This window comes from Lactuca serriola, chromosome 3 (genome assembly GCF_051521515.1).
Source record: "Lactuca serriola cultivar US96UC23 chromosome 3, Lser_US96UC23_V15, whole genome shotgun sequence".
NCBI classification, from domain to species: domain Eukaryota; kingdom Viridiplantae; phylum Streptophyta; class Magnoliopsida; order Asterales; family Asteraceae; genus Lactuca; species Lactuca serriola.
The window spans coordinates 5,578,100-5,650,188 of NC_136410.1; the positions used below are offsets into that span (position 1 = coordinate 5,578,100).

General features: G+C 32.6%; 3 protein-coding genes and 1 long non-coding RNA gene across 4 annotated transcripts; all 4 read right to left on the reverse strand.

Annotated features, from left to right (window-relative positions):
• Positions 1 to 24,247: 24,247 nt before the first annotated feature.
• On the reverse strand, positions 24,248 to 25,908 carry LOC145094242 (uncharacterized). Its single transcript, XR_013703237.1, has 3 exons — positions 25,880 to 25,908; positions 25,599 to 25,767; positions 24,248 to 25,509 (listed from the first exon to the last, which is right to left on the reverse strand). It is a non-coding gene; the product is annotated as an uncharacterized LOC145094242 (long non-coding RNA).
• Positions 25,909 to 28,579: 2,671 nt separating this feature from the next.
• Positions 28,580 to 30,675, reverse strand: LOC145094243 (uncharacterized). The gene is made up of 5 exons (XM_079032533.1): positions 30,482 to 30,675; positions 29,193 to 29,711; positions 29,041 to 29,121; positions 28,827 to 28,902; positions 28,580 to 28,749 (listed from the first exon to the last, which is right to left on the reverse strand). The coding sequence occupies exons 2-5, from the start codon at positions 29,691 to 29,693 to the stop codon at positions 28,622 to 28,624; spliced, it is 786 nt and encodes a 261-aa protein (XP_078888659.1). The 5' UTR covers positions 29,694 to 29,711; positions 30,482 to 30,675; the 3' UTR covers positions 28,580 to 28,621.
• A 13,403-nt stretch (positions 30,676 to 44,078) lies between these two features.
• Positions 44,079 to 44,540, reverse strand: LOC145094982 (uncharacterized). Its single transcript, XM_079032932.1, has one exon. It carries the CDS (start codon positions 44,538 to 44,540, stop codon positions 44,079 to 44,081), a length of 462 nt encoding a protein of 153 aa, XP_078889058.1.
• Positions 44,541 to 57,270: 12,730 nt separating this feature from the next.
• LOC145094983 (putative mitochondrial protein AtMg00820) lies at positions 57,271 to 58,355 on the reverse strand. The gene is made up of 5 exons (XM_079032933.1): positions 58,339 to 58,355; positions 58,050 to 58,291; positions 57,673 to 57,729; positions 57,388 to 57,573; positions 57,271 to 57,278 (listed from the first exon to the last, which is right to left on the reverse strand). Exons 1-5 carry the CDS (start codon positions 58,353 to 58,355, stop codon positions 57,271 to 57,273), a joined length of 510 nt encoding a protein of 169 aa, XP_078889059.1.
• Positions 58,356 to 72,089: the final 13,734 nt, after the last annotated feature.

The window sequence follows — 72,089 nt, forward strand, 5'->3', positions numbered from 1 at the left end:
AGTTCAAATATTTGGAATCAGCAATTTCATCAGTTCACTCCATTGACTCTCCTGCCACTCTTCAAAGGAAATAAGACTGGAGAGCTGCGAAGTTTGCTGAACAGATCTGGAGAGATTACGACTTTGACACGACCATGGATGAAACCCTCATTAACTCCAGGGTTAATCCTATAAGAAGATTGCTTGATGAAGACTATAGGCCAGTTTTAACATATGCAGAACCACCTTTGGATAGATATTAGGATATTATGATCAATCCCAATGCCAAATTCTTCACTGTCTTTGAATCCTTCGACCACAGTCTTCCTGATGACCAAAGGCTGCCTCTTGAGTTTGAACGATTAAACATATTCCAAGCCAAGCATGGATCTGCTTTTGAGAGCATATGGTCTAACGATAGACCCTACGCAGTCAAGAGTTACAAGATAAGGAAATTTATGAAGACATAATTCATCCAGTATACAGTGACAAGAAGAGGCAATGATTACATCAAGACACAAGCATATTTTCCCTCCATGAACCCTGAGGAAGTCTTTCTGATCGCTAGGGTGTTTCAAATCAAGTCGGAGAAACATCTAAAGATGAAAATTGCATATGAAAATGCTTGTGAATACCTTAAGTCCACAGTGTCTGACTTCACCAAGATTGATGCGGACATTCATCCGGTTCTTGCTCAAAAATTCAATCTCCCAACACTTGAGCTAGCACATGTCTTCACTGAAGGATATCAAGGTCGATCCTTAGGAGCAACCAACTTCCTCGAACTAGGAATTGTGTACAAGAGAGCCAACAAAGATGTCAAATACTTTATCCCCATCACTGCTATTCACCGCCTAACCTGCAGACAACTTGAAGTCATCTTGACTTCGGTTTAGAGAACAAAGCATACAACAGATGAAGTGAAATTTGAGATTACAAGGAGGATCACATGGTTAGGTGAATTAAGAAAGTTTTAGTGGTTGTTGATCAAGTTTCTGAAGCTCAACACTTAATGAAGGTGAAGTTGAGGAGGTCACTTAGGGGGAAAATGTTGAATCAATAAAGTGACACTCTTAAACTTATCAATCTGAAATCAACTCCTCTACCACAACGTATCTTCTCCTTGGAATCACCTTTAGTCTACAACATCTTTTGCTACCGCAACCTCTTTTGAATATGTCATCCGCAACCTTCTTATCCGCAATGAAGACTTAGTTACATTATCTGACTTGTTACTTTACAATGTATTATCCAATGAACTTTTCATAGTCACTATAAGTCAGAAGTTTATTAGTTGTTTATTCATAATGTAACCTTTTGAGACTCTATAAATAGAGTCCTCACCTTCATGAATCAAACACCTCCACATCTGAATTTCTCTATCTCTGAATTCTTATCTATTACTATATAAGATCTTTCTAAACTTTCACCCAAATATTAAGATCAAATCTCATATCTCCTTCGAAGCAAGTCTTTGAGAGTTCTTTCACTTTAAGCTGATCACATGAACTAACTCGGTTTGAATGCAAACCTTGTTAATAATCAGCTTAGTGTTTACTTGATATATAACTTTTTGTCATTTACATTTCCTTCACTTTTCTACACTTACACTAAACCACGTTGTGGTCACTGTTCCCCAAACATCTTAATGGGATAAGTCGATTTCTTCGAGCTCAGGGGCTCTAAAGCCCAAATCTGGTCTATTCTGGGGTCTAAATGGATAAAGTTCCAACGTTATCCCTTAATTCCCTCTAATGAGTAAGGATTTCAAATTCTAAGTTCAAAAAGAGCAAAAGCTCAACATGGCTAAAACATTAAGCTCCTAATCCCTAAAGTCCTTTCGTCTAAAACTCCCAAATAAGATTTTAAGTCATAAGGTTTCCAACTTTATGACTTTGCATAGCTATAAGGTGTCCAAACCATAAACCCAAACATTTCACAATGCTATTGTGACAATAGTCAAATTCGGGTCAAGTCTAAGTCGGACAAGGTCAACGAGTCAAACCGGTCAACTCAATTAAACCTTGTATAATAGGGTTTGTATTATGTAATTTCTGCATAACTTACTATCTTAATGAGAAAACATCACTTGGAAAGTTCGTGCGTTTAAATTTCTTTAACCTTAGTGCTAAACAATGAACAAGAACAATAAAACAATGTTGCATACTCATAGGGAGTGTGTAAGATCCTAAAACATGGCATAACGGGGTCTAAGGACCTTGCATTGCGAAGGCGGACACTCACATTCATCACACACGAAAACGCTCTCAATCGTTTTCACTCTATCTCTTCTTATCAAAAATCTCTCCCAAATCTCTCTAAGTATGTGAAATCTCTCCCATATATCTCCTTGTATGAGAAATCTCTCCAAGTATGTCAAATTTCTCCCAAATCTCTCTAAGTATGTGAAATCTCTTCCAAATATCTCTCTGTATGTGAAATCTCTCCAAGAATGTCAAATCTCTCCCAAATCTCTCTAAGTATGTCAAATCTCTCCCAAATATCTCTTTGTATGCCAAATCTCTCCAAGTATGTCAAATCTCTCTAAGTATGTGAAATCTCTCCCAAATATCTCTCTATATGTGAAATCTCTCCAAGAATGTCAAATCTCTCCCAAATCTCTCTAAGTATGTCAAATCTCTCCCAAATATCTCTTTGTATGTGAAATCTCTCCAAGTATGTCAAATCTCTCCCAAATCTCTCTAAGTATGTCAAATCTCTCCCAAATATCTCTTTGTATGCCAAATCTCTCCAAGTATGTCAAATCTCTCCCAAATCTCTCTAAGTATGTGAAATCTCTCCCAAATATCTCTCTGTATGTGAAATCACTCCAAGAATGTCAAATCTCTCCCAAATCTCTCTAAGTATGTCAAATCTCTCCCAAATATCTCTTTGTATGTGAAATCTCTCCAAGTATGTCAAATCTCTCCCAAATCTCTCTAAGTATGTGAAATCTCTCCCAAATATCTCTCTGTATGTGAAATCTCTCCAAAAATGTCAAATCTCTCCCAAATCTCTCTAAGTATGTGAAATCTCTCCCAAATATCCCTTTGTATGTGAAATCTCTCCAAGCATGTCAAATCTCTCCCAAATCTCTCTAAGTATGTGAAATCTCTCTCAAATCTCTCTCGAAATCTCTCCCAACTTTCTATAATCACTCGGGGCATCCTGACCCTCGAATTTGGCGAAAACAGCCCAAAAACGGAAGTCTACGCGAAAAACGGACCTAAGGAACCGAAACCCCTCTTAGGAACCGAAACCCCTCTTAGGACCCGAAAGTCCTCTTAGGAACCGAAAGTCCCCTTAGGAACCGAACCCTCCTGATGAAGAAGGCTGCTGAACCGAATCCGAAGGTACTGTTCACTACTGTTCACTACAGTTCGTTCGGTTCTGACTTCTTGCCTCTTATCACCGAGGACCGAACCCTCGCTTCTGAAAGTCCCCTTAGGAACCGAACCCTCCTGATGAAGAAGGCTGCTGAACCGAACCCGAAGGTACTGTTCACTACAGTTCGTTCGGTTCTGACTTCTTGCCTCTTATCACCGAGGACCGAACCCTCGCTTCTGACCTTCGGACCGAGCCCATCGCCCTTCGCTTCTCGCTTCTGGCTCGCGTCTCTCGCTTCCGACTCAGCACCAGCAAGGACCGAACCTCGGCCTAGGACCGAGAGGTCTCGCTGGGAAGCCCTTTTTCTCCCGGTTTTCGATTAAATTCGCGTTTTTAAGCCGTTTTTAATTGTTTTAACATGAGATTTTCACCCAAAACTTTATTTTAAAATATAAGACCCCTAAATTAATGATTTAATCATATTTTAAGGATAAAACCTTATCCAAAAGAGAGTAGGTAAAGTATAAAGGTAGAGTGTTGACTTTACCTTATTTTATGACACAAGCAACCCCATACCCACTCCATGATTAACCCACACTCCTCCCCACCATACCTTGTCACTTCCTTGTACTTTTTACCCCTCTCACAAGCCATCCCCACGTTCTAGGGCTGGTCATTCAACCTCTCTCCTCATTTTCTTTCAATCTCTCTCATTCCACCAAAGATCCAACTCCAATTTTTCTCTCCAACTTTTCTCTCTAATTGAAGATCCCAAGGCTGATCATCAAGTGTTCTTCCACTCTTGGTAAGTGTAATTCATCCTCCTTGTGATTTTTACACTTCATTCTACTCAAATCATTGATAGCTTATACAAACTCCATAACTATGATGCTAGATTCTCAAAAATCTTCAAGGTATCTCCAAGTGTTCTTGAGTTAAACACCTCCATTCTTCAACAATCATCTACTGAAAACACTTAAGGTGAGTTCATACCCCTACATTTTTATGTTTTCTCGAGTTTTTAGGGGGGGAATACAAGTAAAACAACAAGAACAAAACTAAACTTTTCTAACAGCCTACATCAGAAAAGTTGGACCCCATTCACGGACTGTTTTGGACAACTTAAACATTTTAGTTTTCAAAACTGTTTTAGGTGCAAGTAGTTCCACTTCTTAGCTTTAAAATGACTACTTGTACATCTCCATACGATTTTTCTACAATTTATGGTGATTTTTACAAAACTGCCTATCATCTCAAACATCAATCCGGACCAGTCTGTGATTATGGACTTGGTTACACAAGTTAGAGGTCCCTAAAAATTATGGGAAATTTTATGAACCAACTAGGCTCATTTTCCAAACTCCCAGAAGTTACAGAACTTGATTTGGTCATTTTATTATTTTTCTACAAATTTTCTAATAACAGTTACAGAAAATGTTATAATCAGAAAAGCACTAGCAATTTCATTTCACCTTGTAACATGTTGAGCAAGGTGTATATCATTATGTGTTTATGTGTTATTGCAATATATGACATTCTTGTGTTAGTATCTAGACATAAACCAGTTAACAAATGGATTTTTACTAGATAAAGCATAGATTAAACAAAGCGTTGTTATTGAAGTATACCCATTACACACAAACATTTTATTAAACTATGTTAAGAATAATTTACGTACTTTGCTGTTACTACCCTTGTTTTGACAAACTATAATAGGTATAGGTTACGATAGATTTCAAAATGCATACATTTCAGAAGGGTACATTTATACAAAAGGGAAACTTTCATTATGTTAAGTGTAAATTCGTTAATAACTTTGTGAGACATTCACTTCGCATAAACCATAAGTCCTGTATTGTAACCAGAGTCTCCTGGAGGGAGAGCGTGATAGTTGTATATAGATCTATATTGGGCTTGACAAACCCACACCAGAGCTGCTTGCAACAGCTAGACCGGCAGGTCTGTGGTGACAAGTGTCATTTCAGTTCAACGACGCCCGAAGAACGTCGTTTTCAGGCCACCTAGGTCATAGTATGGTTATAATAGCTCACGGAAAGTATTAACAAACTTAAGAATTTACGAGGATTTCACTAATATCATACGCGTTTGTATTGAAATAAACTCACGTTAGTTTCTGTAAATAAGGAAGATTACTCATACGTTTAAGTTTTTGGATACAAGACTACAGTATTCATTTTAAGGAAAATATCGGATTTTTCTGGAACAACTATACAATTACATGACAAGCTTTTTCATAATTATATACAAACAACTTATGAACCCACCAACCATTGTGTTGACACTTTTTCAAACTACTTGTATTCTCAGGAAATCGCTAAACAGGTAACAAAGTACTTTTGAGGATGGGACGTTGAGGCGTCAAACTTATCATATTTTGTCAACATATTGTAATTGATTTTGAAACATGTAATTCATACAATGATGTAACTCTTTCAATTATATATATGTTGGTTGTGTTTACTTTCATCACTATTGCCATTGTTGTTATGATACTACACATGAAGTCCTCCACCCCCGGACGTTTCCGCCATCCTTGGTTTGGGGGTGTGACAGCTACAAGTCACCAAATGCATGCACGGAGGAAAGGAAAGGGTCAAGATTCTATTTTTATAACTCTAAACACACGAAAACGTCCAAAAAGGCAACTCATTTGGTCTTACGTAGTCCATACTCGTATATACCAAAAACATGGGACTAAAAGCACATAAATTCTAACATTAGCAAGATCTAGAAACATAATCATCAAGTTTAGAACTTTATACCTCCTAGGAGTTGCTCAAGAAGTGCACAGCTCAGATCTACAAAGCTTGGAGCTCTCTTCTTGCTTTCCAATGGCTTCCTTCCCTCTACAATGGACACCAATCACCAAAATGAGCGCAAAACACCACCAATGGAGATTAGGGGTTGAAAGAAGCGAAGTGGGTAATGAAGGTTGATGATGGTAAAAGGTCTTGGGGTTAATGGTGCTTAAATAGGTTGCAAACCCTAAAAATTAGGGTTTTTTCTCCAACAATGACTACCAAGCCGTGGCACTTATTGTCATGTCATGGTGGTCCATCAAAAACCCGCGACCCAAAAAGAATTGCGACGCCGTAGTGGAACTCCACCACGCTGTGACCACCTAGAAAGAATTAAACATTTGCAATTTAGATTCATACTTGGAACGGGATGTTACATCAGGGGCATTGTAAATTGAATTGGTACATGTGGATAAGGGGTGGTTATGAGCAAGAAAAACTTAATGATTTCGACTTTTTATTTCAAAATGTGGTGGTCTACAATAATCATGATCGATTTTGGTAGTCTTTAGATCCGGTGGGGGAATTCTTTGTTCATGTCACTAGAAAACATATCGAAAATGTTTCAGTGGTGGATTGTAATATCATTACTAGATGATGTAAGGCGGTTCCAAGGCGAGGTTTTGGAGAATTTATTTGGATAGAATCCCAACAAGACTCAATCTATCAAAGAAAGGGATATAAATCCCATCTCTAAGTTGCCCGGTTTGTAAACCTGGGGTAGAATCTATGCATCATGTGTTTTTCCTCTGTTAGGTGGCGATAGATGTCTGGAGGTTTGTGGCTATGTGGTGTGGGTTGACATGTCCTACGTTCTCATCTATAAATGAGTGGTTATCTTGGATTGATGGTTGTAATCTTGCTAAGACTTAGAAACGAAGCTTAGAAGTAATTGTCTTATCTACGTTTTGGTTTCTGTGGCAGCTCTAAAATTCTTATATATTTGAAGATAGTCGGATCAACCAATTTTTATATCATGTGGAGAGATCATCAATTTTAATCTAAATACATTAAGTGTATGTGAAGGGATTTCTGTTAAAAACGTCTCTTTATGGGACTTGAATACCTAAAATCATTTTTTCTGTTTATCTGCATGATTGGGAAAAGTAGATCAAGGATGTAAAAGAAAGCTAGATCAAGGATGTAAAAGAAAGCTTAAGTGTTGTTTGGTTAACAAAATGTTTATGAAAGAATTGTAATTTGAACTGAAAAATGAATCTCTCAATAATTTGAATCCAATTCCATATCTTATTTGGATGACAAGCATGAAATCAGAATTAATTCCAGAGTATGTTTGGTTCGCAAAAAATGGAATTGAAATCTATGTAAAATGGTAAAATTATCTTTTTTGTCTGTTTTGCTTAATTTTACTCTATTTTCTAACTTATATGTAAAAACATATTATATAAACTATAAAATAGTAAAATCTCGGTCGTGGCGGCGGTAGTGTCGGTGGTGGTGGCGATGGTGGTAGTTGTGTTGGGTGATGGTAGTGGTGGCGGCGACGGTAGAGCTAGTGTTGGTGGCGGCGGTGGGTGATGGTAACAGTGGCGGTGACGGCGGTAGTGGTGGTTGGTGATGGTAATGGTGGTGGCGACGACGATAGCGATGGTGGTAGTGGTGGTGGCGACGACGGTAGTTGTTGCGGTAGTGGTGGTGGCATCGATGGTTGTGATGGTAGTGGTGGCGACAACGATGGTAGTGGTGGTGACAACGATGGTGGTGGTGGTGGTGATGGCGGTGGTTGTTGGTGGCTAGTAGTGGTAGTGACAATGGCGATTGGTTGTCGGTAGCAGTAATGGTGGGTGTTGGTTTTCTGATAAGCAAGAATGTATTTTGTAATTTGACACTTTTTTTTTTTGATGAGAATGAATGTTTTTCATCCAACTTTTAAATGAATCTATTTTTCTCCATATGGTGAAAATTTTATTTAATTTAGGAATCCCTTTATCCCTTTAAATCCAACCAAATCAATGAATTCGAGAGAATTAGAATCATTTCCCTTCAAATTTCATTCTTTTCCTGTCAACCAAATACGGCCTTAGTGATATATTTTTATACAACACAACTGCCTAAAGTAAACTGATAAATTGATAATCATCATGATATTTCAATTTTATGGTTTCATTTATGTTTATGCTATCAATTTCATCATTCATGTAGGGTTCAAATAAAGAACAACAAAATTATAAACAAACATCAATGCGCACTTATCACTCGATTAATGATGGTATTTGAAAATGATCGGTATATTAAAATACAATTTAAATTAACAAATGTTATCATAGGATAAGTACAACCGAACATTGACCAAAATTTTCATTAATATATAAATAATTAGTTAATTGAAATGGCAACTTGAGTCACTATATTGTAGTTATCAAAGTAATGTCAACGTATCACTCTTTTTAAAAATGATTTTATTAAGATAAGTTGAATATATGGTTATTGAATTTTTAAAAACTCTTTATGTTCGAGAAATTAAAATAATTATACCTATATTTTATTAAACATATCAAACGATTATTAATTAGTTAGGCTATAGAGAATCGTGTCATAAAAGTTGCACTTCCTTCACTACTACGTAGGTGATACGTTAACAATTACCATAAAAATGTGGTTTCATGTCAATACCCAATGAGTAATGCCACACTCAATTTAAAATGTTTAAAAATAAAAATAAAACATATTTTTAATAAGATCTAACTAATCAACGAGCAGTTGGAATGATAATAGGAAGAAAGGAGAGCTCCTTGGAGTGCCACCGTGCGGTCTCTACTGCACCAAAACCGCAGGGAAGGGGCGGTATTCCAAGCTGATGTGGCAAGGGAGTACACCCTCTACCGCATCCACTCCTTTAAGCCTTATATTAAATGGATTAATAAAATAAGTAAATTAGAGACAAAATGATGAATAAAAAAATGTAAACAATTATTGAAGATGAGTCTAAGTTTTACTATTAGGTTTTCAAGAGTCTCGAAGTTTATTTAACATTTCATATATTAGGGCTAAAACTATAAAATTTGGTTTGAACCAACCGGTCGAATCGGTTGGACCGGGAACCGGAGAAGAAAGCGGTTCAACTATCACCGGTTTTACGTCGATTTCTGAACCGGATTGAACCGGCCGGTTTTAGAAAACCCCGGTTGAACCGGTAAAAATATACCGGTTGAACCGGTTATACCAAATAAAAATACATAGAAAAGAACCATTTGCATAATAAACTTTGGTGAATTTTTTCAAATCTATATAGTTTTCTCTAAAAAAGATATATGATAAATGTTATAAAGTTTGTAATGTAATTGGAGTAATCTACAACTTATATCTATATATGGGAATAATGCACAAAAACATGCAATCGTACATGGAACAAAATATATATATATATATATATATATATATATATATATATATATATATATATATATATTTTGTTCCATGTACGATTGCATGTTTTTGTGCATTATTCCCATATACATTTAACACTTCTAAAACTCCATGCATATGTCTCAATAGTATGACACAACCATGTCTACTGACATCATCAATAAGCGTAATTAAAATTTTGTACCCATTTATTGTTGGGGCGGTGAGTCGATATGCATGTATAATATCAAATAAGTTGCCAACTCTTTTTCTTTCCTAAAAAAAATTAAGTCATCAAACATATAGATTATCTAAACCATAAGGACCATTCGTGTAATTTACTCTTCGGTTTATTATTTATTTTACTTTGTTAATTAAACGAATTGAAATTTAATCTAAAAGTATGATGATAGATAAATAAGAAGATATGTATTTATGTTAAGTGTATATTGAAATTGCTCAAGATCCCATCATAGGTATCTATTATAATAAATGAAGGTTTTTTTGCAATGTGTCATCTTCTCATTCATTTGGACACATGACATTTTCTAGAATTTTTAAATTTTTTATTTTCCACTTGTTATTTTATTGTATTTTTTATTTTATTAAATTAAAATTTCACATTTAATGTGTAAGGTAATATATATGTAAAGTATTTATTAGAAAAAATTTATATATGTAATGTATTCAATACATTAAAGTGTCATTAATTTTAATAATTCAAATTTTTGTCATTTTTCTTATAAATTCAAACTTTTCAAATTGTTAAAATTTTATATTTATTTTTTTAATTAAACACATGTAATACATGGGTTTCACACCTAGTGTATAAGATATATGATCTTTTTTTGTCTCGAATGTAAAGATTATAACAACGAAAAACTTGCAAACCGATTTGAATATACAACGAGATCTCTCTAGTCTTAGTTTTAAAATATTGAATAATCAACAAGAAAACTAACATGCATGATTGCATGCATCAAACAATGCGAGAACACGCATCTAAATGGTGCTTCAAATGATGATATTGTGCGTATAAGTATATAACATTTTATTATTTATCATGATTTGAATAATTGATTAATTGTTTATGGGGGTCTCACAGTTTGATAAAGGCAAACAAATGTTGGCAGAAGATATGAAGTTTAAAAAAAAGTTGGAAATTCGAACGTGTTTGTAGTATTATTAAATATTTTGAAAAATTTACTGTTAGTAACACTCGTACACATGAAAAACCAAGAAATCCACCAGGGTCACAAAACCCCGTGCTCCTAAATAATCACAAACACCCCCTAAGTTGTCTTCTTTTTTAGTTTAGATGGAAGTGACAAAAATAACTTATGCTTCTTCGTTTGAACAAGCTTTGGGGATAAAAAAAAAATCCAAACCGAAAGGAAAATGAATGAGAAAATGTCAGAAGTTGTCACTAGTCTTAAGGAATGAAATAAACAACTTTTAGAGCATTTAAAATGACAACTGCACAAAGGAAACAGCATTTAGATATCCAGTTAAAGCCCGAAATATGTCTTGAAACAACTTAAAAAGGGAAATTTAATATGGTTATAAGATGTGAACTCAATATCATAATATATATGGGCATATATTCAGGCTGAACAAACATGGATATTAGTAGAGAGGACTAGACAAGAATATCAACAACCTCATCCTACATCAACATCGTTTGGACAACATTTCAATGATCTTGAAGGATTTGGATTTGGTACCGGGCTATTAGATTATTAATAATGTAATATTATGATAGTAGTATTCTAATTGTGTATGCTAATTTGAACTTTTTTAAAATATGTGTGTATGTCAATTTGAATTTTTGTAAATATGAGTGTATTTCAATTTGATGTTTTATTATATGTGTTATCGAATTATAAATTATTAAAATGTATTATTTGAAAATTTTATCACATTTAACATATAACAATGTAATTAAATATTTTTTAAATTATATAAAAACAAAATTTAAAACAAATTAAATACACTTGATATACAAAACCAAACTATATATATATATATATATATATATATATATATATATATATATATATATATATATATATATATATATATATCATTATCATTATCATTTCATTATCATACATACTTATAAAGCTAACATTTTTTTTTAAATCTAATGCATTTGAAACCCCTATTTTTTTTTCCTTTCACCACATTCATTTGAAACTCTTATGACTTTTCAATTTCTTTATAATAATTTTTATAATTTGGTAATTAGGTTAAATAAATATCAAATCTAAAGTGTATTCATATATAAACTAAATTTCAATATTAAAATAATATTTTTAATTCTACTTATAAAATTATGTTTTTTAACTTTTAACATATTATACTTTTTTTGTTAGTTTTAATATATTGTTGGATGTAAACCATTATCATTTTAAAGGTATAACTTTTGAATAATTTGTATAAAATACTTACATTATTAATTAAAATATAACATTATAGGCTCAACTTAAATATAAATTTTATTTAACTTAAACAACCCAAAGATTATTTTATAAATAGTTAAAAGTGATAAATTGTAGTGTTTTTCTAATAATGATTGTAAGTTGGTTAATAAGGTTAAATAAATATCAAACCTAAAGTGTAATCATAAATAGACTAAATTTCAATTTTAAAATAATATATTTACTTCTATTTATAAAGTTATTTCTTTAAATTTTAACATATTATATTTAATTTATTAGATTTAAAATGTTGTTGCATGTAAACCATTATCAGTTTAAAACTACAATTTTTGAACAGTTTGGACAAAATACTTAAATTTTTAATTTAAATATAACATTATAGTGTCAACTTAAATATAAATTTCAATTCGACAAAAAAAACCAAATAATATTTTGTAAATAGTTAAAAGTGATAAATTATAGTGATAAATACAAAAAAACTAAATTGTAATATCAGTTTAACTAAAATATTTCTTAAGTATATTTTTATAATCATTAAAAGTTTCCAAATAAGTAGCTTAAAATAACTTACAATAACAATAGTTAAAAACAATTCTATATAAATGATTATATTGTTAGCTTTAAAATAAAAAACAATGTTTGATGTTTTAAATAATGATAATGATAGAAATTAAAACATTAAACAGATAAATTTTAAAAAATTAATTAACAGTAAAAACAACTATAAATAATATCAAATCATATATTATATTTAATTTTATTTATGTGTAACTCGCAGGTAGAAGTCATTCAAACCATTAAGATTATGAAGTTATAATAAATGTATATATTATCATATAATTCAAAATAATCAATATATTATATCAATGTAGTATATAGAAATTATTATATCAAATTTAACAATAATGTTATTGTTATATTCAAAAAATCATATATTTGTAAAGACTTCAACTATATAAGTGTTTCTGCGCAACGCGCGGGCATTCGCCTAGTATACTTATAAAGGAAGCATTTTTTTCTTTCACCACATTAATTTGAAACTCCCATGTATTTTTCCTTTCACCACATTCATTTGAAACTCCCATGACTTTTCAATTTCTTTCTAATAATAATTATAATTTGGTTAATTAGGTTAAATAAATATTAAACCTAATATATAAACTAAATTTCAATATTAAAATAATATATTTACTACTACTTATTAAATTATGTTTTTTAGCTTTTAAAATACTATATATTATTTATTAGTTTTAATATATTGTTAGATGTAAACCATTATCATTTTAAAGATACAATTTTGGAACAATTTGTATACAATACTTAAATTATTAATTTAAATATAATATTACAGGGTCAACAAAAATATAAATTTTAGTTTAACTTAAACAACCCAAAAAATATTATGTAAATAGTTAAAAGTGATAAATTGTAGTGTTTTTCTAATAATGATTATAAGTTGGTTAATAAGGTCAAATAAATTTAAAATCTATAAGTGTAATCATAAATAAACTAAATTTCAATTTTGAAATAATATAATATACTTCTACTTATATAGTTATGTCTTTAACTTTTAACATATTATACTTAATTTCTTAGATTTAATATGTTGTTATATATAAATTATTATCAGTTTAAAGCTATAACTTTTGAACAGTTTGGACAAAATACTTAAATTGTTAACTTAAATATAACATTACAATGTCAACTTAAATACAAGTTTTAGTTCCACTTAAAAAACTGAAGAATATTTTATAAATAGTTAAAAGTGATAAATTGTAGTGATAAATGCAAAAACTAATTTGTAATATCAATTAAACTAAAATATTTCTTAAAGATATTTTTATAATCGTTAAAAGTTTCCAAATCAGTACCTTAAAATAACTTACAATAACAATAGTTAAAAATAACTCTATATAAATGATTATACTGTTACCAATAAAATCAAAAAATAATGTTTGGTGTTTTAAATAATTATAATGATAGAAATTAAAATATTAAACAAATAAATTTTAAAAAGTTAAATAACAATAGCCATAAATCTAAATAACATTAAAACATATATTATATTTAATTTTATTTATGTGTAACTCGCGGGTAGAAGTCATTCAAAAGATTGAGATTGTGAAGTTATAACAGATGTATATATTATCATATAATTCCAAATAATAAATATATAATATCAATTTAGTATACAAATTTAACAATGTTATTGTTATATTAAAAAAATATATATTTGTAAAGATTTCAACTATATGGGTATTTCTGCGCAACACGCGGGCATTCGCCTAGTATACTTACAAAGGAAACATTTTTCATTTCACCACATTCATTTGAAACTCCCATGCATTTTTCCTTTCACCACATTAATTTAAAACTCCCATAACTTTTCAATTTCTTTCTAATAATAATTATAATTTGGTTAATTTAGTTAAATAAATATCAAACCTAAAAGTGTAATCATATATAAACTAAAATTCATAATTAAAATAATATCTTTATTTCTACTTATAAAGTTATGTTTTTTAACTTTTAACATATAATACTTAATTTATTAGTTTTAATATATTATTAGATGTAAACCATTATCATTTTAAAGATACAATTTTGGAACAATTTGGATAAAATACTTAAATTATTAATTTCAAAATAACATTACATGGTCAACTTAAATATAAATTTTAGTTTAACTTAAACAGCCCAAAAAATATTTTGTATATAGTTAAAAGTAATAAATTGTAGTGTCTTTCTAATAATGATAATAAGTAGGTTAATAAGGCTAACTAAATCTCAAACCTAAAGTGTAATCATAATAAACTAAATTTCAATTCTAAAATAATATCTTTACTTCTACTTATAATGTTATGTCTTGAACTTTTAATATATTATATTTACTTTATTATATTTACTTTATTGTTATATGTAAACCATTATCAGTTTAAAGCTATAACTTTTAAACAGTTTGAACAAAATACTTAAATTGTTAACTTAAATATAACATTAAAATGTCAACTTAAATATAAATCTCACTTCCCCCTAAACAACCAAAGAATATTTTGTAAATACTTAAAATTGATAAATTGTAGTGATAAATGCAAAAACTAAATTGTAATCTCAATTTAAATAAAATATTTTCTACATATATTTTTATAATTGTTAAAAGTTTTCAAATAAGTAGCTTAAAATATCTTACAATAACAATAGTTAAAAATAAATCTATATAAATGATTATGGTGTTACCTCTAAAATCAAAAAATAATGTTTGATGTTTTAAATAATTTTAATGATAGAAATTAGAATATTAAGCATATAAATTTAAAAAAAAAAAATAATTAACAGTAACAACAACTATAAATAACATTAAACCATATATTATATTTAATTTTATTCATGTGTAACTCGCGGGTAGAATTCATTCAAACGATTAAGATTATGAAGTTATAATATATATATATATATATATATATATATATATATATATATATATATAATTCAAATAATCAATATATTATATCAATTTAGTATACGAATTATTATAACAAATTTAACAACGTTATTGTTATATTTAAAAAGAACATATATTTATAAAGACTTTAACTATATAGATATTTCTGCACATTACAATGTCAACTTAAATATAAATTTCAGTTAAACTTAAAAACTAAAGAATATTTTATAAATAGTTAAAAGTGATAAATGCAAAAACTAAATTGTAATCTCAATTTAACTAAAATATCTCATAAATATATTTTTATAGTCGTTAAAAGTTTCCGAATAATTAGCTTAAAACAACTTACAATAAGAATAGTAAAAGATAACTCTGTATAAATGATCATATTGTTACCTTTAAAATAAAAAAAATAATATTTGATGTTTTAAATAATTATAATGATAGAAATTAAAACGTTAAACAAATAATTTTAAAAATAATTAATTAACAATAACAATAACTATAAATAACATTAAACCACATATTATATTTAATTTCCTTCATGAGTAACTCGTAGGTAGAAATCATTCATACGATTGAGATTATGCAGTTATAATAGATATATATATATATATTATCATATAATTCAAAATAATCAATATATTATATCAATTTAGTATACAAATTATTATATCAAATTTAACAACAACATTATTGTTATATTTAAAAAACATATATTTATAAAGACTTCAACTATATAGGTATTTCTGCGCAACGCGCGGGCATTCGCCTAGTATATATATATATATATATATATATATATATATATATATATATATATATATATATATATATATAACCAAGACAAAACTGTAAAAAATGGTCCATATGATTTGCATTTTTGCGGGTTTTGGTCCAAACCTTGACAATTTTGGACAAATGGTCATTTTGAACATCTTTCGTTGTGGATTTGGTCCATTTCGACATTGAAATGACTAACTTTCCATGCTGATATGTTTTTTTCTATTTAATTAAATTTTATTAAATATAAATATGAGGCCCATACCTAACCTATCTATCTCACCTATCTCTCAAAAAATCAACCCGCCGTCGTCAAACCACATCATCGATTTTGTAAAGGGTTCAGAGCGACGACGGTTCTCTCTATTTTTTCTTTTATATACTTTGTCTTCCTTCCCTCTTGGGAAAATCGACTTGTTGATGGCAATGGTGGTTGAAATTGAAGGCGAAATGTGGCTCTAGTGGAGGCCAACGCACCCTCTCTTAGTGGTTTTTTCTAATTTTTTTGGACTTCAAGAGAGGAGGAATGATCGCGCTGGCAATAAAAATGACCAATGGGAAGTCGTAGATTAGAGCTTTTTCCGATGAACTTGTTCTTGAGAGGTAGGTTAGGGAAGATGAGAAAGAGAAGGTGAATGAAAGGAGGGTTGGTGACGGTTGCTAGATAAGATCAGGGTTTTATATAGTTAAAATGCATGGTCAATTAAGGTCAACATGAAATCGACCGCCACCGAGTCATCTCTGGCTATAGTCACCGTTGCTGCTACCAAATTAGAACTAGCAGCATCGTTGCTTCATCTATCTCCCTTCATCGATCTTTTGTTGCTCTTTGTTTCCTTCTTCCTTGAGCTCCATCTCCTTTCTCAATGCTCAATTTTAATATCATGAGCACACACATAGTGGCGAACGCATGATAGAATCTCATGAGTTACACACACGATTTTAGGGGTTTCATGCCAGAGAATTTACATTACGCCGGAAAATTCCCCCAAAAAATTACACTATGCCACAAACTTTGAGGGATTGCACTGGAAACCCGCTAAATCTGCCCCTCCACACACATGATCGATTATTTGTATTTCTTGTTTTGTTTTTCTGACGACGTTGTGTAGGTGGCAACCAGTGGTGGTCGACGTACTGCCAAGGGAGTAATTCGAGTAAAAATGAGGTTATGACTCTTATATATATATATATATATATATATATATATATATATATATATATATATATATATTGATTGATTGAGAGAGAGAGACATTTTGTTTTTAGTCATTAGGAAAGAACATCATAAAGAAATTAAATAAAGAAAATTTAGTCATTTCAGTTTTAAGATTGATCAAATTCATAACAAAAGATGCTCAAAAGGACAATTTATCCAAATTTGTCAAAATTTGGATTAAAACCATAAAAAAAATACAAACCACATAGATAATTTTTACAGCTTTGTCTAAAACCAAACTAAAGGGATTAAATATGACAATACAAACTTATCATCTATAAATAGAGAAAATGATTAGTAAAATTCAAAGTCAAAGATTAACCTTGCAACCAACAAAAGGATAAGGTAAACATAAGAGTCCTACTATCTACACACCGTCTCCCATCTAGATTCTACTAATCCCCATTTTAGGTCTATTTTTTTTTATCTCTTTTACCGATAATGATTAAAAAACACTTTTTAATTAAATGTCATTATTACAAGAGTAATTAAGTAATGATTATTACTTTACTTTTAAATATTAATTATAATATAAATAAATAATTATTTTTTCTGGTAAATAACCATCATATTAAAACATATGGTGTATTTCAATATCATTTATTTGTTTTGGATTAGTTTTATACTAAAAAAAAATATCATACATGGAGTGTTTTCGGATTCAAATTTAGATAATATATCGTCGAAAACAAACTATACAACTCACATTTTTTTTTACTCACACTTCTTTTTTTTTACTTATTTTTTATGTTCATTTTATATCTAAAAGTAGTATATATATATATATATATATATATATATATATATATATATATATATATATATATATATATATATATAGCATCGTTCAACAATAAAAAATGATTTCTTTCTATTTCTTTTGCATGATTCTTAACGACACATTTCTTTTTTGGCTTACATTTTATTTTCATTTAATATTTAAAAAAGGACAATCCAAAAAATACAAATCAAATATATTTTTTAGTTTGCAAAATAAAAAACAACACAAGAAAAAACTAATAAAGGATATGGCATGCATTGGTATTTCTTATAAATTATAAAAAAAGCAAAAAAAATGAAAGATAAAAATTACGTAGTGCACGTGTTGTCACATTTACATCGATAATATATCGCAGGTATTAAAGTTGTAAAAATAAGAAAAAGAAAAACGAGATTAAAACAGCAGAACAAAGGTAGCTCCAATTTCTAAACCATAAATTAAAAAGCAATGAGAAAATTGATGCACTTAATTGTAATTGAAAAATAAAAAAAAATATAAGAAAAATAACCAATTAATATTCACGGCTTGTAAGTCTCAATACAACCATAAATACCTAATCATGAAAACTAGACTAATGTGCAATAGGTGTTTAATAGGGTAGTGTGTAAAAATAAATAGCCAAAACATAATTACAAGAGGATTACGGAGTTCCTAAGGGTGTATTTGATTGTGGAAATCTGTTTTTATTTTCTATGAAAATGTTTTCAGAAAATAGGGTGAGTTTTCATTTTCAATTTTCAATGAAAACGCGTTTGGTTGGAACCAGTGGGGTTTTCATTTTCCATCTTAGAAATTTGGAAAACTTTGAAAAATTGTAAAAATCACTTTTATAATTTACATATAATTTGGTTGGAACCAGTGGAGTTTTCTTTGAAATTTTTTCTAGAAAACTTGAAAATTTTCCCCAACCAAACGCCCCGTAAGTTTCGCCAAACTAGAAAGATGAAATCTATAATTTAAGCAGTTATTGTTTTAAATATATTTTTACAATAAAATAATAATAATAATAATAATAATAATAATAATAATAATAAAATAAAAATTATTATTATTATTATTATTATTATCTTATAAATAATACTTTTATGAACTTTCAACCTATTTGATCCCTACCGTTTTTATTGGATCCTTTTGTAGGCCTGACAATGGAGTGAGTTTTGACCATGATCCGATCCAAACCCTTAACAATTATATGAGTTTGGAACATAGTTTTTGATTCGTTTACCCGTTAACGACCCGTACCCGCTAACCCTTTTATTTAAACCTTCTTTCTTAACAAACAATCTACTGCCAAATGATTAGCACCATTGCAATAGTGGCAATTAATTCCAGTGTCACCCTTTAACTTCTTTTCCATTTTCTCCTCTTCGCTCTTCGAAATCTTCTTTTCTTCCTTCACCTTTTCATCCATTCTACTTTTGTTCTCATAATTTCTCTTCGAATCTTATGACTTGTTCTTTGTATTAAACGGGTTCTTAAAAAATTCCGTTACTCGATTGTTTTAGTAAAATGCAACAGCCTCATCATCAGAATTCATCAGAAAACCTTCTTCTTCATCAGACTTCGATTTTTCACTTTCTTTTTCTGAAACCTTCGAAATTAGTGCCAATGGACCACCAATACTTGCCATAGCTTCCTCAGCTATTTCATTAACCTCATTTTCATGAGATTTCAATTGACTGTATAAGTCATTTAAAGTCGAAGTGTCAAAACTCTGCTGGTTTTTCACCATCATACTTACACTTCTCCATTCCTTTCGAAGTCCCATTACAAATATCAAGTTGAACTCCATTGATGACCTTGTGATACCATAACGATTACAACGGTAGATTAACTCGTTGAACCGATCATAGTAAACTTCAATGGATTCAGACTCCTTCTGTTTGAAATCTTTGAGTTCCACTAAACATTGTTTCACAAAACTGATCTTCGTCTTTTCACTGCCTTGAAATTTGTCTTTGAGATTGTTCCAGATTTCTTTAGCTGTTGTGCAAGTCCTGACATAATTGTACACAACAGGAGGCAAAGCACCTCTTAATTCCCTCATGCACCTCTTCTCCAGCTGTTTCAAACGATTAGATTGATTATCAACCTCCGAACTGCTTGAAGAAAGACCGATTGGCTGAACTGTTGCAGGTGGATTGATTTCTCCTGAAATGCAATTCCATAGTTCTTCATCCAATCCGTTCAAGTAGTCTTGCATACGATCTGCCCACTGATCGTAATATTCTGGAATTAGCATCGGAATCTTTATGGATGATCCAAGCAAATGAGAAAATGATGTCATGGAGTTAAGATTGAATGACGCCATTGTTGTACGGAACAAAAACTCAAGAGTATTATGAAAACTTGGAGAATTTGAAATCAAATTGTATATTTCAGATTCGAATCACACTACAAACAAACTATTCACTAAATTTTCCGCAGAATCAAATCCTAGACCTAGATCAAGAAGTATTTTCCACACACAAAAAGAACGGAAACTTTTTGAATCAAACAATAGATTCAAAAACCTTTTTGAACGTATGAAAAACAGATCAAAGAAAGGATTCCTGCTCTGATACCAATTGTAGCGGTGTTGATTTTGATGGCATGTGCGGAATATGAAAGATCTAGTGAAGAACACAAGGAGTAAATAAATCTATGTAAGCTCATATTAGATCTAGAAAGAATATACAAATGGGTTTGTATACAATTTCTCTCTCTAGTCTAACACTCCAAATGGTTCACTTACATAATGAGAGTCACTCACTTCCTATTTATAGGAAAGACTCAACCCATTTACACATACAAAGAGGAAAGCCTAAAACACTACATCCAAGCATGACTTTGTACCCTAACAAAGGGTAGGGTATGGATCATCACCCATCCGCTCCGTTTGTAACCCGCCCCATATAAATTTTAGAAATATAAATTTATATTTTATATTACCTAAAGTTTACATTAAATTCCAATCAGAAGTCCAAAGAGAAAAGGCCAAAGACTAAATTGTTTTTACATAGAACTCGAGGACTCAACTTCTAGACTTCCAGTCTTCTCCCAAGAGTCATGATTTCAATTCATTTATATTTGATCATCTAATCACCAATTTCATTTATAAATCAATAAGGTCATTTATCAACAGAAAGAAAGTTTGTAATTGCTATTCTCTATCAATGCAATCGACGATCAAAAACCAATTGGAAGTAACTAAAATAATGATTTTAATTCCAATAGAAAGTCCTCGAGTACATAATGTGTTTTCTAAATCAAAACTTAGTTTTATTTAATGAATGTGATTTTATGATTTAAGTAAAATGTGTTTGATTATTCAAAAAACCTACGGGTTACGAGCCGGGTTTGGATATCTGCTGATTCGGTGGATAAGGGTATGAGTTTGATTATTCAAAGCCTTGCGGGTTACGGAGCGGGTTTGGAACGGATTTTGAAATTTGTTAAAAGGGTTTGGATCAAGGTTGATTTGCTTCAAATCCGCCCCATTGTCAGGTCTATCCTTTTGATTCTATCATTTAACTAAAAAATAACTTAAATCCACTTATTGGTAAGTAAACGAAACGAAACTGACACGCTCACTTTTATTTGTCATTGGCATAAAACATTTTAAATACCTAACAAACAATAAAATAACTCTATTAAATTAAACGTTACTATTTTTTTTTCAAATGAAATGGTGTCTAGTCAGGCCCGACCCTGAGATATTGGAGGCCCTGTACAAGAATTAAATAAGGCCCCATATCTTTTTTGTAAAATATTATTAAGGAACTTTTTTACCGTTAAAGACAAAAAGAATCCACTATTTTATCAAACAAAATTTTTATTGTTTATAATATAAATGAGATTAGTAACATGCAATTCCATTTTAATTAACTTATTATTATTATTTTCTTCTAACTTTTTTTAGTAATATAATATTAACGAAAATTCTCAATCGGAGGCCCCTTACGATTGGAGGCCTGGTGCGATTGCACACTCGCACCACCCTAGGGCCGCCGCTGTGTCTAGTCTACATTTTGCATAATCAATTTATGATGATGAAAGCAAAAGAGGGAAACATGAATGGGTTGGCAGTAAGTGGACGAGGTCAAACGTCAAAGCATTATAGAAAGAAAATGTCAACATGTTTGGGTTGGGCACTAACCAAATATGTCGTACTACATACGTACGTATCAGGTATCCATGTATCAGGTATCAACTATGAACTTAATTTCAAACATAGGAAACTTACATTTCAAACAGTAATTGGAAAAAAAAATTCACTTTTATTAATATTAATGCACGCGCATCATCTATGAACTTAATTTCAAAATCATTTCATTTCATTATTATTTTGACTTAGAAAATTAGACTTTTTGTATTGGATATGAAATGGTCTACCAAGTAATAGTTAGTATTGCATAAGATACATATCATATGCTAGGTTTGAATCTGATTACATTCGTTAGCAAATAATTTACATCTTGAATCGAACATCTCTGGTAGATTCTCACAATACCATATGAAAAATAAATCTATCTTTTTTAATGTTTTTAGTAGTATGTTTGATTTTGACCAACTAAGTTTATTAGATTTGCCTAAACTCTTACATATATTTGAACTGGATTCTAATAAAAATAGTATTATTATAAGTCCAAACATATATGAAGTAAGTTGTCTCATGGAGGTTGGTTGAAACATAGATAGCAAGGAAATGAGTTTGTATATGAAATGTTTGGATGGCTATGTTGAAGGAAATAGTTGTTTATTAATTAAAACAATTATACAGTTTTTATAATCATGGATATTTTGGGGGAGACTTACAGTTTTATATATGTACTATGTAGTACAATTTTGAGTTGAAGGCACCTATCATGATGAATTGTTATAATGCATGCCTTTTTTTATATATATAGTTGAGCCGTCTATTTGAAACTTTTAAATAATCCACAAAACTTAGATTGCGGAACTACGAATTAGATCAAATCAAAACCAACAAAATTATTTAAAAAAAAAAGAAAAAGAAAAAGAAAAAGTAAACATGTTTAGGCTTTGACCAACCAATGTAATTAACAAAGCTTAATCTATAAAAAGTCAACAAGCATATGCTCTTACCGTAGTACTACATGCGCGTACTTACATAAATATCACATTTATAATACTAATCCAGTTGCAAAAAACGTATGAAAGTTAGCACATTAAATAAATAAATAAATAATAACAACCAACTATTAGTTTTATTTCAATTCCACAATGATAAAAGAATATATATATATATATATATATATATATATATATATATATATATATATATATATATATATATAAGAAGAATGAAGACAATAAAGTAAACCTATTGTTGTTATTGGATATTGTATTGTGAAATGACGTTCTTACCCTGCAGCCTCTTCTGCTCTGCTACAGCCGCACTGCATAACTTTAATTTAACAAAACTTCAAAAATGGTCCCTGTGGTTTCCGAAAATATCAAGTTTAGTCCCTAAGTTCAAAAAACCTCACAGATGGTCCATGTGGTTTCAAAACTTTTAACAAATGCTCCTTCCGCCTAACTCCGTCAGTTTTCTACCGTTAAGTGAGGGGCATTTTCGTCATTTCAATACACAGGGACCATTTATGAGGTTTTCTCTATTTAAAAAAAAAGAAAAAAAAATTATTATTTAAGTAAAGGGCCCCACCCTCTCTCTCTCTCTCATAACTTCCCGTGGAACCGATGTACAGAAAACTCTTCGCCAACCAAACACCATTTCACACTCTACACGGTTCATTTTTCCGAAAATTGATTGAATCTAATGAATAATACCAAGTGTAAACAGGATTCGATTGAAAGAAGATGAAAAGCAAACAAATTACAGATTATAGAAAGGATAATTGATGAAATGTGTATGCGTGTGTGTGTTGAATTTAGATTTTGAGTGGTGAGTGGAAGATGGAAATGGAAGCCAGAATATTGAAAAGAATGATGAGTAATAAATAGGAAAGGGAGAGTCTCTGCATCTTAAGTTTCTTGGGCAGAGTTTCTATTACGAGGTCAATGTATATATTTATTTATAGCAAAAATCGGTTGACAGTAATAGAAAATACTTAGTAACCCAGCAACATTCATGTATAGAAGATAAGATAATAAACACCAAACATATGAAACACAAAAAACAAGGTAAAATCTTATAATCAGCCAAACACCATATCAAAAGAACACTAACAGAGCTATCTATTTCAACTTACGGAGATCACCACCACGAAGACGAATAACAAGGTTCAAATTGGATTCCTTCTGGATCTTATAATCAGCCAAAGTTCACCCATCTTCCAATTGCTTCCCTACAAAGATCAACCTGTATTTGATCAGGTGGAATCCCGTCCTTATCTTGAATTTTGGTTTTAACGTTATCAATGGTGTCGGAGCTCTCAACCTCCAAGGTGATTGTCTTCCCTGTAAAGGTCTTAACGAAGATCTGCATACCCCCATGAAGACGGAGAACGAGATGAAGCATGGATCCCTTCTGAAGGAGACGAGATCGGGTGGGGAACTCACTGAATCTGCAATACGAACGACAGCGGCAGGTGGAGCTATCGTATGCCGTGTTTGGGGATTTCGAAAGATCTAGATGTTTGGAGACTAGAATTGCAGATTCGGGAGAAATCCCACATGAACTGATGAGGTAAATGATTGTAAATGTATGTTGATTTAAGGAACCTGATGTTTTTGTTGTAAATGGGGACGACTTGGACGAGGAAGAGGATAAGAAGCCATAGCAGCGCAGTTCGTGGTTGATATGAGGCCTGGCATGGACTAAAAATTTTCTACGTACGAAATTAAACACCATTGCAACTCAGGATTAAGAATTTCAAAATAGCACCTTATATGATTGATCATTGGTGTACCAGGATGCGATGATATACGAACCTTGAGCACTAAACCCTATTTTTTCTTCTAGAGAGAGCTCCTGAGGCTATGCTGAGAGAGAGAGAGAGGGTGGGGCCCTTTAATTAAATAATATTTTTTTTCTTTTTTTTTTAAATAGAGAAAACCTCATAAATGGTCCCTGTGTATTGAAATGACGAAAATGCCCCTCACTTAACGGTAGAAAGCTGACGGAGTTAGGCGGAAGGACCATTTGTTAAAAGTTTTGAAACCACAGGGACCATCTATGAGGTTTTTTGAACTTAGGGACTAAACTTGATATTTTCGAAAACCATAGTGACCATTTTTGAAGTTTTGTCTTTTAATTTTTAATACCCCAAAACAAAACAAATATTCAATTTTTCATCAGTAGATGATATTTACATTTTGGTAATTTTGTTTACTTGTTCTTCTGATGGAGGTGGCGAGACGTATGAAGCAGCATCAATGATCACCTTCATATACCATTATATTCATTTCAATAAAATCATAATTTCTGTATTTTGTACAGAAAAACTAAATAAAAGATTGTTGTTTTTGGTACCTGTAGTTTCTCCAAGGCATCCTCGATGTTACCCCTGAAGAGAAAAAAAAAGTTTAGGAATGAAAACTTGTTGTGAAAAAATACCATCGGATAGAATTTAGCTTTTTGGTGTTCTGGTCTTTGTGGAGGAAATCACAAGCTCCCCATCTTTGTTGATTCGATTCTTTTCCTGATCAAACAACATAAAAGGAATTTTTTTTAATAAATATTTTAGCTAGGCATGCCATGATTATAGATAGTATGAGAAAGAATAATAATGGAGTAGTAGTTCTAACACTAACCATTTGTAGAATTTTTTTTCTCTGACCATGATTATAGATAGTATGTGTGTGTGTTGTGTACTGCTCTTGCTTAAATAAAAAGTAAAAGCCATGGTTATTAGAGCATAAGGCGCCAACAAATAAGCACAAAATGATCCCCTTTTAATAGCATCATATTCATATGATTTAGAATTAGATGCTCTCATGGACTTCCATTAAGAAGGCAAAAAGAAGTTAATCAAGGTGTCAAAATGATTAACCCATTTGAATACCTAATATTTAAAATACACAAATTTATACATGCATCAAGTAAATAAAACTCGACATAATTAATGTATATTTGTGTGTCCGTATCCATTCATGACTACATTACATAAAGCCCAAGTCCAAATGTTTTGAAGTAGAACTACACTTCATGATGACATAGGTAATCATCCCTTCCCTTTACATCATGTGTGTAATTGTAATACATTTTATGAATTGCATTATTAAGAAAATTTCTTCATCCTTACCCACTACAAGTCCGAACACATACCTAGGATGTTTATAAATGTGTTACAATCTTTAAGAATAAGTTATCCTCATTGAATTCAACTTGTATTGCCATATTAAAAAGAAAGCCATCAAAAACAATCTTTAATTCCCTAAATCACATGTCCACACTTGACATTGAAAACTTGGTTATAGGCCTTAACCAATGTGGTAGTAGTATCACAATGAATATATAGAGTTAGGTGCAATCGGTTTTGGCTAAAATGGTCTAAAAAGTATGCATGTTGGGATAGGGATGACTGAGATAGAGATGGGGGTTAAAGTCCTTGGTAAAGCTCGAAGATGAATTTCAAACAAAGGCAAGGCTGATTAAATTAATAGGTCATAATATATTTTTAATGATTAGAGCATTACCTAGAGAATTTCAAACAAATACGTGCTCCATGCGTTCATATAACATAAAGACAGAGCGCTAACATATAAAAGGAGAATACCAACATCATCCATGTAGTTGCATCCCTTGTAGCGGTTGCCTCACATTGACCCAATCACACGTTGTATTTGTATGTGCACTTTATGTAATCAGCTCCCGGATATCTCATCACAAGAACATAAGATTTATGTTTATGGATCAATCTTTCAGCATATTGCATCCTAGATGTAATTACTAACGAACAAAATACGCCTAAAATAGTTGGACAACTCAAACTAGTTGCTACTACCTCACTAATTACATCTTTGTAATCAACCTTTTCCAGTCATTCCATTTCATGAACCCTTAAAACGTTCCGTTTTACATCAGCTGGTGAGGAGATATTTTTACAGAAATTAAGCTCATAACATAAACAGCAAAAATAATTTATCCGATTAGGAAATATAATTTAATTATTAGAGCATTACTTAGAGTAATCTTAGGGATAGGTTCATCGCCTCCAACAGCCCTCTCAATGGCTTCTTGCAATCGCTGCTGAACCTGAGACATTCGTGCGGACGGACGCCTTCTTATTATCATTGCCATCGGAATCCGAAGCCGCGGCACACCGGATCCAAGAGTAACTGATTGGACGGGAAATGAACCGAAGCGGAGTGGGAACGATGCAAACGAGTGTGTATCAGGTGCGGATAAAAGATTGTAACTGTGATGGCCGGAGAATCTCCCCGACAAGAACTGTGGCGGTGATTCTAATTGCCGCCATCCAGACAAACATAATTTCAAATTGAACGTCAACATTTTTTCATAGACAGACGATAGTAGACAGAGATTATCGGGGAACCTTACAAGCCACTAACCAGGTTTAAAAGATAGGGGTTTTTTGTGGACCGGTTTTACAAAACTACTTTAATTAGCAAACTTATTTGTTCTCACAAATGGTGATCATGAATTGTCCGTGAAGTTATTTAATTTTGCAAATTTTTTCGTTTTGAAAATATTGTCGCAAATTCTTTCAACTTGTTCTATGTTGTTCTTTCAATCGAGTTTAGAATAGTATATAGTCATGGAGGGGTATGGAAGAAAGTTAAGGATGTTATGTTAGAATCTATAAGGCCTTTCTTGAACCTGTCATTAGATAGGGCGTTCATCAGTTCACATTCAATGCTTTTTATACAACCAATCCAATCCAATCCAATCCAACTGTCCATTGGATGTTTTGTAAACAAATCCAATCCAATTTTGCATAGTCAAATGAACCACTTCAATTGGATATTGAATTAGATCGGTTTTATTTGTTGGACATTTCTACACACCCATCCGTATAACCCTTTCTAGGTTGCTTAATTTGGTTGTGTGAAAATTCCCTATAGGAGATCATTATTAGATCATGATATCTTGATTATGTAAAAAACTGTCTAGATATTGTTCATTACATGTATGATGTAACAACAAATGGTCATCCAATATCACACAAAATAGAGCTTTCCATGTCAGATATACAATCATGTTTTAACTTGTTGCCAATTTATGCATACACAAAATGGTAATTTTGTAACAAATTGAAACATGTGTATAAACAAGTAAGAAATCCACCCCTTGCAAGAAACAAACAACATTGACTATGCCAGAATCACAAACATACTCAGATACAAGTTTCAACATATATATATATATATATATATATATATATATATATATATATATATATATATATATAACACTTGTAAAATGAAATCCCACAAGGTCTAAGGTTGTAAATGCTTTACCACTTTACATCTTTGATCCTACACTACATATATCTAACATATAACACTTTATACCCAAAAACAACAACCTACTCAACGTCTCCTAGGCTTTGATGACTGTGCATGCTCACCTGCACCCAATCGTCTTCTCCCACTTGAACTTGAAGCCAATGCCCAACCACCCCTTCCTTTCCAAGCCTCTTCAAACCCATTAACTTCATCTGCCAACCATATTTAATTATTTACATTTGGTTATCAATCATATTACTATAAAAAAAATGAATTACAAGAGATATACCTTCGTTGATGTTATGCAATGTTTGCATTGTATCCACTTGTCCATCTGATTTTAGATGCCTTGAAACAGTGTGACCCTAACATCACAAACACCTTATTATTACCTTCCCATGCATAATAATATACATATATATATATATATATATATATATATATATATATATATATATATATATATATAAAAGACAATCACAATTGCAACAAATTAATAATACCTTATCATGGATTCCTCTTGAAATTCTATGAGCTGCCTCACCACTCACTGAGTCAGCTTCTTTATATTCTTCAAATCTCACCTGAACTCCCATATTAAGTATATACCAACACCATTAAAATATTAGAAAAGGGTTATTTATAGTTTACTTACACCATCACTTCCATCCCTTCTAATGGTAGATGAAGTATAATATGCTCCATTAGAACCTCCATATGTAACACTGGAGCTTTGAAAGGAAAAGCTATGAGCTTGTGGACGTGAGTGTGTATCACGCATCACACTCAACTGATTTCCATGCTGAGATTCTGGTTGTTCTTCTTCTTCATCAGAGTTGAGTTCTTCAATGATTGGGCCCCTGGAAGTGTTTGGCATGTGGTCATAAAGTGTAGGAGTGTGTGCATGTGCATCCATGAAAGGACTTGTTCCATTCGGAGGGAATAAGCTTGACCCAAATGGAGGTACATCCATGAATGGACTTGGCTGAAACATTCCATTTCCACCAAATGGTTGTGTGAAGAAAGGGTCATCAAATGGGTCTCTTCCCCCAGACCCAAATAGGCTAGGAAATGGCATACCCCCAAAACCAGAGAAAGAGAAAGGATCACCTCTTCCTCTTCCTCTTCCTCTCCCTCTCCCTCTCCCACCTTGCATCTTCTTTAAACTGTCTACCTGAAAAAGATTGAGGTTGAACAACTTTCTTCAAATCTCTCCATCAAATAATACAATCACCTATGATGAAAGTGATGTGCTAAGACAAAACTGTTCATCTTCAACCTATTTTCGAATGTTTTTTGTTATCGATCAGGCACAAGCATTAAACAATCTAAGAACCCAAAGCGGAATTGTTAATTTTGACTGATAACAGGTGTTTGCAGACGAAAACTGTTGATTGTTAATTTGTTTTTTTATTATCAATTTAGCATGACTCATGAGAACCAAGTTTTTTAGTTTAATGAAGCAAAATTGATTGTGCAAAGGACAACTAACGATTTCTAATCTATAAATTTGATCATCGTGAAAGGTTTAACGCAAAGTCGAATTACGTAAAATCATGCATGCAAAGAATTAGAAAAGAAGCCATAGAACTATAGTAATCAAAACCCTAGAAAGATGATGATAACAAAAAAAGCATGCAATTAGTGGTTAGTACGAACGAAGGAGAAAGTTTGTGGTAGTAATCGGCTATGAAAATTAATAACTAACAGTTCTCTTCTGTGAATTTGAAAGAACAGCCTTTCTCTCCAACAATTGATCATCATAAAGCCATTACGTAAATAGGAAAAATCACATAAAGAACACATAATATTATCAATTAGCATACGGTTGATCTAAATCGCTTATTATCATTAAAAATACAAGTGACTGATGATAAAACCTATACCAAAAATGCAGATTGAAAGAGGCAATATATAAATGGAATCAAAACCATGGATAGATACCTGCGGAATGAATTGAACACCAAAATTCAGTGATTATTAGGAAAGAAATTGGGAGTTAGCGATACATGAAGGCAATGCGTTTTGGGGTTTCTGCGAATCGAGCAAAACGGAGGTCAGGAATCGATGCAAAAGAAAAAGATGGAGAGCAGCCAACCCAGGTTAACGTGACGCTAAGGTGTTTTCTGGATTTCTGGTAGTTCATAAATTTTTTTAATTTACTTAATTGTGAGCATATATATTGTTATATAAAATTATTATGTATACAAAAATCTTATAATTTGTTGTCAATAATGTGATTATAAAATGGGCAAATTTGAAATGACGAAACGAACACCTTAACGATATAAAAATTTTAATTAGGTCAAATTTTGAACATCATAGACTCTATATACAAAATTTTCACTTAAAAATTTCGACTATAAACAAATCAATAATTGTTTTCAGGTGAGAATCGATCATCAAATGTAATAAAAGTATGTATTATACATTACAAAAAAAAAAATACCTCCAAATAAATTGCTTACTGATAAAACATCTAATAATCCTATCATTACTACCTCGACATGAATATACATATTTTTGTTAAATATTCAAAGACATAGGAGCCCAAAGCAAAGCGTCGAGTAAGGACAGTTTGCCTTTTCTCTTTTTAAATTGGTATGTAAGATGTTCGACTGTTTTCCATATAGTAGTCCACCGCCTCAAATCTTGGCCCATTAGTCTTTTTACTATGACAAAATTGCAAAAAATGGTTGTTATGGTTTCTTATTTTATGTGGTTATAGTCCAAACGTTTGAAAAGTTATAAATTTGGTCATTTTCAACAAGTTTTATTGTGGTTTTGGTCCTTCATCCGTTAAGTTTAACTGGCTGACTGTTAACTTTTTTAAAATGACAATTTTTCCCTCAGGGACCATTTTCGCAGTTTTGTCTTTCACCATACCATAAGGACCATTTTTGCATACATTCTTTTTTATTTTATTGAAGTATTATATATTAATGAATACTATTTTTAATATATAATATTATATATTAATAAATATTGTTTTATTGGAATATTAATTTATTATAGTTGATATTTTTTTTATTTTTTTTGTTAGAGTAATTCTTTTTATTGAGTTATTATATATCAATACATATAGTTTTTAATATATAATATTTATATCATAATAAATATTATATTATTGGATTATTAATTTCTTTTAGTTAATTTTTTTATTTTTTTAAAATTATTTTTATTGGATTATTTCTTTTATTTCTTTTAATTTATTATTTTCTTCATATACTAAATATTGTTTTATTGGATTATTAATTTATTTTAGTTAATTCTTTTTAAAAAAAAAATTGTCGAAGTAATTATTTTTTATTGAATTATTATATATCAATACACATAATTTTTAATATATAATATTTATATCATAATAAATATTATATTATTGGATTATTATAATCTTTTAGTTAATTTTGTAGTTTCTTTTTTTTTTTAATTATTTTTATTGAACTATTAATTTTAATTTATTGTTTTCTTCATATATTAAATATTATTTTATCAGATTATAATAATAGTTCTTGTTAATTTTATTGGTTCCACCACAAAGTCATGGGATACGCAAAATCATCGTCTCTTATCATCGAAATCATTATGATCGTTGCCAAACACTTTCATTTCATCTAGCTTACAATGAGAAACCATTGGGAAAATACCACCACCATCACTCGGTCACCACTACCACTTATGAATGTTATCGGGGTTTGTTGCGTATTATGTGAGATATGAAGGATTCCAGTAGATTATGAAGAGGTTGTCGCAGGTGGCTACCAACAACGCTAGGTGGAATAGGGTATGGTATCTTTTGAACCTCCGATGAAGGTGTTTGGAGGTGATCCTGCTAGGGGTGTTCGTTTGGATGGATCGGTTTGATTCAATCCAATAATCCATATTGATTTTGGTTTTCAAAACATGGATCCGAATAGTTCAAACTAAATTCAAATCCGATCCGATTCGATCTAATTACAATTCGGTTGGATCGGTTTTTATAATTCGGTTTTTTAAAAACTAAAACATTTTAAAATGACATAATTATAATATTACTGAATTTTAGACAATAAGCAAAAACAAATTATTTAGTTACGATTTGAAATTTATAAACAAATATTAAGAAGTTATTTTATATTTTAATATTTTATAGATAAAAATTTTTTGAGAGAAAATGCATATTAATATTTAGGTGAAAATTTTTAAACCTATTTCAAAAAATAAATTACAAAATTAATAAATGCTTATAGATATACATTAAAAATAAATAAATAATAAACTGTTGTTCGGTTTTTTTGGGCTATTCGGTTCTTATTTTATAAACCATAACCAATTCGAAATCCAAAATAATAATTTGGTTTTGTCGAAAACTAATCCAAAAATCCGAACCAAATAGTTCAATCCGAATTGTCCAATTGGACAATTCGGTTTTATCCAAATACTGAACAACCCTAGATCCTGCTAATTTTTGACGATGATAAGCGACACTTTTACGTATTTTGGCTACTTTGTGGTAAAACTAATAAAATTTAAAACAATTAATAGTATACATTCAAAATAAAATAGTAATCCAATAAGATAATATTTATATTAAAAAAATAATAAATTAAAAGTAATATTTCAATAAATTAATAATTCAAAAAAACAAATTACAAAAATTAATAATCCAATACTGTATTATTTATTATGATGTAAATATTATATATTAAAAATAATATTTGTTGATATATAATAATCTAATAATAAAGAATTGCTCCAACAAAAAGAAATTCTAAAAAGAGTCAACTAAAAGAAATTAATAATCCAATAAAATAATGTTTCGTAATATGTAATAATCCCATCATTTAATATTTATTATGGTATAAATATTATATATTAAAAACTATATGTACTGATATATAATAATTTAATAAAAAAAATTACTTCGACAGAAAAATTTTAAAAAATAATTAACTAAAATAAATTAATAATCCAATAAAACTACATTTAACATAGGAAGAAAAAAATAAATTAAAAATAATAATACAATAAAAAATAATTAAAAATTACAAAAATTAACTAAAAAAATTAATAATCCAATAATATAATATTTATTATGATATAAATATTATATATTAGAAACTATATGTATTGATATATAATAATTTAATAAAAAAGAATTACTCCAACAATTTTTTTTTTAAAAATCAACTAAAATAAATTAATAATCCAATAAAAAAATATTTATTAATATATAATATTATATATTAAAAAAATATCTATTAATATATAATACTTCATTAAAATAAAAAAGAATATATGCAAAAATGGTCCTTATAGTATAGTAAAAGAAAAAACTGTGAAAATGGTCCCTGGGGTAAAATTGTCATTTTAAGGATCTTAACGGATGAGGGACCAAAACCAAAACAAAACTTGTTGAAAAGGACAAAATCTGCAACTTTTCAAACGTTTGGATTGTAATCACATAAATTGAGAAACCACAGGGACCATTTTTGCAGTTTTGTCTTTTACTATAAACCTTGTTATTTGCATGTCAATACCGCTGTATGCTTCGAATTTCAGTTCCCGTTGACGCTGTGAGGAGTGGAACGACATAGAGCATGGCAAAAAGGACGTAACAGTTGCACATCGCTGATGTTAAGGCTCAAGAAATGTCTCAGGAATGATAGAGAAGTAGCGTTCATAATCAATATGGACGTTGTGATATACTTTTCCCTTGGACAAGTCTTACATGATTCATATCATGAGTATTATTGTAAGAGCGTGATTTTAAGTTTACGGTATAGGATTGGTCTAGGTAGACTAATAGAACTTTGTTATGGGCCTTATGGCTGACATGTAAATCATATATATGTTAGGTTTGAACAAAATTTTAGTAGACTAGAACATGCCATTGAATCTTACGAGGTTAGGACTAAACGTAACCGGTTTGACAATATTAGTCATGCTAAATGGGCAAGGCCCTTTTTCCCTAACATTTTTTTCAATATAATGAACCTTGTTATTTCACATGTCATCGATTCATGAATGCAATTTGCCGATAACAACGCCCGTTGAGGTTATCCGTGAGACCGATCAAACGACTTATATTTAACGCACTGACTTTGGAGTTAAAATAGTCTACAAATAAGGAAATACTTTATAGTTGTTAAATGACCAAAATCAAAATATTATCTTTTGTAGGGGTACTCAGGTGAACTCACCCTTTATGCAAATATGATGCTTCAAATGAGGATACACAAGTTTGTATGATAATATGCAAGGAAAATGCCATCCTACGTGTATGAATTAAGAGATTTACGAACACTGGTGTTGCAAATCTTCAACTTCAAACATGACATGTGGGAAATAACGTAGATGTTGTATACCATGTGGTCATGGTATGGAGGTAGTACGATCTTTAGTATTCCCATACTTTTACTATATGGTTCAAAATTATTGGACGTGTATCGAACTCCATACCATCGGAAATTATACATCATATGCCACCTCCATCTGAATGGGAAATATTGCACCCAATGATGGTAGTTTTAACCCCTATGTAATTGAATAAATTGTGTTTAGATTCGGAATTATGAATAACATAAGTTATCATTACTTCTTATTACAGACTACCAATATTATTAAAGCAAAAAAACTACACATTAGAAATACATGACATGTTTTACAATGTTCCAAGTGATTTTATATTTTAGAATGTTGAATACTCAGATTAAAAATTTAGAAATCTTAAAAAGGTTTCAAAATTACAAACAAACATTATAAAATGATGTCTAGTAGGTAGTGTTGGAAAATGACCAATTAGTTTGGTCATCTAACTATTTTTATAATGATTTTATGTGATAGGTACTATTATATTATGTACCATAATATTTGTCATATGACATATCACGTACCTCGGATTAATTATATATAGTATTATAGATATGACATTTGTCCATAAGTTGAGGGACAAAATTTGTGTGATTTTTGAACTTTCTCATAAGGTGTAATCGGTCAATAAGACACATACATATGTGAGGACATAGGTTTTGGTAGAGAGCTTAACGGTTCTCCCTTTCCACCTTCCAACGCCTCTTTATAAACACCATTAGCATGTGTGTTATTTCATCCATCGAAATCGATCATGATAGATACTTAAGAGAAGAGGTGTGTCAATTATATCCACATTGTGTGAGTATTGTTCATTGGCTGATGAAGATGTTGATCATATCTTGATGCGATGTCACCTTGCTGCCACAATTTGGGAATGGATATTTAAATGGTGTGCTATCTTTGGTCTCCCATTTTGCAAATATTGGTGAATTGATTCCATTTATAGGTAGATGGGGAAACTGTGAGAAACGATGGAATAATCTCATAAGTGTATGTTATGGCGTCATTTGGCTAATCTGGAAAGCTAGGTGTGATTGGGTATTCAAAAAAATTCGGATCTCCCCGACCAAGATAGTGGATAATGTCAAGTCTCTAGTATACACATGGATGAAACATAGGAGAACTAATTGTATGTATAAGTGGGTCCAGTGGTGTGTTTGCCCACTAAATTGTTTGTAATCTCCTAGAAAACTTTATCATGTTTCTTTCTTTTGTTTGATCCGCCTAGTTACTTGCTAGGCGGTGGCCCTTTATAAAATATTTGTCGATTCCAAAAAAAATATGAAGTCAAAAGAATCAAAGTAAGACATCATCTTCAACACTATAGAATCTATCAATTCCTTCAAGTAAGTATTCTTTGATTAATTTAGGGTTCATCATGTTTATACATAAATTGATCTTGAATTATGTCCATTAACGAGCATTGTTTAATTTTAGATCGTCCCTAATATCCCTTTGAAAATTTTAATGAGATGAGGGTTTTATTTTATTTTCCACATGAAACGGACAGACTTTGTGTGCCCTAATTTCATACCTTGCGTTTTTTTCTCCTGTGGTATAAAGAAATAGATTGATCGAATAGTTAATTCATTCGTGTGACCTCAATGGGTTTAAATACAAAGATTCAGATCCTAGTTTAAAGGAAAGATAAGATCACACAATAGTTTAAAACAAGATAACTAGATATGGAGATAATGATAGGATTCAAATAGCATATTCGAATCCTTTTACCCCCCCTCAAGCTGGAGCATGTAAGTTTCTAATGCCCAACTTGCTTGTCAGCATCCGAAGTCTTTTTGCACCCAAGGCATTAGTGAACAAATCCACGATTTGGTTTTTAGTATCAATTTTGACCGGAAAAACCTCATTGGTTTCAACCCGCTCACGCACAAAGTAGCAGTCCATCTCGACGTGCTTTGTGCATTCATGGAAGACCGGGTTGTTAGCCATGTGTCTAGCTGCTTGATTGTCGCAATACAGAGGAGTAGGTCTAGCTTGTGGAGTTTGCAACACCTGTAATAACCAGCGAATCCATAGGACTTCATTAATTGTGACAACCATCGCCCTATACTCAGCCTCAGCAGATGACCGTGAAACCACAATTTGTTTCTTTGTCTTCCAAGAAATTGGTGCACCTCCCAACAATAGTAAATAACCGATGCAAGAGCGTCTGGTGTAAGCGCAACCAAGCCAGTCAGAGTCGCAGTAGGACTCAAGTTCTAATCCCCCATCTTTGGGCAGAATTATACCTTGTCCAGGGGTAGTTTTTAAATATCGAACAACACGTATGGTTGCATCCAAGTGTATTTGTCTTGGATCAGCCACAAACTGGCTGAGCATGTTGACAACATATGCTATGTCCGGTCGCGAAGCCTGGAGATACAAAAGTCTGCCAACTAAACGATGGTATCGACTTGCATCGATGTGATCACTGTTAGCACCATGATCAAGTTGAAGATTCTGCTCCATTGGGAATGAATTGGGCCTGCAGCCTTCAATACCACAGTCTTCAAGAATATCCAGTGTATACTTGCGCTGGCTTAGTACCAAACCTTCTGATGTTTTGGCGACTTCGATACCCAAGAAATACTTCAAGGGTCCTAGATCTTTAATGCTAAAGCGTTCATCAAGAGTACGTTTTGTAGCTTGTATTTTTTCTGAATTATTGTTAGCTATGATCACGTCATCGACGTAAATCAAGGCGGCAACAAATACATCACCATGTTGGTAAACAAAAAGAGAGGCATCTACATGCGATTGTTGAAAGCCCAGCTGAACAAGTGCAAATGTGAATTTTTGGTACCAGTTACGTGATGCCTGACGCAAGCCATATAGTGACTTCCGCAAACGACATACTCTGTGATCACCTTCTTTCACAAAGCCATCAGGTACCCGCATGTACACTTCTTCTTGTAAGTCACCATGTAAGAATGTGTTGTTCACATCTAACTGATGGACAATCCAGTCTTTCTTTGTTGCAATGGCAAGGAGAGTTCGGACCGTGACAAGTTTAGGAACAGGCGTGAAAGTGTCGTGAAAATCAACCCCTTCCATCTGTGTGTACCCCTTAGCAACCAGCCTAGCTTTATAGCGTTCCACCTCACTAGTTGGTTTATATTTTACTTTATAGACCCATTTCGAGCCAATGACTAGTTTACCTGGAGGGAGCTCCTCCAATGTCCAGGTGTCATTATCTTCTAGAGCTTGAACTTCCTTTTCCATAGCTGCTATCCATTTCGGATCTTTGGCTGCCTGCTTGAAGTGTTTTGGTTCAATGTGTGAACTGATAGAAGACAAGAAAGCTTTATGGCTGTCCGAAAATCGCTCATAGGAAATGTAATTCACTAATGAGTGCTCAGTGGATGGGCGTTGGTCAGGGTGAGGAAGATCATGGCGTAGTGAGGGAGGTAAATTAACCTCAAAGCTATCATACTTTTTCGGTAGGGCCCTAGGTCGAGAATGTTTGGGTGACTGCACTTCGCTTTGTTGGCTTTCGTTAGGCTCGAGATTCTCGATTTCTGTAGGATGAGTATCTGATTCAGGGTGGTCGATATTTTCAACTTCGGTTGGAGGTGGTACTGGTCGCAACTGTGTTATTGGAGCACTAGACTGTACATCATCATATGCGGCAAGAGCGAGCTCAAAAGGATCTATTTCATCTCCTATATTTTCTTCAACTTCAGCGTATGGGTATATATCTTCAAGGAATTTTGTGTCCCTAGAGACAACAATCTTTTTAGACTCCAAGTCATAAACACGGTATCCTTTTTGCCCATGAGGATAGCCCAAGAAAATACCAGGTCTCCCCCTCACTTCAAACTTGTCTCCTCTTGTCTCAGTGTTTCGAGTGTACACTAAGCATCCAAAGGTTTTCATGTGGTCGTTGTCACACCCCCAAACCAAGGATGGCGGAAACGTCCGGGGGTGGAGGACTTCATGTATAGTATCACAACAACGAGTATAATAGTGCTCAAAGTAAATACAACCATCATAATTATAATTAAAAAAAGTTACACCAAAGTATATGTTTACATGTTTCAAATCAATTACATTATGATGACAAAATGAAATGTTTGACGATTCAACGTCCCATCCTCAAAATGCTGTTGGTTTTCCTGTTTCAATAATTTCCTGAGAATACAAGTTGTTTGAAAAAGTGTCAACACAAAGGTTGGTGAGTTCATAAGCTTTCTATGGTAAGAGTTTAAAAATCGATCTTTGTAAGGAGTTGTATGTTACAAAGAAAAATCCAATATTTTCCTTATGAAAGTTATGTGGTCCTAATTACCAGGACCGAAAATGAACAAGTATTTGTCATACTTAAAGATATAAAAATGGTTTTAAATTGACGTGAAACCCTTTTTAACTTGAGAAGTATCCCGTAATGAATGATATGTAGTCTTAAATACCAAGACCAGAAGTATACAATAAAATCTGTACTTATTGATGTAAAAAGTGATTTTAAATTGACATAAAACCCTTTTTGATATGAAGGCGTACAAGTATTTTTCCATACTTAAGGTAATTTCTATGAGCTAAATTGACATAACTCGCTAATTTAAAAGTAGAACCCGTAAATCTTATGATTTATTAATACCACATGTGAGCTATTGTAACCATACTTGACATAGACGGCCTCGTAATACGACGTTCTTCAGGCGTCGCTGTTAAATGACACTTGTCACCATATACCTGCCGGTCTAGCTGTTGCAAGCAGCTCTGGTGTAGGTTTGTCAAACCCAATATAGATCTATACACAACTATCACGTTCTCCCTACAAGAGACTCTGGTTACAATTTACAGGACTTTTTGACTTTGTTACTTTGGAAGTAACCCGAAACGAATGACTCACAAATTTATTCATTAACAGATTTACGTGAACTAAACTGAAAACCTTTGATAAATCAGTTTGAAACGTAAATGATACATAAACTATACCTATTATAGTTTATCCAAAATGTTTGTAATGTATAAGAACTCTTTTATGAAAACACATTAGTGTTATGAATTCATAAACTATGTTCATCATAGCTTAATATATGTGTTCTAGATTAATGAAAAATCTTATCATGAATGACTAAATTTCAGTTTATAATGATAAACTAACAAGGAAACACATTCAATATTTAGAACTTATTGTTATACACTTTGCTCAACAAAATACAAAGTGTTATGAAAGTTATAAGCTGTTAACTAGTTTTTAACCTTTCTGCGATGTTTTAGAAAAATCATAGAAAAATCATACAAAGTCGAAAACTGAATCCGTAAATTCTGAGAGTTCCTAAAATGTGTCTAGTTTGTTCATAATTTTTATCATGATTTTTGGAAGCATTTAACTTGTGTTAAAATTTTTATAACCACAGAATGGTCCGGATTTGCTCTTGAAACAACAGGCAGTTTTGTAAAAATCACCATAAATTGTAGAAAATTCGTATGGAGATGTGCAAGTAGTCATTTTAAAGCTAATAATTGTAACTACTTGCACCTAAAACAGTTTTGAAAACTAAAATGTTTAAGTTTCCCCAAACAGTCCGTGAATGGAGTTGAACTTTTCTGATGAAGGCTGTTAAATAAGTTTAGTTGTGTTCTTGGTGTTTTAACTTGTATTCCGCCCCCTCCCCCCCCCCCCCCCCCTTAAAAATTAAGAAAACATGAAAATATAGGGGTATGAACTCACCTTGAGTGATTTCAGTAGACGACTGATGGAGAAAAGAGGTGTTCAACTCAAGAACACTTAAGAGGTGCTTGAAGATTTGAAGATCTAACACAAATATGACGATGTTTGTGTAAGCAATCTATGATTTAGATGAAATATTGTAGAATCTCTAAGTGTAAGAGGAAGATACTTACCAAATATAGAAGAAAAGCTTGGAAATATGCCTTGAATCTCGAAATCTTAGAGAGAGGGAGTGAGAGAAAATGAAGTTGTCACTTGGTGGAAAAATGGAGTAATGTGATGAGAAAGGAGGGTTTTCCAGCTTTTGATCAACATTATGGCTGAAAAAGAGTGGGAAAAGGACAATGATTGACTAGGTATGGAAGAATAGTGACTAGGGGTTGTACTATGAAGGTATGGTGAGGTTGCTTGTGTCATACACTAAAGCAAGGTCAACACTCCACCCATAAATCTTACATACTAGATTTTATTCTTAGACAAGGATTTTCCCCAAAATAATATTAAAATATGAATATTTGGGGTTTATTATGCTAAAATACGAGTTTGGGTGAAAATCCCGCGTTAAAATCTCGAAAAACGGGCTCAACACGCTAAAAATATTGAAAACTGGGCAAAAACTGCCAAATTCCAAAATTTGGGCGAGGATGCGAAGGTTCGGCTCCTTAGGAGCTTAGAACCGAGAGCAGGAGAAGAACCGAGAGAGGAGGGTTCGGCTGCGCGGGTCGCCTCTCAGACCGAAGGTGGGGCTCGAATGCATGGGGACCGAGAGGTCTCGCAGACATGCTCATCAGAAGAGACCGAGAGTCTGGTCCTCGGACCGAAGGTCAAGCCCTCTCGGGCCGAAGGTAAGAAGGAGAGTCTCAGTTCGGAATTGTCAGAGGACCAAAATAGACAGAGCACTCGGTCCATTTCGGTTGAGAGGGTCTCGGCTGCTAAGAGGTTTCGGTTCCTGAGAGGGTTTTGGGTTCCTAAGAGGTTTCGGTTCCTTAAGTCCGTTTTTTGCGTAGACTTCCGTTTTTGGGCTGTTTTCGTCAAATTCGAGGGCCGGGATGCCGTGAGTGATTTTTAAGAAGTTGAGAGAGATTTCGAGAGAGATTTGGGAGAGATTTGACGTACTGGGAGAGATTTCACATACTTGGAGAGATTTGACATTCTTGGAGAGATTTCTTATATAGAGAGAGATTTGGGAGAGATTTCACATACTTGGAGAGATTTGGGAAAGATTTGACATTCTTGGAGAGATTTTTCATATATATAGAGAGATTTGGGAGAGATTTCACATACTTGGAGAGATTTGACATTCTTGGAGAGATTCCTCATATAGAGAGAGATTTGGGAGAGATTTCACATACTCAGAGATATTTGGGAGAGATTTAACATTCTTGGAGATATTTCTCATATATAGAGAGAGATTTGGGAGAGATTTCACATACTTGGAGAGATTTGGGAGAGATTCTCGATAAAGAGAGATAGAGTGAAAACGATTGAGAGAGGTTTCGTGGGTGACCTTTGTGAGTGTCTGGATTTGCAACGCAAGGTCCATAATCCCCGTTAAGCCCTGCTTAAGGATCTTACAAACTCCCGATGTGTATGCAACATTGTTTTATCGGTTTGGTTCGTTACTTACCACAATTTTAGGTTAAGGGAATCTAGATGTACGGACCTTTCAATTGATGATTTCTCATTAGCATAGCGAGCTGTATAGCAATTAGCTAAAGTAAGCCCTAGTACACAAAGGTTTATTGAGTCGATCGGTTTGACTTGTTGACTTTAGTTGACTTTGACTTGACTAGAATTTGACGGTTGTCACAGTCGTAGTCTGGCTTATGTTGGTGTAAGATTTCAAAAGGTGTTTTGTGATCGATAACTTTGGAAGGTAGTCGATTTATAATGTAAGCTGCTATGAGCACACATTCCCCCCAAAACTTGATTGGTAGCTTTGCTTCAAACCGTAAGCATCGAACTACCTCAAGGAGGTGTCGGTGTTTTCGTTCAACAACACCGTTCTGCTGGGGTGTTTTGATGCAAGATGTTTCAAGGATAATTCCTTGGGAAGCGTAAAAGTCATGCATGTCATTGGAAACTGTCACTTCTGATTTTCTTGACCTTCTTTTCGAATTGTGTTTCTACCATATGACAAAATTCTACAAGACATTTACTTGCTTCATGCTTGTGTTTGAGTAGAAAAACCCAGACCGACCTACTGTGATCATCTACGATAGTAAGAAAGTAGCGTGCCCCAGTAAAAGAAGGCTTTCGATATCCACCCCAAATATCACAGTGCACTAACTCAAAACAATTTAAGGTTTTACTAGATGAACTTGGAAATGGCAAACGTGTGAATTTTGCCTTAATACATGAATCACAGTTCTTATTGTTCAAACTAAAACTAGAATTTTGCAAAAAATCAACTCTATGCAATTTTGATTCTGATGCGTGTCCAAGCCTCTTGTGCCAAATTGCAGTGTTTTGTGCATTTGACATTGCCTCTGTTTTCTTTGCTTCAGAATACATACGATAGAGACCACCATCACGTTTACCCACACCAATCAAACCTTTCGTGTCCAGGTCCTGGGCAACACAAAACCCACGAAAGAATGTCACAGCATAGTTTAGATCGTCAGTTAACTTCCCTACTAACAATAGATTGCAATTAAAATTCGGTAGATATAAAACTTTTCTCAAGTTTAATCCATTTGGTAGCTTACAATTCCCTTTCCCTTCAACTGGTACTAGAGCACCATTAGGGATGGTAACCGGTGCCTCATAATCAGAAGTGACAGTGTTTTCAAGTAAATGATTGTCACCGGTTATATGTTCCGATGCCCCTATATTAACAATCCAAGAATTATCCGTGAGTGACTTACCAGCCATGTGAGCACTTGTATTTTCAAGACCATCCATCTTTCTATCAATCGAGAGGTGTTTGACCACCATTTGGTATTGTTCCTTTGTTAGCCCAACTACTGGACTTGTTTCGACAGCAGCCCAAGAGGCTGTTGGGTTTTCTTTCTCCTTCTTTTCCTTACCCGACAACCAGTCTGGATATCCTATCACCTTGAAACACCCATTTTTATTGTGACCGTTCTTCCCACACATAGTGCAATGCTCTAGGTCTTGATTTCCACGTTTAACTTCTTTGGACGGTGGTTTGTTTCGTTGATTATTTGGGTCAAACGAGCTTTCTCTTTTGTTTAGGCTTAGGCTTTGAAAGGCCGTAGCTTCTTGTGTCACCCTTCTTGTGTCTGAGATCGCTCGTTGTTGTTCATCCTCTGCAACAAGATGGTACGCTTCTCCCAGTGTTGGTGTAGGTTTTGTGGTAAGAATTTGTGTTCTTACCGTCGGGAAGATTTCATCCAACCCTAAGAGAAATTCATATAATCTCTCTTTCTCCTTTGACTCGGTTAACTTTTTACCAACATCACATGTACAACGACCACATGTACATCGAGGCAAAGGACACACCGATTGGATCTCATCCCACACACCTTTCATTTTCGTGTAACAGGCTTAAACAAACGTACCTTCTTGGTGTGTGATGGTCAAGGTTCTCTTGAGTTCATATGCACGGGGTGCACTCTCCTTTTCAAATCTTTCTGTGAGGTCTTTCCACGTCTCGACTGAGGTATTAGCGTATTTCACACTGGATCTGATGGTTTTCTCCATGGATGTGGTGAGCCATCCCTTGATCATGGCATCACACCGCATCCATATCATGTAGTTGTCTGCCTGTTCGTCTGGTTTTTCAATGGTTCCGTTTACAAAGACCATCTTGTTCTTTGCAAACAGATAATTAGTCATCTCTTGAGACCAATCGTTGTAATTGCTATCGGTGAGAACATCATTTACTTGCATTTGTCGTGGATTATCCGACGCATGCAAATAGTAGGGTGAGTTTGAATCGATGTTGGCTGACCCGTCTTTTTCATCGCCTTTGTTGCCGCCGGATGGTTCTTCTGCAGTGGCACCCATGATGGGTTTTTCTTAGGTTGGATCGATTAGCTCTGATACCATAAAGAAACAGATTGATCGAAAAGTTAATTCATTCATGTGACCTCAATGGGTTTAAATACAAAGATTCATATCCTAGTTTAAAGGAAAGATAAGATCACACAATAGTTTAAAACAAGATAACTAGATAAGGAGATAATGATAGGATTTAAACAACATATTCGAATCCTTTTATGGTAATGGTTTAATATATATTTTTTTTTTGCAAATAAAGGAGTTGTAATATGAAATTTGGAAACGAATTATTTTGTTTCCATCGTTTTTGTTTTGTTTTGTTTTTTTTTTTTCGGTTAATCTATGAGTCGCAAGTATAAACGAAAAGAAGCTTACATAGGAATATTACCAAAGCTATGGTATTTTTCAACCACTTCCTACATGACGCTTTACAAAAAAACATTGTATAAATCGTTCAACACCATATAATTGAATTTGTTATTTTAGTGGTTCTTTAATTGACCAATTATACTTGAAATTATCTTCTAAGAATAATATGATATTGCAGACCGTGTTATGGATTTCTTTTCTGTAAAGGAACATTAAAGAAAAGGAAAATATAATTTGTTGAAATGTTGCCTTATGGAACCATATGTTTATTGGTTATTATGTATATACCAAAAGACTTTTCTAGGTAATGACGTTTTCTAAGAACACAAAAAAAATCCATTTTTACCATTTATGTTAGTAGAGACTGCATAATTTAGCCTTACCCACTGAGTTATTTGTTATGCCTACAAAATGAAAAATCAATACATTTATCATAGCATGAATTACTATATCATATTCCTTAGATGGACTGTATGAATTCTAGTCCCTCAAGTCGTGTATGTGATTGATATTGCCAATGAACCACTAATGTATTATTTTATTTTTAAGGGATTTGAAAACCGAAACAAAAGTATTATTGTTTTGAAGGGATAACGTTTATACACGTATGAACCTCTTCACTACTTATACTCAATGTTGCAAAACTCGGCCGCGTACTCGGAATCGTCTCTCCACCAAGGCGAGTTATGTGAACTCGGCAAAAAAACTCGGATTAAGTCAAACTCGGTCAAAACTCGGTCAACATCTCTCTAACTCGGGCCTACTCGGTATTACTCGGGCAACAAAGTCAAACTCGGCCAATTCGGTCAAACTTGGTCAAAGGGTCAAAATTGTCATAAAAAGAGAAAAAAATAAAAAATTTCAAGATTAATATGTATAATACACTTAATGATTTATTATTTAACACACACATGTGATTTTAACTACATATTTATCTTAAATTTTTAGTAATTATTCATACAGGTGGGACAATTGTGTGTATTTCAATTTTTATGTATTCACATGTATCTAATTTCGTTATATATTTCAATCAAATTATGATTTTAACTTATGATTTTGACATATATAATTTTCCTAAAAATATTTCTAGATGAATTACCGAATCCGAGTACTCCTGAGTACTCGTTACTCGGCAATCGACCGAACAAGTACTGAATATCGAGTTCAACCTTACTTGTAGTACCCACTTATTTTATAGTTAAAGAATCATTTTTTTAATAAATTATTGTGTTCAATTAAATGCACACATAACCAAAACATGGATTTCTTGATCTTTGGGCTTCATGATACGATGTGACCGGCACATAATACACACAAATACCACTTTCATGGTTAAATTTATTTGTCCATACTAGGTTATAACCCATGAAAACCATGATTGATATATTAAAACAACTTATATAAACATAGTAATTATAATTCATTCATATGAAAAGCAGTCAATTTAATCATGGATCAATTTTGTTTAAGTAATTAAAAAGTATATTCTTTTTTTAAAATATATGTTTAAAATACAATTCTACCTTCACAACAAATAATTTATGTGTCTCCATGACCCCAAGATGAGTTTGTAATTTTCGTAAATAACGTAGAAGTACATTATCTTTTATTATGTGTTAAACCACCTCTGTAGTTTCAATTTATTCGTTATAAGATATCAGGATTGGAAGTAAAATAATGCACATGAAAACATTATTAAAAGTGCATATTAGACATTCAATCACTTTGAGCAACTTCTGCCCTTTAGAAATATAATAATTAAGAACCATATACCACATTTTCAAAAAAAAAAACTATTACATAACACTTTACAACTTCATTCTTCATAAACCAAATTGAAACGAAAATCAGGAGTGAAGGGCAAGATGGTCATTTGCCTTGAAAAAAATGTATAATGTTGAAGCCCTTGGGGTAATATACCGATAATAATGCCTACTAATGTAACTTTGACATCAACAAAGTCAAAGATGTTATGAATTATTATTTAGTGAATGACTATTGGATTCTCCATATTCCCCCATTACTTTCCATACTTAGTGAACATTATAGCAAACATTATTATGTGTTTTATGCGTGTAGTTATGCACCACTATAATGAGCATTCATATCATACATCACATTTCATCTTCTTTGTCTAGTATAAATAGTGAATATTATGTATTGTAAAGTTTGATGATTTCATCACAAGTATTGGAATAAAAGTTCTCTCTACTCTCATGTCTTTCTTTACTCTATAACTTATCTTGTTATTTGATCCTATTTTATAACACGTTATCAGCACGACTCTACCATAGAGCTCTAACTCTTTATCGCTCTTATTATTTTCAGGTATGTATTTTTATAAGTTTACATGTACAATGCTTACAAATTATTTTATGAAATTTATTAACTAGCAATTCTTGAACATACAAGTCTTTATTTTGATTAGTATTTTCACTATGAAAATCTATGTTATGCTAGAGAAAATTTTCTCTACATTCCATGCCATTAACATGCTCCTGCAGCAGCAATATCGTGAGAAAGATTTAAAAATAATATATTATGAATTAATCTCATTTCTTCTTGTGGCTAAATAAAACTATGAACTATTGATGAAAAATCATCAATCAATCCCGACCGGTTCTAGTACATTCCCTGGAGTGAATGCAATATCATATAATCATAATAGTCATGGGTATAATCGAGGTCGTGGAGGTTATTATCATAAAAATAACAAGATTATAAGCAACCACCAAAACTTGGAAAATAACAAAAATCCACATCCTAATGATAAAAGTGGTCAAGGCAAAAAAAAAAAGTTGAAAATGTTTGTCACTAATATGGAATGATCAATCATTAGTATTGTACATGCCGCTTACCAAAGCATTTTGTTGATCTTTATCAAGATTCTCTAAAATATAAATGTTGCGAATTATCTTGTCTACCAAGAAGGGACAAGTAGTGCTATTGATGGTGATGGAAAAATAATATATAATAGTTTTGTTTCATGACATTTATTATGTTCTTATGTCATATTCGTTTCATGAGAAATGATGTCGTCACAATCTTCCCAAATTAATAAAATATGATTTTATTTCTCTAAGTCGAATGTTTCTTATGTTTTATTTATTTATTGAAAAGAAATATGAATATCCGCAAAATAAATAAGGAAGATATATTTCTTGCAGACAATGCAATAACATTTTGCTTACTTATCAATTAGAGAAGCAAATGTTAATATAATAACAGGTAATACAAAAATGATTAAAGGCTCCGGAAGAGCAAATATAGTATTACCATAAGTGACAATAATTACAATTGGTGATGCATTATTTTTATTAAAATCATCAAGAAAATTATTAAGTTTTAAGGATATTCGGTCTAACGGATATCTTATTGAAACAACTAATGATGGTAATAAAAATTATCTCAACAAAAATGATATCGGATAAGAAAAGTTTTTTGGAAAAATTAAATGTATTGTCCTCCGGATTGTACTATACAAATATTACAATGATTCATGCTATTGAAAATATTACAATGATTCATGTTATTGAAAATAAAAACGGTATGATATTACCTTCATAGTTTGGCATGACCGGTTGGGCCATCCCGGATCAATTATGGTATATAGAATAAATGAAACTTCAAGTGGTCATTCCTTGAAAAACCAGAAGATTTTTCAAGATAATGAATTGTGTTGCATGCTCTTAAGGAAAATTAATTTTCAGTCCATCATTGAACAAAGTTGGGTATGAAAGTCTTAGTTTCTTACAAAGAATTCAAGAGGATATATATGGACTAATTCATCCAACACTATGTGGACCATTTAGATACTTTATGGTTTTAATTAATGAGTCAACTAGATGGTCACATGTGTGCTTGTTGTCTAGCTGTAATTTGGTTTTTGCAATATTACTTGCATAAATAATCAGCCCAAGGGCACATTTCCACGATTACCCAATTAAGATAATTCGACTTGACAATGTTGCAAAATTTCCGTTGCATGCTATTAATGATTATTGCATGTCGATTGGATTGAACATCCTGTTACACATGTTCGTACGCAAAATGGTCTAATTGATTAATTAATCAAACACCTTTAATTAATTGCAAGACCATTACTAATGCATTATAAACTTCCTAATCAACATAAGGGCATGAAATTTTACATGCAACATCACTTATATGCATAATGCCAATTAGTTATCATGAGTTTTCCCCTATTCAACTAGTTTGCGGTCAGGAACCAAATATTTACCATCCAAGGATGTTTGGATGTACAATTTATGTACCCATTTCTCCACCTCACTTCACAAAAATGGGTCCTCGAGAAGAATGAGAATTTATGTTGGTTATGAATCTCCATCTATAGTAAAATATTTAAAATCATCAACTAAAGATTTATTTACAGCTATATTTGATGATTAATATTTTGATGAATCATATTTTCCAACATTAGGGGGAGAAATAAAGAAGCTGGAAAATAAAATTTCTTGAAAGGAATTATCACTTTCAGTTTTAGATCCTCGTTCAAGTCAATGTGAACTTGAAATAAAAAAGATAATTCCTTTACAAAATGTAGCAAATCAATTGCCAGAAGCATTTACTGACCCTAAGTGAGTAACAAAGTCTCATGTACCAGTTATACATATTCCAGTTAAAATTTATATCCTACAAGAAAAAATACAACTGCAAATGAATCTTAGGCACGCCTGAAGCGTGGAAGATCAGCCGGTTCCAAAGATAAAAATCCTCGAAAATGAAATGAAGCAAATACAATTGATGGTCCAAAAGAGAAAACATAATCTCTTGAAAAGATTAATGAAGCTCTAGAAGAGCCTAATGACATAACAAAAGAATATAAGGCACAATGAAAATGATGAGATCTCAATAAATTATGTCATGACAGGAATAAGATGGAACCGAAATAAGATAGACATCGACGATAATTTTTCATATCATGTTATGCGCGCGATTATAAAGAAAATGAGGATCTTGAACCTAAATCTATTGAGAAATGTATGAATAGAAAATATTGGCCAAAATGGAAAGATGAAATAAATAAAGAGCTTAATTCTATTACTCAACGAAAAGTTTTTGGACCTGTAGTCCGTACATCAAACAGAGTAAGAACAATGGGACACGAATGGGTATTTGTGCGCAAAAGAAACGAGAAAAATGAAGTTGTGGGATATAAAGAAATACTTGTTGCACAAGGTTTTACCCAAAGACCCGAAATTGATTATGAAGAAACGTATTCTCCGGTAGTTGTTGCAATCACATTCAGTTATTTTATATGTTTAACAACATATGCAAAACTGGAGATGTGTCTAATGGATGTATTTACCGCCTATTTATATGGTTCACTTGAAAATGATATTTATATGAAAATCTCAGAAGGGTTTAAGGTGCCAAAAGCACAAACTTCTAATTCTCTAGAAGTATATTTGGTAAAATTAAATAAATCTTTGTATAGATTGAAACAATTTGGTCGTATGTGCTTCAATTGTTTTATTACATTTCTGTTGAAAGAGTGCTATAAAAATGATCCATTAAGCCCATGTGTATTCATAAAAAGATCCATATAAGAATTTATTATAATTGATGTTATTGTAGATGATTTGACATAATTGGAACTCCTAGAGAATTGGAAAAGGTCACTTCTTGTTTGAAAGAAACTTTTGAAATGAATGATCTTGGTAAGATGAAATTCTATTTGGGTCTTCAAATTAAGCACACAAACATGGAGTTTTTGTACATTAATATCTAGAAAATGTGCTAAAAGGTTTTATATGAATAACTCACATCCATAAGTATCCCGAAGGTGGTAAGGCACTTAGATGCCAAAAAGGACCAATTTCAGCATCATAAAAAACATGAAAATCTTCCTGTTCTTGAAGAACTATATCTTAGTGCTAGTGGTGCACTAATATATCTTACTATTAATACATGACCTGATAAATCTTTTTTCGTAAACTTATTAGCAAGATATAACTCTTGTCCAACAAGAAGATAATGGAATAGAGTCAAACACACTCTTTGATATCTTCGAGATGCTGGATATTTATCTGATCCACATAAAGCTCGATCCCAAACAGGTTATTTATTCACTTGTAGAGGTAACGTAATTTCTTGTCATTTTGTTAAACAAACTTTAGTTGCTACTTATTCTAACCATGCAGAGATTATAGCAATTTATAAGGCAAGTCATGAATGTATATGGTTAAGAAATTTAACTCAATACATTTGCAAGAATTGTGGTCTAACTTCTAACAGGGATGTTCCAACCATACTATATGAAGATAATACAACTTGTATAGCTCCATTCAAGGAAGGATTTATAAAAGGAGACAGAACCAAGCATATATCACCAAAGTTTTTTTCACTCATGATCTTCAAAAAGAGTGTGGCATCAACATCTAGAAAATTCAATCCAGTAACAATTTTCCTGATTGGTTTACTAAAGCACTTCTTACATCGAAATTGAAAAGATGGTACGAAACATTGTTATGCGGTGCTTCAAGAGAATCAAGTGATGTGCTAATCAGGGGGAGTTGGAAACATATTGTACTCTTTTCCTTAGCTATGTTTTTCCCACTGGGTTTTCTTTGCAAGGTTTTTAACGAGGCAATTGTTTCCAATATCTATTATTAATCATGTACTCTTTTTCCTTAATAAAAGGTTTTTCCCATGAGGTTTTACCGATTAAGGTTTTAACGAGGCATGATACAATCGTCATTCAAGGGGGAGTGTTATGAATTATTATTTAGTGAATGACTATTGGATTCTCTATATTCCCCCATTACTCTCCATAATTAGTGAACATTATAGCAAACATTATTATGTGTTTTATGCGTGTAGTTATGCACCACTATAATGAGCATTCATATCATACATCACCTTTCATCTTCTTTGTCTAGTATAAATAGTGAATATTATGTATTGTAAAGTTTGATGATTTCATCACAAGTATTGGAATAAAAGTTCTCTCTACTCTCATGTCTTTCTTTACTCTATAACTTATCTTGTTATTTGATCATATTTTATAACAAAAGATCCTTTTTGATTAAATAGACTATTATAATTTACATGGTAAGATTTAAACCCTTATGAGTAGTCATTATCTACTCGGTGATAAATCAACTCAATGAGGGTATTCCTGTCAATTGTCAAAATTTAACTACTTTAGGGAGAATATTGTCCTCGGTCTTTAAAGATAAAATAACTGTAACTATCGATAGATGGATTATTAGTTGTTGTAATCAATAAAAGATAAAATCAATATGATTCACGATACAATTCCATTTTAATTAAAAAAAAACATAATAGAATGGAAATGATGGAATCTATCTACATGAATTGAAAGAGAACCAAATAACTTTACATCATCAGAAGTAGAGCACCAAGAAGGAAAATCCCCAAGAAGATCAAACCTCACGTTTTAAAACATTAGATATATCCTAACCAGTTGCAAATGATGAAAAAAAATCCTGATAGAATCATCTACCTCTTTCTCCAAACACCTTAAGGGATCCAAAAAAGTTAACATTGCAATGAGTTTAAAGGCATTAATATGTGTAGGCCATTGCCTTGATCCTTTTCTAATCATTTGGCTGAAAAGGTAAAAAACGACCAATGAAAATATATATATTATTAAGACAATGTTGTAACAAATATGCAAGTCATTAGAAGAAAAAACAAAAACCTTTTCTATACTTTAGGAGGACGACTTGTAGACTCTTCTTCAAGTATAGCTTCAGAAATTCCAGTACCATGTACACTTGGACACATCCCTAAATATATGAACACTTCATCAATAAAATATTAGTACTTATGAAAGCCTGGAAAGCTAGAATACAAAAAATTGAAAGCTATCATCGTAGTTTTTTTCAAAAATGTACGTACGTAAAATTTCAGAAGAAATATCTACCTGAAAGATGACTTTGGGTGTCAATCTACAGTTTTTCAACAAAACTTATGATAAAAACATAAACCAGAAAATATGAAATATGAAATCAAAATTAGAAAAAAATATAGAAAGTGCAGACCCAAAACAAAATCAACATGAAGTGTGTAAACGAAACAATTCAGTTCTGATTAGTTTTTGAATTCCTTTAGCGATGCTCTTTACGCTCACCAGACTCTAGAGAATGAGAAAGTTGGAGATGCAGAGAGAGACGATGGCATTGGTGAGTGGTAGATGAGTTGTTCTTTCAAAGAGATTAAGAAAATGTGTGCTTAGTTTTTTTTTGGTCGATCGATCAAGATAATGGCAACAAGATGGTTATAGGAGCAAGATTAGTGACGATATATGTGGATGGGATTAAGGAAACCATATTTCAAGCCAATTTGTAGTAGTCGAGCTTTCTCTTTGTGATGTTTTGGTAATTGATATCTTTCCCAAAAAATTAGGGATTAAGTTATTATTAAAAACATAAATTATTTTGAATTTGATATGAGCATTAATTAGAACATGGGTTGGAAAATCATTTAGTGAATGTCTAAAAAAATGTCACGTGGCAAAGAATAAGGTAGAAAATGGACATGTGATAAATTATGGTTTTGTTTATTGGAAGAAGTAGATTTCATGCATATAATGCAAAGACAATCACTACCATGCTTCATTCGAGTGTAGTTGCGTAATTTCCCATTGCAAATGGTTAACATTTTGTGGATAGAATATAAATTCTTTTGCAACTATAATAACTTCAAAAATACTACTTTTTGTTGCTTGAAAAAAAATTAATTTAGGTGTAATGTTGTTACTCAGAATGAATAAAAGAAAAAGAGGAAAATAGAAAAGAATGAAATACTATTGATTTTATTATAATTACTTATTAAATGGAAATTTTGCAAACCCATTTTGGCGTTTTATTTTTAAAAATAGTGATTTAATAGTCATACATGAATTTTAGTTTTTAGATTAATTTGATGAATGATTTACTGCTTCATATAAATTGTCTTGTTTAATGCCCACAACCTTTGAAATTTCAAACTGAAATTCATATGTCCATTATTTGACTAGGTTACAATCCGTGAAACTACTGGTAAAAGATTTATAAAATTATATTAAATTAATAATAAATAATTTCTTGAATTTTATAATTTTATATAAATTATTTGGTTATGTATAATTTTGTGAATTAGGAACCATAAATGTTAATATGATGATGCAATTAATTTGGCGTATGGACTGTATTAATATTTGTAAGAAATTTGTGCTTTGCAAATTTTATTGACCAAAGATAAAATCCACTTATTACAATATATATATATATATATATATATATATATATATATATATATATATATATATAATTATCAATATTTTTGGATGGTGTCATTTCTAGTATTGACATAATTTATTGTACCTATTTGAGATCCATTCTCAAGGGCAAAAGGTATATCTTGTCAGATATGAAGCCGCAACGATCAGTACCAAGAAAATGAAACAAATTCATCTAGTAGTAATAAATATCATGAACAAAACTGATTAACATTGTTTATTATATCATACCTAATGTTTTAATTAGGTCATATTAATAAAATTAAAACCTTGAAATTTAGTGTTTTCCTCTAAAAGAAGTAAACACCAACTATTTAAAATTACTTTTACTTTTCCTTTTTCCAATTGGTCTGTTCTTCATTTATGAAGTACATTTGTTTGATTGCATGGAATGGAATAGAATGAAAAAAGAATGGAATGGAATGGATACGGTACCATAATAAGATTATCAAACCTCATTGAGTTTGTTTCTCAATTGATTTGCAATATCATACTCCTCCAAATTCAATGCATGCTACAATAACAGGAGATATAAAACTTGATAAGAAAATCCATTTTCTTAGAAAACTAACCTAATTAGAGATACCTAAGCTTTAAATTTGACAATAACAATACAAAGATTAAAGAATGTGAAAACTTGTACTCTAGTATCAAAATCCAACCTAGTAAAAGAAATAGATGTTGTGAGCAATGTTTCTAATTGGAGTTAAGGAAACAGATGTTGTAATTTTACTTTGACAGATGGCAAACATGATGAATTTTGCATATTACAAGCAACCTCTGCACATTGTCAAACAAAAGCATTTGGTATATAGATTAGAGATGACATCTATTGCTAACAGAGAAGAAAGCACGGACCAAAAATTATGTTCACAATACCACCAAAATAAAATAAAATTAGGTCAAAGTAAAATTGAACAGAATCCAATAAGCGATTAATACTAAAACTTAGGTTTGTTCAAAAATTGAATAAAATGACAAAAAGAATACCTTAGAATGATCGACTTTAGGGAAGGTATTGACGATACTGTATTCATCAGATCAAAGCATCGACTCTTGAGGGTTGTGTGTGTGTGAGAGAGAGAGAGAGAGAGAGGTGGTGCGGTAACATTTTTGTGGTTGTTAATGTAACTGGCGGTATGATGGTGGTGGTGATGGTGGCGGAGGTGGAATTGAAATTCAGTGCATATGTTAGGGCTTGATGAGATTAAGAGAGAAAGCAGAAGATATAGGAAAAGAAAATTCAAAATTGAGGAGGGTATAAAAGTCATTTAACTTTTGTAAACAATGGACGAAGGAAAAGACACGTGGCAAGTAAGGTTTCTTTTATTAAGATAGGGATTTGTAAAGTTTCATTGATGATTTATTAAAATTAAACTAAATGCCAAATAGTTGTGGTTTTAGAGCAAAGTCATGTACGTTTTTAAAGGAAATCCCTCAAGAACAAAATCTCTTATGAAAAATCATTTTAAATGGCATCTGTTGAATAATGGGATTAGATATCTATTTGCCACTATGATAAAATTTAGATATTTTAGTTGACATCTAATTGCATATTTCCTGCCATCACGAAGAATGACAAACAATCGTTATTTATCAAGCGAAACTTTATGTTACTAATATTCCTACTATATTTTCTTTAAGAATAAACAAAAGACCACTTAATGATGCAATTTAATTTTATTATTTTATTATTCTTAATTGGTAAGTACCTGATTTTGTTTGTGACTTCATTTGTATGTGGATGAGTGGTATCTTTAATGTCAAGCTTAAGTCACTAGAGCGAAAGAAATGTTACACATTAGAGTTTATGAAACACCACATTATGCAACTGTATAAGTTGTTATTCAAGGAACCCAAAAACTAACTGAATAATAAGTTATGCATTGAAATTTCAATCATAAGATGCATTAATGTTGTATTCTTGCCCAGAGGTGATTACAATATTTGTGTAACGTAGTATGATTTTAGTACTCCATTATTTACAGTTGTTAGTCTAGTCAAAGCGAAACTGATAATTGGGTAACGTGTCTATAAGACCTATTATTTTGGTGTTGATAATAGGTATACTGATATGCCTTATTTTGTTATTCTAAAGAAACGTAATCAACACAAAATCTTCCCAACATCATCATTTCATTCACTATGAAACAGATGGTTTACATCAACAAATTATAACTCAAAACTCATTATAAAATCACTCACACTCATATTTCTAACAAGAACATGATAGGTGAACAAACCCTAAACTAAAACCCTAATATGAAGATGAGAGGGAACTGATGATACAGATGAAAAATATCTCGACTAATTTATCAAATGAATCCAGTTAACACATTATATACATCGGGTCTCTTAAACATCGGGTATGCTTTAGCAACCCGTGTGTATACCCGTCATCTGCACAAACAATTCACAACACACCCCCACAAATATAGAAGAGTACACTTTTCACCCAATAATCTATAAATTAATGTTTAAGTTTGGAAATGATTATTAATAATTCTTTTCAACATGCCCCTTCAAACAAAACATTAATTTGAGAGAACACATACTTAATCAATTTTTTTAAAAACATCAATCATATTAAGACAATTCACAATATATTCATGTTGAATACTTCCAAGAGATTTAGTAAGTATATCTGCATTTTGATTTGAAGACACAATTTTATTTACTTTTAAAAACTCCATTCTCAATTTTTTCCCTAAAAAATGAAGGTCAACTTCCAAGTGTTTTGTTTTTTTTCATGAAATACAGGATTTAAAGCTAATTTGATTGCAGATTCATTATCACAACAAATATCCATAGGCAAATTAGGTTTTATACCCAAATCATGAAGCAATTTTAAAATCCATATTAATTCACACGTTATGCTACCTAATGCCCAATATTCAAATTCAGTGAAGGAGCGAGAAATAGTACTATATTTCTTTCTCTTCCAAGAAACAAGTGATCCTCCCAAGTAAACAAGATAGCCAATTACAGACCTTCGACTAAACAAACATTTAGCCTAGTCTGCATCAACAAACCCAACCAAATTTTAAGAACTAGACTTAGTCAAATGTAAACTCATACCTGGACTATTTTTCAAATATCTCAATAATCTGAAAGCAATATTAACATGTAATTTATATGGCTTATGCATATATTGACTTAACAACTGAACAACATAAGAAATATCAGGCCGTGTGATAGTTAGATAAATCAATTTACCAATAAGTTTTTGATATTCAATTATATTAACTAAATTAGACTTTTCCAAATCATACTCTCTTTTAATGACCAAATTAGGTTCAAGTGGAGTTTTAACTGGTTTACATGCAAGAATTCCAAATTCATGAAGCAATTTCATGCAATACTTCCTTTGATTAAGACAAATGCCACTCTCAGTTCTTAACACTTCAATACCCAAGAAATATTTCAGATCACCTAAGTCCTTGATTAAAAACTAGGAGTTAAGGAAAATTTTAACATTATTTAATTCAGCTTCATTATTACCAGTTAAAATAATATCATCCACATAGAAAAGAAGCACAACAAAAGTATTTTGAAAATCTTTAACAAATATGGAATAATCATTTATACTTTGTTTAAAACCAAAACTAGAAAGAGAAGAGCACAACTTCTCATTCCACTTTCTTTGGGCCTGTTTAAGACCATAAACACACTTTAATAACCTGCAAACTCTAATATCATCCTTTGAATGATATCCTTTAGTTTGACTCATATATACACATTCAGACAAATTTCCATATAAAAAGCATCGTTAATGTCCAGTTGATAAAGGGTCCAAGAATTATAAACAACTAATGAAATAACCACACGAATTGATACTATTTTGGCCACATGAGAAAAAGTCTCCTCATAATCTATACCTTCCCTTTGGTTATAGCCTTTAGCCACAAGCTTGGCTTTATATCTTTCTATATCACCATTGGATTTATATTTGATTTTATAAATCCAAAGACATCCTATTGCTTTTCTTCCTTTTATAAGGTTAGTATTTTCCAAGTTATTGTTCCTATAGAGGGCTTCCATTTCCTCATTCATGGCTTTGATCCAATTTGGATCTAAAGTTGCATCTCTATAGGTTTTTGGCTCAACAGTTTTATTAAGACTAAAAATAAAACAAAAAGTATCATTATTAAGAGCTGAATAGTTTACAGTCCTTTCAGTTCCATATTTATGCATACCCTTGTAACGCCCCGATTCTCAGGTATCGATGTTATAAGAATTTTCTTGTTTGCAAGACCTACTCGACGAATTGGTTTCCCTACTTGTCGAGTAGCAGCGGATAGGTTCGCATGTTTTAGTGACCTACTCTCCGAGTCCAAGAAGGGACTCGACAAGTAGGAGCCGGCAGATGAAACCCTAAATTCCAGGGATTTGCACCCTATTTAAGGACCACTTATTCCCCTATCCTCTCTTACTACCTCCCTTGAGTTCAGAAACCCTAATTCGTGGTTGCTCTCTATATTTGTGTGCTTCTTAGCTTGGAAGAGGGATCTTTGAAGTAAAAAGCTTGGAGTTCAAGAAGATTGAAGCAATGGGTTGTTGTAGATCCAGATTCTTCTGTGTCTTGGCATTGTTTTGGAGGTAACAAGTTGTTACCTTGGCTCTTTCTTAGTTAGATCTTTTCATTTATGGGTTTGGGATTTTAGGGTTTTGTGTGGTGGTTCTCCGATTTGGGTCAAGATCTGAGGTTGCAACCTCATATATGGGCTCCTTTATCCCCTCTTTGTCATAAAGTTCTAGCCCTTGTCGAGCTATGACCTTTCCTTTACCATAAGCCACTCCTTTAGCTTGTTTTGGGCCATTATCATGTTGCATGCACATAAATTCTGCAACTTTACGTGATAAACATACCCTAGGAGCTTAGATCTGCACTATGAAGCCTTTGCATGGCTTAAAAAGCATCTGTATGGATGAAGGATTGAAGGGACTTGGAGAGTCATATGAAGATGGTCATGAACTCGACGAGTTGGATGAACAACTCGGCGAGCCCGATGAAGATTGCCTTGGGCTCGGCGAGTTAGTCGATACTCGGCGGGTCGGCTAGGGTTTTCTCAACCTTTGGACACGTATGAACGTGGCGAGTTGTAAGGGGAAAACTTGCCGAGTTGGCCAAGGAGTTACAACCACTGATACTAGGAACTCGACGAGTCATTCAAGTGACTCGACGAGTTGGTGAGTATGCAAGGAACTCGGTGAGAGGCAGGATGTACTCGACGATTTGAGGTAAACATAGATTGTTAACCTTGGCAGATGACTTTGACTTTGACCAAGGGTTGACCATTGGACTTCTGGGACATTTTTGGAAATTAGAAAGTTACAAACATGGTTCTATGGTTCATTTAGGTGGTGGAGTGGTACCGGCAATCCAAAAGCTTGAGTTTATCTTCGAGTCGACAGTACGAGGTGAGTTATCCTCACTATACCAATGGGTCCAAGGCACCAAGGTCGACCCTTTATATACTTGTATCTGGATTATGGCATAATATGTTTATTGATTACATCCTGGTAGTTAGGATGGTGGTATTCTTATGCTTAGTGGCCTGGTTAGGTCAGTGTTTTGGTTATAGGGTGATGCTATGTAAGTGATCGGTTAGGTCTGTATCCCAGTTATTGGGATGTTGCTATGATTAGTGATCTGTTCGATCGGTTTGACTATTATATGATATAAGCTAGCGCATGATATTATGTGCACATGTTTGTTCGATTGGGGGTTGGCTTGAGGCGGTCCTGATTTGTGTTGTAGGCCAACATACCCGATGAGCGGTCTGGATAGGCTGTAGGCCCTGCGAGGCGGTCGAGTCATGCCGAAGGCTCGAGAGCGGTCCAGATAGGCTGTAGGTCCTGCAAGGCGGTCCAGTCAAGCTGAAGGCTCATTATGCATGTTGTTATGTAATTGTTATATGATGTGGTTATATTTGTATGACTTTGGTATTTTATGGGAAACTCATTAAGGTTTCGGGCTTACAGTTTCAGTTTATTGTTTCAGGTACATCAGGGGATCGTGGCAAGGTGAAGGCATGATCGTACAGCTCCTCGTGATTTGTTTATGTTTCTGGGAAAACTCTGATATTAGATATTTTGAAAACAAGCTTTGTACTGATGAATGGTTTTAAATGGTTTGAAAAAGTTTTAATTTGGCATGAAATTTTTGGGTGTTACAAGTTGGTATCAGAGCCTTGGTTTGAGTGAATTGGAAGAACACTCTTGTGACTCCAGTCTTAAATCAAGGGAAAGATTTTAAAATGATTTTTTTAAATGGTTTTCAAAATAAGTAAGAGAGGATGCAAAGTGTACGATCAGCCGGAGCCAGTAAGTTGAACCCAAATATCATACAGTTATTTGATAATATGATATGATAGAACAACATGCTAGTACTAGGCTAGGTATCCTCAAGAATTACATGATAGAATTGTCTGATTTCATGATGCCTGCTAGTCCAGGGTTTCTTTACATGAGATTGACATCATTACTGTAGTTACTTGTGTATGTATCACGGTGGTACATAATTAAGATCTTATACCCGAGAATGTTCGATTTGACCTTATGTTCCGCTCTTATGGATTAGGGCTTAGGGTAGGATCCAATATTCGAAATTCTATAGGGTCCAGTGTTATGTATGATTAGCATACACTAATGTTGCAGGGTTAGTGGAAGTTTCATAAACGGGTGGGTTGTGTAAGGCTGATAGGTCAGTCGTGATTCAGTTAGCCTTCCTCTAGGAGTGAGGATTGAGTGCTCGCTATGCTTATGTATATTGTTAGGGTGTTGTGGTGATACTTGAGACAAATATGGGTAGGTGTGGAAGGTAGTATGGGCCCGTACTACTGAAAGCATAGGACCCATACACATATCAAGGAAGTCACAACCCCTAGGGTTTAGTTGGGAGTTGGTTCCCAGTTATCTATGTGGATTATCTAATATCTTGTGGTATGTTTCAGAATGGTGATGACGAGACGCTTTTTGACTGGATCCGGTTCAGGATCAGGATCAGGAGACGGAGGCCTGGAGGGGCCAACAACACCTAAGCCCGTGGTGCAGATGGGTACAGAGGAGTTGGATGCCAGGATCCGGGAGATCCTGCATGATGAGGTTGCTGCTGCATTCTGGGCACAACTACCGGAGATGTTTGGGTCTATTAAGACCGCCATAGTCAAGTACTTTGATGAGCGATACGCAGCCCTTGCGAAGACGGGTGCCGTTGTAGCTGCATCGGCTGTAACAGTGGCAGGGGAGGAAGAGGAGCCACTCGGGGTTTCCAATACAGGGACTTCGATAACATGAAGCCCCCTACTTTTGATGGGACATAGGACCCCATTAAGGCTATGAGGTGGATTTCAGATGTGGAGGGGTTTTTCTTTACCTGCTCGTGTCCTACTGACCAGAAGGTAAGGTGTGCTCCGAACTTGCTAAGGTCCGGGGCCAAGGACTGGTGGAGATTGGCGAATGGGTCGTACACTGATGATCAGAGAGCTGATGTTACTTGGGAGCAGTTCAGGGATATGTTCTGCGCTTGATACATTCCGCGGGTAGAGCAAGAACGTTTGTTAGATGAGTTTTTTAGTTTGAGATAGGAGGGGGAGTCGGTGACGGAGATCACCCACATGTTCATAGAGAGGGCGATGTTCTGCCCAGAGTTTGCTTCTAAGCAGTCTCAGATGACCCGTTATCTGAGCATGCTCAAGACTGACATCCGCCAGTTTATGTCTACCCAACAATGTGATACTCTTTTGGAGTTGCAGGAGGCCGCTAGGCGTTGTGAGTTAGAGATTGAGCTGCAAATGATGAAGGGTTTTGAGCATTCTAACACTCCTATGGTGTACATGCAACCCTAGAAACCTTGGATTTATGTTTTATCTATGATACATGCAAATTTGTTTTTCCAAGGTTCATAACCTATCTAGCATACATGGGGAACTTTTAAACATAAAAGTTAGTAAGAAATACATACCTTTAGTTGCTTAGATTCCTTGAGAACCTTGTGAGCCTAGCACCTCAATTGTGATGTCTCAAATGTCTCACATAACACCAAATACAGTTGGAATAACCTTGAGATAAATAGAACACTTCTAAAATCGGTTATGCCTTATTGTTCTCACTAGTGGCTGATTATGGTTGCTCACATATCCCTTTTATAGTGTGTCATAAGTAGGGTTACACCATGTAAACCCTAACTTGACATGGCTCTTCATTTCCATGATCCATGGGTTCAAAAACACCATGGAGCATCCTATGGGTTTTAGCCCAACTTGATAATCCATGGAGCATTAGCCCACTTTACAAGTATGGGTGATTTACACAATCAACCTATATATTTAATTAGTCTTCTTTTGATCACTTAATTAATTCCGAATTAATTCTTGATCAATACTAATTAAATAATATTATTAATATATTAGAACTTATAATATATTAATAAACCTTAAGTGTTATTTCTCTCATTTTAGTTTATCCAAATGCATGATGCCTTGCAACCCAAATGGACCATACTAATCGGGTCAAGTACATTCCAGAAATAGTTATGAACTTAGACACCTAATCCAAGAGTCTCCCACTTGGATAAGTCTAATAACTATAACTGCAAGAATGACTTCAGGAACCGATTAGCAATCGTAGCTCTTTCAAGGTCTCGCGGAACTGAGATGATGATGATACGCCATTTAAGATAAGTGATCATATAATCCTATGTTCTAGATATCAGCCGGACAAATACATGGAAAAATGTCTTACTTATTGTCCAACAATTTATTTCTCGATTTCCGATTCGTTTGACATAGAACTTAATTGAACACATCTAGGGGTGTAAAAAAACCCGAACCCGATTAACTCGACTCGACCTGAACCCGAATAAGGTACTTAGGGTTGGGTTTAATAGGGTTAAAATTCTAAATTGGGTTATTCGGGTTAACCCGGCATACCCGAGTTGCATTTAGGGTCGGGTTTAGGGTTGATTTAAAAAAAAAAAAAATCGGGTTGCAGGTTAACCCGAATAAGGGGTACTATAACTTTTTTTACTTATTGTATCCTCCACATGTGAAGTACAAATGCATGTTCTTTTCGTATTAAGGTGTACTAAAATATAAATTACATCGGTTTAATAAAATAAACATATATAACGGTTTTTTTTTTCACGTCAGGAAAGAAAATACGGCTAGAAATTAGAAACCCTCACAATTCTCCATCGGTGTTGAAAATCAAAAACCTACACAACAGCTGCAACTCACAAAAAAAAGCTTTTTTGGTGGTGAAAATCATAAACCCACAAGTTTTCATCATCTTTTTCGGTTTTCATGGTAAGAATTATGTCTCATCAGTCCTCATTCTTGATTCGTTTGAGTTTAGAATTATGCTTGTGAACTTCCTTAAGAATATAGTTGCTAGTTTAAGTTTTATTAATAGTTCACAAACTTATTTATTGATTCCTTCTTTATTTATTTGCTTCATACTTCATTTATTTGTCTCATTGTGTAGTGTGCACTGTAACGATTTAAGTTTGGTGTTTGTTTGCTTCATATTTCATTTATTTAATGTAACGATTTAAGTTTGGTGTCTGTTTGCTTCATATTTCATTTATTTAATGTTTGATTGCTTGTTGCTTTATAATTCATTTATTTCCTTCTTTTTTTCAAATGATTTAAAGTAACTGATTGGCATAAGAATTTTCGTTTTGGAAGTTTGTTTAACATAAATGATTTGGGTGCATATGTTAAAAAAACTATTGTTTGATGTTTATTTGTAATTTTAAATATTTTAATTTGAGGGGAAAATAAATTGTTGACCCATTTTTTTTATCAAATATTTATGGTTTTCTTATTGATTTTTATAATGTATTGATGTCGGATTCAATGGAATTTGAGGACGAAACAACAATAGAAATTGATAGAAACAACAATAACGATGAAACCCAAGATGGAATCTGTTAGGTGCTATTTGTGCACCTTTTTGCACACCTTTTAGTCCCATTTCATGCATCTATTTAGCATAATTGTTCTTAATTTTTCATGCATTTTCATCATATTCATGTTAGTCTCTAGAACAACCTTATTTGCACACTTTTATGTCTTTTTCAGGTAAACCGGAGGTTGGAACACGCTTTGGGAAGTGCCGGGAAGCATTGGTGAAGATTTCGGGATGATCGGACGAAGAATGAAAAAGTTGGAAAAATCAAGTTTGGAATTGGAGTTAGAGAGGTACACGGGGCGTGTTAAATTTACACTGAAAAGTGGGCACGGGGCATGTTTGACCAAGAAAAAGCTGTTGACCATGCTGAACACGGGCCGTGTCAGTTTAGTGCAAATCAACACGGGCCGTGTTGGCTGCTGAACACGACCCGTGTCAGTTTAGCCGATTTTAACACGGGCCGTGTTCGACCCAAAAACCAACTTGTGGCAGTTTTTCCTATCTTTCATATTACGGGTTGAGGGCCATTTTTACACACACACAACATATCAGAGAACATTTGGAGAAGGATTTTCGAAGGTTTTTGCAAGGGTTTGATTAGCAATCATTTGGAAACATTATTTCTAGTATTTGTAAGTTGTAATTGCATACATTTCCATCTTTTAAACTTTTGATCTTGTTCTAGCCATGTGTGGCTAGAACCCTAGTTTCTCTAATTTCATGTTTTGACTTCTTGGCAGTGACTTCAATCATATGACATGATGTTTGTTCTTAATTTCTATCTAATGGATTTGATTTTGCTTCAATCGAATGTTTGATTCTAATTGTGATTCTTATTGGCCATTTGAATTATGGTTAGGTCATTCAAGTTATCTCTTTTACAAAATCCGTAATTGTTTTGTGAAATTGAACAAGTAACAAGTACTAAACTGATTTCCATTGAATGAATTTAGTGTAAATCTTATTCACACACTCTTACGCTCCCGAGCTTGTGAGGAGTATTGGGTGTTGTTGGGAACATTCACATAAAGTTTATTGCAATCTTTCAACCTAATTCTAAGAGCGTGTTTAGATTAGATTAGTAAGGTTAGGGTTAATCAAAGAGCATGTTTTGGTTAATTAATGTGGTGAATGGGAAGTATTAGAGCTTGTTAACACTTTCAAGTACCAACATAGATAGAATTAAGCAAATATCATGTTATCTTGGAATCACATTGCTAATTTGTCATACATGAGGTTGGAGTCAGTACCATTTCTAGATTTAATTCACTCTTTTAGTTGATTACTTGTGTTTTTAAGCGTTTGTTTTAATTATTTTTTTCTAAACCCCCCTTCTTTACTGTTGGTGATCATAGTACCTTGTGTAAAGAGGTATAGACTAATTATCCCGTGTCTCTGTGGATCGACCCTGCTTGCCTTATACTACCTTTTAGTGCAATATAGTGGGATTCTTTTGGAGTATATCGTACCCCTTTATTTGTTGGGTTTAACACACCTAACAGAATCCAAAGTGAAACCCAAGAGCGTGTCAAACGATCAAGAGCTTCAAAAAAATGATCATGGGTTTGGGATCACTTTGAAGAGGAACCTTTAAAAGAAGGGATGTCAAAAGAAGATCAAAGAGCATTTTGTACACATTGTGGTAAATCATACTTATGTGAGTCAAAAATGTACGGTATTAAAAACCTCTCGAATCATTTGAAAAAGTGCACGATTTACTTGGCAAAAAAAAGTGAAGGTCAAACTCAAATTACTTTTGAACATGGTGATTGGAACAAAATGATGGCATGGAAGTTTGATAAAAAAGAAAGTAAAAAGCTTTAGCCCACATGATTATAGTAGATGAACTTCTGTTTAGTTTTATCGAGGGTGAAGGGTTTAGACACTATAACAAAATTACTCAACCGTTATTTCATCTTCCATGTAGAGGTACAATAACACAAGAGTGTTTGACATTGTATTCGGAAGAGAAAAAGAAACTTCGTGAATTAATTCAAAAAAACATCGGTAAGATATGTTTGACTATTGATAATTGGACATCCATAAAGAAAAAGAGTTACATGGCTCTTACCGCCCATTTTTGTAGACAATAATTGGAATTTGAAAAAAAAAAAGTATTGAATTTTTGTCAATTTGATGGTCATCGAGGGGTTGATATAGGAAAAGTAGTTGAGTCTTTTTTGAATGAGTGGGAAATTGATAACGTTTTGACAATTTCGGTTGATAACGCGAGCGCAAATGATAATGCAATTGGTTTTTTGAAAATAATATTTGCAAATAACCATAATTGTTTGTTGCATGGAAAATGGATTCACATGCGATGTGCGACTCACATTTTGAATCTAGCAGTTCAAGATGGTATTAAAAATATTGATAGGTCAATTGAGAACATACGATGTGTAATTAAGTGGATTAAAAATTAGGGTGCTAGACTTGAGAATTTCACGAAATGTGCCAAAAATGCTAGATGTGCAAGTACAAAACACTTGACCCTTGATTTTGCACATAGGTAGAATTCCACCTATGAAATTTTGGAAGTAGCTCAAGCCTATGAACAAGCTTTTTATAGGTATGATTTGGAAGACGTGAGTTTCGGTAATGAAATACGCAATAAAGGTCATTCAATTCCTACATCGGAAGATTAGACAAAAGCTAGAAAGTTGTGTCAATTTCTCAAAACATTTCACGATGTTACATTGAAATTTTCCGGGACAAAGTATGTGACATCACATATTTTTGTGGTTGAGTTAGCTAAAATTCACAATATTTTGGTAGAACAACTTCAATGCGATTATTTAGAAAAAAAACCAACGGATCAACATCTTTATGATATTGCTAAGGTGATGAAACCTAAGTTCGACAAATATTTTGGTGATATTGAAAATATGAATTTGTTGGTATATTTTGCCTTCATACTTGATCCAAGAAACAAGGAAGAATTTTTGGAAATTATTTTGGATGATCATTATGGGCTTGAAGGAAAAACAATTGTTGAATTAAAGAAAATGCACATAAAGAGTGAATTAAAAGCTTTGTATGAAGATTATGTGAGAATTCATGCCCCTCCATCTACTATTTTTCAACTTCAACATTAAGAAAACGGACAAACCTCAATAATCATACATCTACAACAACAAATTCCGATCGCGGAGATAGGTTGAGAAATAGAATGAAAACGAGCCAAACATCCTCATCATCAATTAGTGAATTGGATAAGTATTGGCGTGAAAGTGTTGAAGATTTTGATACAAATGGTAGTTTTGAGATATTGCTTTGGTGCAACGTAAATCGCCCGAGATTTCCAATTTTATCTCTTATGGCTAAAGATTTATTAGCTATTCGCATCTCAACCGTGGCTTTGGAGTCGGTATTTAGCACGAGTGGGAGGGTGTTGGATTCATATAGGAGTTCTTTAGGCGACAAAACTATCAAAAGTCTAATTTGTACACAAGATTGGCTTCGTAAAAGTATTAATACGAAAAAAGATGATGTTTGAGAAATAACAATTATCCTAGAGAAATGTACTTTCAATCATCTATAACTTTTTTACTAAATTTACCTTATTATATGTTGCTATTTTTTTTGTTTATGTAGCTTTGATGGAACAAGGTGCAAGCTTATAATTTTGAGCATTAGAGATGAAAGAAAATTATCTTGTTTTGCCAATTCAACCTTTATTTTGGATATAAACACTTTATTTCGAACTCATTTTGTTTTTTTGTTCCAAATATGTTAAACTGTTGCTCGTGACATAAATTTTATTTTCTAGTGTTTCAACAAGTATTTCATATTTAAGTTTTTTCCATGTCAGTTTATAAATTAACTAATTACAAATTACTAGAATACAAAAAATGACATATTTGATAAATGCTATGTTCACAGAGAGTTTACAAAGCTTACAAAAATTCCTTATACATCAACTTTATGAACACAGTAACTTTAGCAACTTTTTGAACCCACGATTTTTAATTCATTCCATATATAATATCCACAAAAGAGTTTACTTTTTAAAACGTTATATTTTAGGTCTTTATACTTGTAAGTTATTTGTTAAAATAAACAAATATTATTTTATTTCTATTTTAACCCGATTCACCCGACTATCCCAACCCGGTTAACCCGAAACCCGACTAACCCGAACCTTAATAGGGTTGGTTTTAGGGTCAATTTAAAAAAAACGATTAACCCGACCCGTTTAACCCGAAACCCGATCGGGTTGACCCGATTAACAGCCCTAAACACATCAACTTAGTTCTGACCGGGCCCGGTACATGGGTCAACACAAAATCATCGAGGGCCCCAGATATCACTTCTAATCCAAGAATGAACATATAAACTTCAACTCATATGCTTTTTCTACTACTTGTTGAATCATACACAAATGCACGTTTTATAACATCGAGTTACCAATGCGTTTACGTACAATCAATGTATACCAAACTCGTAGGCAACAAGTCATATCTCTAGGTTTGAAGACTTATATGATACTACCGTCTCATGATCACTCGAGATAAATTCCATGAAGTGATACCAGTGAGTGTGGGTTGAAGCCAATACTCAGAACTTGTGAGCACTCATGAATGTTGCAGCAACTGGTGTTATGTCCCATACCTTAGACATATGCAATCCAGCTTCATGGCAGTCTTGATTCATATCTACTTCCAACATATGACTGACTTTGGATAGTTTGAATAACTTAGTCATTCGGGAAGAATGACCTAGTTATTCTGGAAGTCAAAACATGCAAAGTGAAACACAAGAATAATCGAATCAAATATGGTCTCAGAACTTATGAATATAAATAGAACATCTTTTATTTATCACCATATTGATTACACATTATTCATTGCATACTGTTTCAAACTATCAACTTTATACTTGAATTAAAACAATAGTTGTCCCATGCTCCAAGCATGTACACTATGGTTTTTTTCTAAACACTAGTCATGCCATACACCAAGTATGCATACTATGTTTTTCCAAACATTAGTTATGCCATACACCAAGTATGCACACTAAGTTTGTCTATGATCTTTACTCGGTGAAATAGATCGATTGAACATAATTCCAATGATACTTATTTCACAATCCCAAATCATTACCGCAAATGCAAGAATTCCAAATTCCTTCCATTTACCTATATCTGTTAGATTCTAAACTTATATGCATTGGTCCTCTTGTAATGATTATGCAAAAAGTCACAAAGACTTGTCAACAGACATTACAGAGTATTCCAATGGAGATCAACTCCATGGAAACGAAGTCTCATATTCAAAGTTCATTACTTTGAACATTCTTCTTGCATTAATTTTCCTAATCTTACACAGATTTAATGAATAACTTCCACCTATGGGAACATTTCCATATTCCCCTTTTGACTATTACTCCTGAACAAGAGTTGCCTCTTTCAGAATATGTCAATATGGTCCTTCCAAAATTAACACTATACTTCCAACTATCCCTGAGCAACCAATCTTTGGTAAACCTTAGATTATCCTCGACAATTGCTTAATCAAATTAATCATATCTAGTTCTAGTACTTTTTCCTCTTAATGCTCTGGGCATTTGGAAAAAATTTAGAACATATGAATATTATAGCACATGCAATCGATCCTATATCTGAAGCATATGAGACACGATTCATAAAGACATGATACTAGACCAGTCTTTTGCTATAATATTTCTATTTCTATTTGCCAAGTTCTCATAATTCAGATTATGAAAAGGGATGTTGTAATCATAATCGAATGTTAGAACGCAAATAATGGACCCATATATATAATTTCCTTATGTTGAGCCATTCCAACATAAAATTCATATATATATATATATATATATATATATATATATATATATATATATATATATATATGCTTGACTAAAGATGATTAAAACCTCAATCTAAGCTTTTAGAATTGAAATGAAGTATAATTTCTTCTCCCTTAATTATAGCAAAACAACTTTTTCCCAACTGAAACCTTTTGTTTTCTATAATTAACATTGCTAACTTGCAACACTTATTATAATTATCATGCTCCCACTATCATGATGATTATTAGCATAACAGTTATGCTCCCACTAGCTTTGACTTGTATTTAGAAATCAGCTGGACTTCTAGAAATCAATACTTTATTGACTTTCTTACCAAAGTTCAGACTTCTGATATGAAATGCTTTGATAAAACTTTATCAAAATCATACACCTTTCCTTAGATAACACACATGTGTGTCTAAATAATTTCAGAACTATGAAAAAGGATGCCGTAATCATAGTCTCAATTTTTTAGACCTTTGTCATTCCTCACAAGTCCATGTTAGTGTGACAGTTAACCGCACACGCTCCACTAACGACTTTGAAAATGCAAATATCACAATTGCTATCTACCTAAAATCTACTTAACGAAATCGTTTCCTCACCATCATTTTCATGAATCGGAGAGAAACCATATGACACTTAGATTTTATGGTGTATGTGTTCCTATCCGTGTGAGTTTGTTAAAACCATAATCACAAGACAAGGATAGTGACAAATCCAAACTCTTATGGATTGAACTAGTGCAGTCTTAACTTCTTGCCACCTGGCAGCACAAGGTTCTGCCATTGCTTCCAAGTTGTTATGCAACCAGTTGAGAACTCTAAGAACTCATATCCAAAGCCAACTTTAACTGAAATGGGCACAAAAATAGAAATATCTCAGCATGATAGGTTATAAACCTCAAGTCGTGTGCTAGTGATAAACTATAGGTTTTTTCTTCTTGATTAGATCTAGAAGCTTTTTCAAGATCTTTAAGACTCCCACTGTCCTCTTGACATATAAGACTCACTTGCCAAATATTCAAGAGATAGTGCAAATTCTTTATCAAGACAAACACTTCACACAATTGGCCTTAGTTGGTCTTTGTTTTATCCAAAACATCACAACATACCAATTTCAAATGTACAAGAGTAGGACAGTTTTACTCTTAGATTTGACATGTGTTATAAACCTTTCTTTAAGATATGTCACTTAAGTTAGAATCTTGGAGTATGAATCTAAGAATTGTTTTGGAACGAAGTATGACTCACCTTCTTGATTTAACCATTTCAACAATTTTTGATTCCTATTCTTAGCCATAGGAATGTACCAAGATGTCCTTAGAGAACCAATTGCGATATGGTTTCTTAATCATTGAGATGATCACAAAACATGTTACTAAATTACTCTCCCATCTTTTCAAATTTGAGTAGCTTTTATCTTTCTGCCTAATTTGATTCTTCTCATTCGTCCTGCAATACATTGAAACTTTTCCAATGTTTCAGAATTATACTTAAACTGGTAAGTATAACCATATTTACTCAACTTTAGTAAATCATGACTAATAGTCTTATCGATCTTTTGTGGTGCACCTTGACCCGTGCACAAGAAGGTGTACTCGATCCCTTAGTCCTTCACTTGACTCACATATAAATGTGAACAAGGAAATACTCTTAATTTTCCAAAGCTGAAAGTTCTCATTCATCATATTATACAACTTGCATGATTCCAAGTTTCGGTCCAATTGAAACCTTGGGTGATGAAAATCTTTCCTTATTTGGTAAAATTAGACACTAACACAAATGAAAGAATCAAATTTACATTTCCATTATTGCTAGAAACATATAAACATCAATTTTCCATAAAAGGCATTGCAAGGAGATATAAACTAAAATAAAACAAATTTTTATTTATTTATAAAATGTGGAAAAAAAAAAATTTTCCTTACAATGCAACTTTAAATGAAAACTATGCTATTACATATTTCCTAGTAATCTATCATAACTCTCTAAGTAGTAGCTCAAGAATCCAATCTTCGCGATCAGAATTAGCATACTCTTTCTTTAAGTTCCCTTCCCTTTGCTTGATCCTGCCATACATCAAAATGTGTTAAGAATCTCCAAATGGGAACTTACTTGAGTTAGATAGTGGACTTACCTGAAGCAGAATCAAACTTTCTGACTGTACCTTCTCTCAGATCTTTCAGGTAG

Bases quoted from the DNA above. Each gene is read 5' to 3' on its own strand.
- LOC145094243 (XM_079032533.1), bottom strand. From the start codon at position 29,693: ATGCAAGGTGGGAGAGGGAGAGGGAGAGGAAGAGGAAGAGGAAGAGGT. The intron at 29,122-29,192 runs GTAAGTAAACTA...ATGGGAGTTCAG, and splicing joins GAAGGGATGGAAGTGATGGT to GTGAGATTTGAAGAATATAA. The intron at 28,903-29,040 runs GTATTATTAATT...TTGTGATGTTAG, and splicing joins CAAGAGGAATCCATGATAAG to GGTCACACTGTTTCAAGGCA.
- LOC145094982 (XM_079032932.1), bottom strand. From the start codon at position 44,540: ATGGGTGCCACTGCAGAAGAACCATCCGGCGGCAACAAAGGCGATGAA.
- LOC145094983 (XM_079032933.1), bottom strand. The intron at 57,730-58,049 runs GTATAGATTATG...TATTTGTTAAAG, and splicing joins AGGCTATAACCAAAGGGAAG to ATTTTCAAAATACTTTTGTT. The intron at 57,574-57,672 runs GTAATAATGAAG...TGGGTATTGAAG, and splicing joins GGATGATATTATTTTAACTG to TGTTAAGAACTGAGAGTGGC.